Genomic DNA, 72089 nt, shown 5'->3' with positions numbered 1-72089 from the left:
GTTTTATTCAGCATTTTTGCTGCTATGACCACGAGACATGACAAGAACAATTAAAGGAGGAAAAGTTAATTTTGAGTATCATGATTTCAGATGTTGATAGATGGCTGACTTCGTTGTTTTGTGTCTGAAGTGAAGCAGAACATCATGGTGGGTGGGTGTGTCAGAGTAAGAGTTCAGAACATAGCACTGGGAAGACAAGAGAGAGAGAGGGGGAGAGAGAGAGAGAGAGAGAGAGAGACTCTTGCTCACCATGAACAAAATATAAACCTCAAGAGCACACCCCTAGCTACCCACCTCCTCCAGACACGCACTACCTGCCTGCAGTTATCACCCAGTTAATCCCTATCAGTGAATCATTCATAATTAAGATTTCCATAACCCAATCACTTCACTTCTAAACTTTCTTGCATTACCTCACACATGAACTTTTGGGAGACACCTCTTAAACCATAACAGGTGTACTTGCTCTAGTCCTTCAATGTCAACCTATTATTATTACTGTTACATTGTGACATGCAACATTATATATGTTAAAAGTATTTCTCCCATATTTTAATCCACATTGGTTATTATTCTTATTGATGTTGAAAGTGGGAAACTTCAGTGGTTTTCTCTTTTGGCTGTTGAACCCCTTTGAGATGATTCTAGTAGTCTTTGACAGCACTGTTATTACTAGGTATGACAATATAGTCTAGGGTCATCAAGCACATTTCTCCAGATGGGAAATAAGCTATTTATTGAGGATTCTTAGTTTCCTTCGAGGGAAATGGTGCTTAAAACCCATAAGCTGATTGCTGAAGTCCTACCTGCGTTTCTCCACAGTCTTGCCAACAAAGTTGATGGACAAGGTTTTGACCTTCCTCCCACCCCGTTTATTGGTAAATGGTATCTTTGCATATTTGTAATTTGTTTTTCTTTTAATATGAGCAGGCTTCAGCATTTTATATCTTTAAGGGCTGTTTCCTTTTTCTGTGAATACTTTGTTCACTAGCTCACTTAAAATGTTATTTCTTCTCTCTTTTTAGACACTTTTTATACCAGTAGTTCTCAGAGTATGATCCAAGGGACTTGGGGTTCCTCAAGACTATTTCAGGGACTCTATAGGTAAAAAAGTAGTATCTTAGTATGAATACTAATACAAACTCTAAATATAATATCAGGATGGTACCAAGATAATATTTGCCTTTTCATTGTCACTTATGTCATGAGGGTTCAGGGGAATTTTCCACAGGCTACATGATAGGTGATATTGCAACAGATGGAATGCAGAAACAGCTGTCTTTTATTAGGCCAGACACTTAAAAAAATTCTAAAATATAAAGCAATATCAAACTTTGTATTAAACTTTTTGTTTCAGTTTTTTATGAAATAAATTTATCAATTTTTGGAGACCTATAGGGCATTGGACTTCTTGCCAGAACACTAGATACAAGAGGATAATGAAGAAATACCTTTAGCTGCTGAGGAAAAGAAAATTGAATTAGTGTTGTACATCCACGAAAACTAGCAGGGTGAGTAAAAAAGGCATTTTGTGGACCTTGAAGGCCTCAGGGATTTTAATATGCAAAGACCCTTCTGAAAGCCACTGAGATTGGGGAAAGGGAAGAGGTAGGGAGAAGAGAGAAGGTCAACCATGCCATCCCTGTCCATTGCTAGGTTGAAGTGAGTAGAGCACTTAGTAGGGGGCAGGTAAGTGGAGGTGGTCTGGACATGGGAACCACCCTCTCCGTGGGCAGTAGGCTATGCTTCATGATTTTTGACATTGTTTTTGATGGTCACATGCAACCCTACATTTATGTTAATTTCTTCTTCCTAATATACTCTGTAAATGATCTGCTGCTTACTCTTAAGCAGATTTTTTCGGGTGATAGTGGTAGAGGGCAGAGGGTACTAAGTACAAAGCTTTACTTTTGAACTTTTCTTATTTAACCTTGTGGATATCTGGGGAAACCCAGTTTGGCCACTCTGAGGATCAGGGGTGTTCAGAGGACCAGTGTTTCTCCATCAAGGTACATGCAAGGGGACTGAGTGGGGATCCTGGCTGCTTTTGTGTTCCTAGAGCATAGTGTGTAGCTCATCCTCTAATTCCATGCCAGAAACTCAAGAACTGCCTCTCTAAGCTGTAAAAAGAATTGTGTGGAGAGGCCACTGCTGTGAAAATATTGGATTGCGGCTGAAAACCTGGTTTTCCAGGACGTGTTCCCTGGGACTTTAGCTTCATTCTTATGGAAAATAGCAGTTAAGCATTAAAGATTTTCAGCAGTCCCAAGCTGAGGGTACACACTGTAGCTGCATTGTGGGAAATACAAACAAAAACAGTCATCAGTTACTGGTGTAATCAAACATTATTGTGAGAGAGCTTGGGAATAATCTTAGGAACCCAAATAGATGGGTTTGGGGATGCATTCCACAGCTGTGCCCTCTCTTCTCATCATTTCTTTCCCTGTGGCTTAGGAGAGAACAACTAAAATGTACAGCAGTCTGTCATCTTCATTACCTAGGAGACAAACCAATTCTCTAAGGATTTCTTCCCCTCCAGCCTCCAGTCCTTCGCTGCAGTTTAATTTGCATTTGTATAACTCATTTGGTTATTATTTATAAAGTGGCAGAGATTAGGTTTCAAAGTAAAGTTGGATTTGGCGCTGGAGGTTATAACTACTTTTCAAAAATAAAATTTCTTTAATAAGCTCAAATAAGGGGGAATTACTCTTGGGAGGATGCTGTCTTGGTCTTAGGATGGAAAGTTCTTCCTTGCACAATCCCTCATTATGGTCATTACTTGCCAGTTTGGGGGCACGGTTGGTCTGTGAAGGCAGAAGCATTATTTTGAAGGCACAGTTACAAGATGATTTTTGGTGAACAAAAATTTTTATTTAAGTGCAACAGGGTGCTTTAAAAGTTGGCTGACTGCTTCAAGGAAGGACCTTAGCTGAGACAAGCAGCAAAATCTCATCTTTAGGTTCATGTCACCAATGCTGCCCCACAAAGAAACAGATTTGTAAACCAGATCTTCATGCATTAATTTCCAGGTTCTTTTTTATGGATCCAGAAACACTTAAGTCTATTGTCTTGAGCATTGTTTAATGAAATGTAGATCCACCTAGAGAAGGAGTCAGTAGCTGAAGATGGTTGAACTGGATTGCATGTAAGGGGATGGGGCTGTTCTTGCAAGACATAGGCAGGGCGCAGAGGGTCCTCTTCCACTGACAGGGATTGCATGCCCTCCTTCTCGTCAGTGTGGAAGATGCACTCACCTGCATCTGCACTGCAGCTCTTCTCCAGGGAACTTTTGGTAAGGCACAGATTTCTCAATTCTGCAACCCCAAAGAACAATTTTCAGCTTTTCATCAGTAACACAAATTAACACATATTTCTAGGTTTTCATCCTTCAAGGTTGCAAGTCCACAGTTCAGTGCTCAAACAAGGAAACCTGGTTAATCTATTCCAACACATGCCGTCTGTCAGATTTGGACTCATTAATATAGTCTTTCTATGTCTCAGCTACTACCCATATAAATGACTATGATATTGGTAATTATGTTATCCCATGAGGACATAATGGGATTGAAAATAATTATTCCTGTGAAGAGTGAAGTATGTGTGGTAGTCAGTCTCTTGTGGCCCCAATGAGCTTTACTTCTTATTCCTGTCCTTATGTAGTCCCCTCTCACAGTCAATAGGGCTGACAGGTAAAAACTCTAAGATACTTAAATATGACAGGGTGAGTCTCATGAAACTAGATAATAAAAGACACTGTGTATTCTATCTTGCTTTCTTGGATAACCTCAGAAGAAGGGAGTGGGCATCAATAACCCTTATGGAGAGGTCCCTACGTGGGAACTGACATCTCTAGCCAATAACCACCACGTCAGGGTGCCATCTTGGAATAGAGACTCCAGCTTCAATCAAGCCTTCAGATGATTGCTTTCTCAGCTGACTGTGACCTTATGGTGAGCTAGAATTAGCTGCTCCTGAATTTCAGATCTAGGGACACTATGAGATAATAACTGCCTGCTGTTTAAAGCTGCAAAGTTTTAGGGATATTTGTTATGTAGTCATAGATAACTAATACAGTATAAAGGTCTATTGAATAAATCATAGAAATTATTATTATTGCACTCTAGTCAATTATATTAGATTTTGGACTTTTTCTGGTTTTGTTTTGATGTGGAACAAGTGCCAAGATAATCAGGACACCTGTTAAATGATTTTAGTGTGAACCATTTTTCCAAGTGACCAATAAATCTTTTAGTGTGCAGTAGTGATTTTCATCATTTTACTTATCTTATGATACCTTTACATAGTTTTTTGAATACTTAATACATAATTTATTTATGGCAGACAAATTTGAATGGCAATTGCAGAGTTTTAAAAAACAGGTTGAATGTAAAAGAAAGCAGAAGTAGAACATTTAATAAAATGTGTAGGTGAGCCCTTTGTCCCTAGCTACACCTACTGAGGCCTAGTTAGCAAAAGGAATTATGATTGAGATTTCAATATAAAAAACTAAAACAAATTAAGAATGAAGAACCCTATTGATTTTAATTCTAATTTATAATTAAACTTTATTATCATTTGGGAAATTGGCTTATCTCTGAAATACAACTAGGCCACAACATTGAATAAACAGGTAGAGAATTTTACCTTCTTATAAATAAAATGAAATATGAATACTGTTTTAGGAATATATGCACCTTTTGAGATTGGAGAGTAGAGGAAACTGGCCCTTGGGATATTTTCCATCTATAATTTTCATGTTCTCCCAGCCTGAAACCCAAGGACATCCCTACAGAAGATTAAGTCACAGTAGTATAGTGCACAATCATGGTTCTGAGGAATTCCACTTCACCTGCCATGTGGGTTTGTGAAAACTAATTGCAGTATGAAATTTTCTGTATGAAGATAGAGTAACCACTCCATCAAAATCCTTAAGTGTAAAGAATGTGAAATACTGAGCTGTGTATACAGTGCATAGAACACAGTAAAAGCTGAATCTGGATCTGAATTAACTGAGAATATTAAAATTGTTGAGGGGAACAACCTCATGTACCTACTTGCTTGTTGAGTGGAGATGTTTTGGTGGATTTCTGGTCATGGAAGTTGCAGTTTATGTAAATAAAGTTTTACAGACTTCCTTCTGTTCCTTGTGGTTGTATAGACTTTGGTAATTACTTCCATTAGCGTACCAGTTATCCTACATTGCAGAACAGTTTAAAAATCCATAATCAAAAAATCCAAAATTCAAAATGCTCCCTGGTATATTTCATTATGTGTATGCAAATGTTCCAAAATCCAGTAAGTACTTCTGAAATAGTTCTGGTCCCACGCATTCCAGATAAGGGATACTTAACCTGCAATATCTTTATCGTCTTCCCTATTAGGTTTTAAAGCTTGCTCTGGAAAGAGATTATGTGTTACTATTTGTTAAAAATTCTCAAGACTTAACAAACAGTAGGTTCTTAAATAAAATAGTAAATGGTTACAGATTTTTAAATAGTGCTTATTCTTGGGATCATTGACATTGCTATGAATTATCTTCAGTCCAGGGGCATGCAGCAATCGTTAATTTGAATTTTTTTTTTTTTTAAAGGAGAAAAAGAAAGGAGAGGGAAAAAAAAGAAATGAAATGGACGGTAGGTGAAAATGTGAATGAGTTCTTCTATAGAAGCATATCGCTGTATTTAGTGACCTTGAACTGAGTCTAATTATGCAGGGTCGAATCAATGCAGATGAATAAACCTTTTATAAAAAAATCCTCAAAAGCCTGGGCTTGCATGAACTGCCAAAAGGATTTTTTAATAGATGTTCAGATTGCCCAGGGAAAAGGACTTCCTGCAATAATTAACCTGTGCTCTGGAGTTTGTTGGCACAAACACTTTGGTTGTAGTTAATGTATCTGAGAATTTTGGGGGTGCTGAGCAGGGATATACGAGGAGAAGAGAAGGCCTTGGCTCACAGGGATGTACATTAATAACCGACACAGAATGCCAAATCAGGGGAAATGGGCCCTTCTGCCACCTACATATCTCAGGGCTTGGTAATGAGGCATGGAGCCTCTTAACTGCTTAAATAGAAGTGTTAAGAAAAGCGAGATAATCACTTAATTCATTTTAAAAAGTAAATTATATCAACAAAATCTTTTGCTTTGCACAAGTAACTGAAAAGAACTAAGGTTAAAATATTAATTTAAACACACATTACATTCTCATTAATAGTAGCATCGGCATTATTTATAGAGGAAGTGGGCCTGGTCATACAGACGCTGGCAAGCTGAAGGAAATGGAAAGAATATTCTACTATTTGAGTCCCCCACCCCAAATTCATTTTATATGTGTGTATTTATTTATTTTTAATCAACTCACAAAAATGCCATGTATTTATGGGGTAGCAAGTGATGTTTCCATGTATGTGCATACTGTGTAGTATTCAAATGAGAGTAAATTTATCTATCTCTTCAAACGTTTATCATCTTTTCATGGTGAAAGCATCCAAAATCCTTTCTTGCATCTTTCTGAAATAAACTGTACATTATCATTCTCTATAATCATCCTAAGGTGCACTTCTTTCTCCTAACTGCAAATTAGTACCTCTATCCTTTCCTCTTCCTTATTCTCTCTCACCCAAAAACTATTCTTAAAAGAACACTAGTTCTTCAAAATGGCCTTCAAAATTATCTTTTGGGTTCAAAGAAGTTTGGAGAATATTTAATACTAAACTTTTAGAGAAACAAATTGATGGTTCTCTAAAGCCTGATGGATTTAATATATATATATGTTAAATCATAAAATCAATACCCGTTCATTCGGTAAGTGGAGGCTCAAACACACCAACAAACCAACTCACAAAGGAGACCTGGTCAAGATGTTGATAGAAGACCTCAGTGACTTCCCAGATGCCACATTCCACTGAAGATAGAAAACAGCTGGGAAGCTCCACGCCAGACTCTTTATATTGTGCACGTAGACCCTGCTACGGTTTGGGTGTTGTGATCCTAAAGGTTGATGTTTTGGGAGCTTGGCCCCAGGGTGGTGGTTTGGGGAGGTGGTGTGGAACCTTTATGAGGCAGGATTTAGTGAAATGTCTTTAGGTCAACTGATGGTGTTGCCCTCAGAAGGACTTAAGGTAGTTTTTGTGGGACCCTCCTGGGTAGTTCTGGAGATGGTCTCAATCTGACCTCTCTCAGCCCTCTGGCTTCCTGTTCAAAATGTGACTTCTGTGCCTTACATCTCTTCATTTTAAAATCTGCTATGGGGCTTTCGGGGTACTATGCTGTTTGGCTGTTAGCCTCCATACAACTATGGGATAAATAAATCTCTTTTCTTTATTTAAGCTGCCTCAGGTATTTTGTTACAGCAATGAATAAATAGACTTAATATAAACCCAAATATTTAGGTTAATAACACAGACTTTGGAGCCAGTTAGCCTGGAGCAAATCCTAGTTCTTCCACTTGCTATTAGACTTCAGGTAAATTAAAATATACTTAACCTCTCTGTAACTGAGTTTCCTAATTTCCCAAATTGGGAAAATAACAATACCAACTTTATGCAGTGTGGTAAGCATTGAATGAAATAATACAAGTAAATTTTTTTAACTTAACATATTAAGGTATTTCTTTGATAGTATATATAGACTTTTTGACAGTTGCATAGAATTTACTTTTATAACATGTAACAGTTTAGTGATTATTGAAATATAATTAGAGTGGAATAGTTCTTGGAAACTTGCAAAGTACAAAAGAATGATTGCTAAGTTTGTCTACATTCATAGTAACATTTATGAGCAAGAATAAATTTCATGAACAATGTTAGAAGACATATGGAAAAATAGGTAGAAAATTGTTATTCACAGGAAAAGACCCAACTTCTTTAAAATATAAAGAATGTTCTCTGATAAATGAACCCAGCAAAAAAAATGAATGAAGACTAAGTACTTCTGAAACACACACACACACACACACACACACACACACACACACACAGAGTCAATTGGCAAATGAGAGCCATGAAACAGACATTATCTTTTTTACATAAAATTGGCAAATATTAGGATATTTATTAGTTAATACAAAGTTATTAAGAGTGTATAAGAAAATGGGAATGTTAATGTACTATTTACAAATGTAAGGTGGTATAATATTTGTTGGATTACAAAGTGTGAATTTGAATTAACCTTTTAAAAAGCATATGCCACCATACCAATTCCACTAAGACTCTCCTGATCTGTTTTATGCTTGTGCATATGCCCAGAGATTTACACATTAGCATGTTGCAGTAGATTTCCTTTTACCTGCAAAGAAATGGACTTAGAACACACAAGGCATAGAAAAGTTGTGTTGTACACGTTTTGAACTTTTTTTTTTTAAACTAGCATTTATTAAACTCTGCCCACTAAACCCTGAACCAGGCACAGTGGTGCATGCCTGTAATCCCAGCAACCTGGGAGGCTGAAGCAGGAGGATCTCAAGTTCAAAGCCAGTCTCAGCAATTTAGTGAGGCCCTAAGAAACTTAGTGAGAACCTGTCTCAAAAAACAAAAAACAAAAAACAAAAAATTAAAAAGCCTGGGGATGTGACTCGGTGGTTAAGCACTTCTAGGATTAATCCCTGGTATAGAAACAGACAAAGAAAAAAGAGTAACACTCACATTCCCCAGTTAGAGGAGAATAAGCTCTTGTATTCCACAGCACAGTAGAATGACTATAGTTTATAATAACCTATTACTTATTGAAGAAGAACTGGAAGAGAGGTGTTTGAAGGCCTCACACATAAAGAAATGAAGATATGGAAATGCCGATTACCCTAATTTGGCCATTACACATTGTATCCATATATTGAATTATTAGGATTCCCCATAAAAATAAGAGTAACACATTATAACAATGCATAGGAAGCAGAATTTTGTAAAACACACTGTAGAACATACTGCCTTGTATCAATTTTCAGCCATTACCCGTGAAGCTTTGAGAATTATAAATTCCCTCCTTTCCTGACCCCACCATGAGCCAAGCATCAGGTAACTAGCAGCAGTAGCAGCAGGGGCAGAGATGGGAGACCTGTTCTGTGCTGCAGGCAGGCAGGGATTGCTGAAGGCTGAGGGTGGGGCAGGCACACCAAGAAAACCCCTCAGCCCCTGACCCCATACCAGGTCCAGACCCTTTAAGATCTATGCAGCACTGACAGTAACTTAGCAACCCAAATCCCTAATTCTGTTCAACTCACCCAGTAGACTCGTTCCATCCTTATATCCCACCCACCAGGGAACTCTGAAGACAGTCCAAGAAGGATGATCTTAACTGAAATCCAATGGGAAACAAAAGTAAAGGACAAAAGGGGGTGGGGTGGGGGTTCTTCCTAAATGCTGACTTGGGATCTAAGAATTTAAGATGATTTTATTAAATCATATTCTTGGTTAATAATTCTACTTTGGTATTATGTCTGGATTTCTTGGAGCTGTCAATTTCTGGAGCTGTTACCACCTTAAAGGGTGGCATCAGATGACCATCCAGTGCATGGCGTTCCTGTTACATGATGGGGAGGAACTGTGAGTTTTTACTATGCCAACAACCTTGGAAGCTCCTTAACAAAACAGGACGCAGCAGACTGAACTAAACATGGGGAGCATCTGCTAACTTTAACCTCTAATTTTTGCTGCTACTGAAGCCCACTTTAAAGTAAGGGTGTTTTTTTTTTTTTTTTTTTTTTTGTTGTTGTTTTTTGTTTTTTGTTTTTTTTACATCATTTTCCTTTGGATTTTTATTGTTCAAATAAGTCTGCTCTTCACAAAGGATATGATTTCAGTTTTTTGTTACAGTCATTTTTCTTTATTAAGACTGTTCCAGAGCCTGTGACCATATCTGCCTTTGTTTCCCCTAAATGTTTGGCAGGAGGCAAGAAATCACTCATTTTATGAATGATGGAACTAAGGCTTGAAGGAGGTTGTGAATATTTCATGTTAAAGAGGAATAGGAAAAAATAACTCTAATGCATTGTCTTTGACTAAACTATGAGGCTGCTCAATTTTTTATCTTAGTGACTTATCATTTTTTTCCATGGGTCAATGACTACTTGCAGAAAAGAGTAAATCTATATTCGCTCAAGGAAAAGATCTGATCTGAATACCAGAATACCACAGGTACATGTTGAGATATGGGTCTCCTGTTTATAGTTGATATTTCCACATTAAGATGAAACAGCTGCCATTTCAAAACTGCAGCCCTCGAGCAAAGCCCCACGGCATTATAAAAAAGCAGATACTCCTGCCACTTTCCAGCTGTCAGCCTCACCACTCACCTTTCTTCTGACATTTTATTATAGATATTTTGACCAGAATTTTATATTGTGGAAACAGGAGAGGAATCCATCTGTCCTCTGTCACAGAAACGCCATGTCGATTGAGAAGCTGGAGAAAAATCAGAACAGAAGCTTGGTGTCTGGAGTATATGATTTTGCCTAAAAAGGATCCAAGTCTGTGATCTCCACAGGCAGTGTGGTGTAGTGGTTAGACTGAGTGAGCTGGACAGTTCTGGCAATAAGACCTTGACCACATGATGAGTAACAGTGATCCTCAGTTTCTCATATTCAAGACTGGAATGATATATACAGCTCATTGAATTGTGGGAAGGGTTACCTGTGATAGTGTATATCTTTTGGTATAATTCATGGGTCAAGTATTTGACTCTGGTATAATTCATGGGTCAAGTATTTGACTCTGCTATTGAAATAAAGAACTGAATTGATGCTGAGCGTAAAGGTTAGGCATATCCACCAGGTAATGATGGATTTTTGTGGTGGGGGATGGCAGGTAAGAGCCAACTGCAGTGGGAAGAAGGAAAACTAATGCTGCTGGAAAGTCTGGTGGCAGGAGTTCCATCAGTCACGGAGACAACTGAGAGGAGAAGGCAGAGCCCAGACAGGGAAGGGCGTCAGGAGCCTTAGAGTGAGGTATGGATGTCGTGGTAAGAAGAAGGCAGTGTGCTCCAGTCTTTGGGGGAAGGATTATAGAGGGACAATTTAGCATCCATCCTTCCACTACCATGGTATGTGAAGAAGAATCAGCTTCAACCACTGGAGACTGAGATAGAATCCAGGCTGAACTAGCAAACTTTGGAGTCCCTAATTGAGGAGGGGTATGAGGCACAGGGCAGGAGAGTCAGCCTGAGGGATTCCAGTGCCTCCTACAAGTTGGAGGAATGAGACCAAATCGTTGAGAGAAACCAGCAGGAATTGAGGATTTTGGCCCAACACATTCAGTTTCTGCATAATATTGTTTCCCCCCAGTCCAGAAACTAGTAGTTTTCAGACTCCTGGTTTCATTTATATTGCTGAAATTAAATTCTTCTCTGGGTATAGATACTTTCCCAAAATGGCCAGTGGGTGGGTTGTAATTGGTGGGCTCTGCAAAATTTTCTGCACATTTCAAATGTGTCTCTTCTTTTTCAGATCTTTTCTAAAGTTCCAGGAGATGCACTCTCTGCTCTCACTTTGCAGATTCATGTGACTGACCATAATTTAGGCTCTTGTTTCTCACTTCAAATCCAGTGATATGGTTTCTGCAGGTTTTAAATATGGCTGCTCTCCAGATATGAATGTTTAAAATTCAAAACACATCCAAATATGTTAGTCAAGAGAATGTAGTTCTTTTTGAAAGATAAAAAGCAGATGAATCATGTATGTATCTTATGGTTGCAATAATAGCTATACTAATGTTTACGTCAAATCTCAAAGGAGAACAAATAGCTTAGCTAATGGCGTGTAACAAAGAATCTCCCAGTGTGAAATACAATACCACTTGTTAGTTTGTAATGCAGGGTACCTGGGGAAAATGGATTTTGAGTTATCTGGGTGAGCTGATCTGTTATTTTTTAAATAAGAGGAGAATAGTTTTGAATTTAACATGTTTTATTACCAACCTACGAAATTTTATTTTGTAGATGTAAAAATCTCAGTAATGAGAATATGTTCTGACATATTTATAATCTTCAGTCACAACTGATCAATTGTGGTTATGTGTTTTGTGTGTGTGTGTGTGTGTGTGTGTGTGTGTGTGTGTGTGTATGCATCGTATGTTTACATTATATGTGTTCTGCACATGCACTATATGTATTTGGAAAGGGTGTACTGTTCACTTGATTGAATAATTTTAAAAGCTTTTTTTTCCAGCTTTGTTGAGATATAATTGACTAATGAAAAATTGTATATATTCAATTTGTACAAAGTGATGATTTGCTATACATAGCATTATGAAACAATGATCACTGTTATGTGCATTATTATAGGTATCACTTTTTGATTGGATCATTTAATTGATGTTAATCATGAAAATTTTATTCTAGACTCTAGGTATATCAAAATCACCATTTCAGATTTGAAAACATAACTTTGGAAATACTGTAAGACTTGGAGATTTATTTGATTCTGAATATGATTGATTTGTCTCTTTGAACCACATGTTTCAAAAGACCCAAATAAGGAAAATATCAAAGAGAAAAAAATTTTACTTTTAATTCCTTTCAAGTGAGGGTATATGATCCAACGGATAGCCTTGGTGCTATACGGCTGGGCTTACACAAGAGTATCTCCCATGCTGTTATTAATGGCTCCAGGGAAGGAGACTGTGGCTTCCGCTTTTTGTTTCTGTTCTGGTATTCACTGATGAGCACTGGATGTGCGGTGCTGGTCCTAATTTGAAAGGAACAATGCAATGCGTTTCTGACTCCCCAGAGCTCCCTTGCTGTTTTTAAGTCCCGAAATTTTGGGGTGAGAAGGGCCTCTCAGAGGCACTGCTGACTGATTGAGGAATGCTCTCAGTACCTGATCACAAACACAACCCAACCTCTCTTCCCAGGAAAGAATTCTAGGACTTACCTTGTAACTTATCATCAAGTTGGTGAAGTGCGTGGCATTTTGGAGGATAGTCTTTGGCATAAGCCTATAATGCTCTGTGAGTTTTAAGAGGTTAAAATAATTTTACTAAGGCATGTCCTGGGGTCATTCCTCTGGATCAGTTTGTCCAGTGATTGCATGCTCTTTCAAAATGAAGATCCAAATATTCTTTTATTTACAGGAAAATATTTTTGAACTATAACACGCAAATACAAATTTGGATTCTTGGTTCTCCTTTCCTTGTCTCTCCTCCCTCCCTACATTCCATCTTTTCTCCCTTCTTCCTTTCCTTTCTGTTTTCTGTTTAAAGTTGCTGGATGAGGTTGGCTCTCTGACCCCATCCCCAAGGTATCCCGTGCAATGGATGGTAGGAAGCAGCTTCCTGTCCTCCTCCTCCGTGGGTGTCTGAAGGGGCACAATCTTTACCCCCAATTCTGAATGCTATTGATTCCCTTCACAAACTCCTAGGGCAGCCTACATTCCAGGGACAGTGTATTGATCCACCTTGGTATAATTATTCTGCCTACAATGATCTACACCAGTTCTAATTTTGCTTTATATTCACTGCACCTCCATGACAGGGGATGCATAGGGCTTCTGAGACTCAGCTATAAAGCTATTGATTAAAAATTATTTAATATCATCTCTATAATCATTATTCTCTGACAGAGCCATCCTTCTTGAAGATCTCTTCCTAAAAGACCTAAGATCTTGCAAAACTGGATCCAGCAGCTCCTCTTCTCCACACCTCCCATGGTGCTCTAGGTGTTAGCGTATCACTCCCAGTCAGGAGTGTTCTGGAAAATGTTTAACAACTGACTCTCTGAGGGAACATCAAACCAAAACACACCAGCAACCATCCCTCATTTATAACATTTTACAATATTTTCGTATAAATGCTTTCACCGTGACTTATTTCAAGTTATCAGTGTGGTGCTTTCAATATGGAGTTAAGAAGAGATCCTCCCAATAGAATTTTTGGGAGTAGGCTCCAGCGCACACTGCTCCTAGCCTAACATCTTCACTTTTAACCTCTACTTTCCTGCTTTAAATGCTGAAAAACTGCTGAAGTGATTCTAACTCAGTTCCTCTGAATCCAACACTGGGAAACCGGGCTGCTGGAGTGGATGAAACTGTCTCCTATTGTCACTAGGTGGTGGCATATATATATGCAATATTACATAGCAGAAACATAGCTATATACATTTCCCCAGCTATTGTCAGCAACATGAAGTTGACATGAATAATTGATTTTTTTGGGTAGTCAAATCCAGTGGTGCTCAGTGAAGTATACTTTTGCCCCCCAGAGAACACTTGAACTGGAGTCATGATTGTCACAACTGGGGAGATAAAGTTATGGTATCTACGGAGTAGAGGCCAGAAAGTCTGTGAAAATCCTATGATGTACAAGACAGTCCCCACAGAATGAATTATCTGGCTCCTTGTACTAACAATGCTGAGGCTGGAAAACCCTGGTCTAGTCAGATCCAGGCATGCCACAGAAACAGTGGACACTGTAACTGCCACTTCACAAGATTTTGGAATCTTCTATTATGAACCCCACTTAAAGGACATTCAAACCAGAGATTTCCAGTTTTATTACATCTTGCCAATGAAATGCTGGCAAAATTTCACTCCTGCAAGTATTTTGGGTACCAACGTGCAGCCCATCCTGGTTTGGTTCTTTCACCATTGTTAATTGAGCCTCTGTCCATATTTGAACCCTCCAGTACCAGTGGTGGTGCCTGGAGAGCCAGACTGGGCTTTCCTACCCTTCATTAGGCAGTCACCAAGTGCAGGCTGACCATGGAGTGGGTGATACACTGAGTAAGGTAGCTCCTTGTGCAAGTGCTTGGGATTTTTAATATTAAATGATTCAGGAATCTCAAATTATAAAAATAAAATGACCTTAGATAGTTCATGTTATTAGCATTGGTCCTCTGGAAACAGAATGTAAGGCAAAGATGAACGTGCTAATGTTCTAGTGGGAGGTGACAGCTCAGGGCAGCGGAATTGAGGAAAAGAGGGACATGAGGCCAGGAAAGGTGTAAAGTCATGTGATGCTGCCTGAGTATCCCTACACAGGTACTGCCTAAACACCTGCCACCAAAGACAGCTGACCGCTATGAGCAGTGCTCACACTAAAATATTCTCTAGAATATTTCCACTGAACTACCATACTTTGCTGCTGTCCATGAAGGGATAAAATAAAAAATAAAAAGAATTTGTCTATCTAGTTCCCCCTCTCTTCTGTTTCCTTTTATTATGGCTTAGCCCAGGGGAAAGCTAACTAGCCCTCAGCTAAATCAGTTTGGAACTCCTATACATGTGTCAGACCAGAGATGCTGCATGCAGCATACTAGGGTGATGAAAGAAGACAGAAAACATTTTTTAATTGATGCATTATAGTTATATGTAATAGTGAGATTCATTGTTACATATTTTTACATGCACACAATGTAATTTGGTCAATTTCATTCCTCAGTACCTACTATTTCTCATATTTTGATATAAAACTGAAAAGGTTGGGCAGCTCAACTCAAGTGAGATGTTAACTAAGAGGGAAGACTGAGGCTGCCAAGAAAATTTTAGCAGGCACACAAAAATTGTGTTTGAGACAGGCATGTTGGTGCATGTCTGTAATCACAGTGACTCCAGAGGCTGAGGCAGGAGGATTGCAAGTCTGAGGCTAGCCTAAGTAAATTAGTGAGGCCCTAAGCAACATAGTGAGATCCTGTCTCAAAGTACCCTGGGTTCAATTCCCAGTACCAAAAAAAAAAAAAAAAAAAAAGGTTCAACACAGTTTATTTTATTCCTGAGTTAAAAATCTTTCCTATATTCTCAAATTCGAATGCTTAGGGAAATTTCTAATTTGGGTATTAGAAGTATTCTTTATTATAGGAATTTGATGGTGAGTCTCTTTACTGGTGTGTAAAAATTTCTGTCTATTAATTTGTTAAATTCTTTTGTTTTTAGGACAATGATCAGGCTTTAAATATTAGTAGTCTTTTCATATGCAAAAAATATATTTTTTCTCTTTGTATTTCTTTCTTTATATCGATAGATTTGTTAATGCTAAATTGCATTCTGGGATAAAGATTATTTATGTATGGCTATTATTTTTAAAAACACATTGCTGAAATCAAGTTATTAATTCCTATTTTTATTTGTAATACTTGCTTCGAAGTTGTAAGTTTCGTTCATGATTGTCTTTTATTACTTTCTTTGGTGAGTTGTTTGTAAAATGATTAATAATATAAAAGGATTTGGGAAACTGTCTTTACTTAGATTCTGTATAATTTACATAAAATAGGGAATATCTATTTCTTGAAAGATCAGTGAAATATTTTGAACTCTGTGCTTTTCCAGGGATAAAAGAAAATTTTTAAAAATTGCCAATTTCACTTTTTTCAATAATTTCTAGATTACTGAAATTTCTGTTTTTCATGAAACATAAAATTCTTTTTCTATAAAAAATTTATCTTATTTGTTTCCAAACTTGTTCATAATATGCTATGTTTTCATAATGTGTGTGTGTGTGTGTGCGTAGATGGAGTTAAACATTTTTTTACTTCTAATATAGTTTATTTTTTTACTCATCATATTTAACAAATCATTTTTTAACATATCATATTTACCTTTTATTTATTTTATTAGCATTTTCAAAGACATTTTTTGGCATAATAAGGAAAATTTGATTATAAATGGTATATTACTGGACTAATAGAATTATTTAGAATTATTCTTAATTTAGCTATAATAATAGTGTTGTGGTTATGTAGAAGAATATTTTTATTTCCAAGAGATGCACACTTAAGTATTGAGGGGTGAAAGATCACAGTGTATTAGAGAGGGAGAGACAGATAGGGTGATGGGAAGGATCAAGAGAGCCAGAGAGCAAACCAAAGAGAAGGAGAGAGCACAAATAGGTCAAATGTTTACAAAATTCAAGGAGGAGTTCAAATTTGTGTGTATTGTATTTGCAAGCTGTTAATAGTATATTGTGCTTATAACACATTCTTGAAAGAACAAATGTTTAAAATTAATTCAATGAGTCTTTATCGTCAAGTTGCGGCTTTTAGCAACAACCCCAACTGACAGGGAGTTAAATAAGAGGGAGCTTCATTTCTCAAGCATGCAACACGCAGTGGGTAGTAGTAGTTGAGGGCTTTTCTGGGTGTTCTTCCATCTTCTTGCTTCATCAGTCTCAACGTAAGCCTTTGATTGGCCTTTTATGGATATCTAGGCTTCAAGAAGCACATCTGTGGTTCAGATGTGGGGGAAGAAGAGGCAAAATCAAATATGCCCTGGCAATGCTTAGATCCTAATGTTCTGCACTTGTCCTTATGGCTAACATTTTCCTATAAGGAAGACTGACAAGTAGAGTTATTATTCCCAGCTAAAATGTTCCAAGACAACATTCAGTTTCTCTTACCACTGAAGATGATAAGAAGTAATACTGGTTCAATCTAGCAATTTTCCTCCTAGTTTATTAAGGGCTGTGAGGAATAGTTTTTACCACTTGCTGCATGTTATTATGTTTCTGGTATTAATGTAAGAGTGTCTTGTTAAAGAACTGAATGGGAGAGAGTTTTTCCCATTTTGACACTCAATTTTCTTGAAAGGCCTTTTGGGTGACCCTGCTGTGATTTCTTTCCAATGCTTTCATTTCATAAGCCTAGATACCACATAAAATTCATTCTTTCTTGCAAATTATATAAAACCTCATGGTTACAAACAGGTATGCTTTTGAATTTCCTAAGAGTTCAGAATTTGATTTATTTTTCATCATTTTTTCATTGTCTAATTTTGATTTCATTTTTGTCTAGTTTCATCTCCTTTATATTCCCCCCAGAGAGTTCTTTCTAGTCTCCATTGTATCTCTGTCCCCATTTGCTCCTCAAAGGCCTCCATTCTAGTAACACACTATAACATGAAACCCATATGAGCAATGATTTACCCTGACATTTTGGATTATGTCAATATCAGTAGCCTCAGGTTTTCACTCTCTATAAATAGTTAAGTGTCTTCTTATGTCTACTTTAGGTCATTAGTTTTTTTTTTTTTTTTTTTACAACCCTAGGATAAAAGTGAGTGGTTTACAGTGAGGGAAAATATTGTCTGTTTTCTAAACAACTACTGTATGGTTCTCTTCAGATAAAGTACACTCTAAGCCAGACTCACAACTGCAGATTAATTTTTCCCTATAGATTAATAAGAGTTTAGTAGTCCAGAGTGGCAGTGTGGTGATTGCTTGTCATGGGGTTTGTCTCAGCTTATGCCATATCAGGATGCAGGCTTCCACCACCATACACAATGCCCCTGACCCCTATTTCCCTTGTTCTCCCTGATGAACTCTGTGGTGTTGAAACAATCATGCCACAAATGCTGATCAATTAACTAGGAGAAGGTGTTAGAGGTCTGATATTTTTCAAACTGTAGTTTGGTATTTCCCTGTGACCCCTGGATGTTATAGTGCCTACATTAAAAACAATCCCTCAGAGTCAACTTGCAGGAAAATTGAAAATTAATTTCAATTTTTTTTTCTGTTAACAGTAAAACCACAGTTTGTGTACTTTTGTGGAAAGTACTCTGTACTTTTAAAATGTGTTCTTGTGCCTACTATGTCTTCTGTGAATTTCATGAACTTACATGTGGTAGTTTTGCCAGTGGACAGGAAACAATGGCAAAGAAGTGAAGTAATTAGTCCTTAGATTGATTATGGGTCGTGGTTTGTGCCTATTTTTCTGATGCTAGTATTTCCATTTCCTCTCATACATGTCCACATTTTGGTAATAAGTTGCCTTACGTCTAAGGGGTTGGATCACAGCCTCCTAACTTCTGGCTACAGTCCAAAAAATCAGATGCAGGTGCCGTTTTAGGTGATGTCCTGAGCTTGAGTCCTGATGCTTAGTATTCATTGGGGTAGAATTCATTGCATGCACATAACTTTGTTTTCTATGGGAGATTTTGCATTGTTTTTACCCAGTTGCCCTTGTAATAACAAATGCCTTTGTGGGCAGTTTTATAAATTTTTATATAACACACTGAAACAATGAGACTGATAACCAACAGATTTGAATTACATTTTTCAACACTGTATTCATTATAAAAATAGTGAGCACATACATATACTTTAATTCTATGTTCAATGTGTTACAAAGTGAGATCTAGGTTTATTACTCTTGCTCATTGCTTTATCTCCAGTAACTAGCTCAGTGCCTTATCTAGTTTATAGTAGGCACTCAATAAACATTTGTTAAATGATTGAATGAGGAAATTAATGACCATAGTGATTTGCTAGGGAGTTAATATAGAATTGTTTTTGGTATAGATGATTCACAATGAGATGCAAAAGAATTACTATGTAAATTAAAGGACAAATGGAGTGATTTGTTTAGTGAAATACTAGAAAGTTTTCATAAATTTGATGTGAGTGACTGATGCTAGAACCCTCTTGCTGAGTAAAGTCATGAATGTCATAATGACATTACATATTTGATGGCTTTTTTCTTTTCTTATTATATCATGTCTAGTTATAATCCAGCCATAGTTTTCTTTGCACATGTTATTAGGAATGAGTGCCCTGATGAGAGTTGCTGATGAGTGTTTAGGGTCATATCTCCATGCTAAAAATGTGCTTGAGATTGTGAAAATCAGCTTTTCAAAAACTTTCCAGAGTTGTTCCTCTACATGTACCACTTGATACTTTTCCTCATTAAACTTATTTACAAAACTTGGCTGCTATCTCTTTGGCAAAGCATATGACTGTGTGAATTCATGATTGGAGCCACATATTTTATTATTAAATTAGATACACACAAATTAGATAACTTTGATGGAGAAGTATATGTTTTCTGTAGAAAACTGTACTTAAACTTTGCTAGTCAACAAAAATTGATACTTGATGTGTGTTGGTGTAAACGCGAGTCAGTGCTTGGGAAGGCTTGTTGTTTTAGGCAGTGAGATAAGAAGGACTTCAAAGAATGTAAGCATGCTAGCAAGAAGAAGGAAAACTGACCATTTCCCTTGTCTCCAATTTTTAGGTGAAGATCAGTGGGTCTCCTTGGTTGTGAAGTGAAGGGATGTGTTCATAAGCATCCAAAGGAGTCCATCTGCATAATAGGAACACGCCTACACTATATGTATTCTTCCTACTTGGAGACACTGTGTAGCCCTATGTATTTGTCCAAGCCTACTGCCATGGAGGACACGTGAGGAATAAAATGTCCAAACCCTCTCTGTTGAGTTCTCCAAATTCTTCTTTTGGGATTGGTAAATAGTATGCTGGGACTATTACAGTCTCGGCTGAACAATGTCTCTACCGTTTGCACTTCTATTTCTTCTTTCTATTAAAAAATCAAGTCAGAGATAGGATTTTATTATTCTTAAAATAAACCTGGGATTGAATTACATGCTCAATTCCATAGTGTATTGGTCATGGACCACTGAATAGCCTCCTAATTGGTCTGACTGCCTTTTATATCTATCTCCTTTAATCTTTTTTTTTTTTTTTCATATTTTCACTAGAGGTAGCAGTATCTTACTGAAACACACAGTTCATGAATAAATCAGAAATCCCTTAGCAAGTATTTAAGTACCTACACTTTCTGGCCTGATCCAGTTTCCACCTATCATCATTATTAACCTCACTTATTCCTTTGCTAACTCATTCATACTTGATCACCTGTTCCACACTGTTCATTTCTTTCTGTGTAAACTTGTACTTCCAGGAATGCTTTCTGATTCATATTTCCTTTGATTATCAAAGATGGTGGAGAGAACAAGACTTGGCTTCCCATTGAAAAACCAAGCCAGACATTCTAAAGGTACATTGTAGTGAGGGTAGGAGAGAAAGAAGGTTCCAGTGAAAGGGTATCCTAGGTTTCTGGGGTTCTACTCACTCTAGATTTTGTTTGGTTGTGATTGGAAATGAAGAGACCAACTTCAAATGTATCTTGGTGAGTCTACAGTTAGAAAGGGTGGCAGGACTTGGTCCATATGTAACCATGATGGAAACTTGGTATCGTGCACTTATAGGCCCTAAAATATGTCTGCTTTCCAATCTCTGGAAGCTAGTAACATTACCTTACATAGCCAGACATCACTTAATGCTGAAGGTACAATTTGAGAAATGCATAGATAATTGCATTATTGGGTGAACATCAAAGAATGTACTTACACAAACTTAGGTGGTATATATCAGTCACTCAACGTGGTCTCAATATAATCAAGGGCTGCAGTGAAGACCACATGTATGAGGCTGCTGCTGGTGTAACACAGCATACTGTTTAACAATAAACCTTTTTTTAATAAGTAGAATTAATATGATCTAAAATACTGATGACAAATATAGTAAATACATAAACCTGTAACATAGTCACTTATTATCATTATGAAGTCTTATATATTATGCATAATATAATGCAGTAGCTTTGCTTACAACATCCATGTTGTAGATTTGTTTACACCAGCATCACCACAAATGTAAGATTACCATGACCACCATGTCATGAGAGCTACAATTTCACTAGGTAATAGGAACATTTCAGGTCCATTATAATCTTATGGGGCCATAGTGTATATTTCTTCCACTAGTGACTAAAACATTATTATAAGTCACATGATTGTACAGTGCATGGTTATATGCAAAAGGAACTTTGCAGATGTGATTAAATTAGGCATCTTGAGATGGGGAGATTATCCTGGGTTATTCCCGTGAACCTGTTATTATCACAATGATCCTCTTCAGGGTGATACAGAAGGAGCCAGAGTCAAGGAAAAGGCATTGTGGAGAATGGGGCAAGGCTCTTCATAGATAGAGAAGGAGGCCATAAGCTAAGGAATACAGGTAGCAATGGAGGCTGAGAAAAGCAAGGAAAAGCATCTCTCTCAAGCCTCAAGAAGCAACCTGTGTAGCCACACCTCCAGCCCTGTGAGACTGTGTTGGTCTTCTTGCCTCCAGAAATGTAAGCGAACACATTTGTGTTGTTTAAAACACTAATTTTATGGTAATTTGTCCCAGTGACAACAGAAAACTAACACATTTTGGTCAGGATGGTAATGGTGTCTACACACTTCTCAAAAAAAGGAACAGGAATGGCTAATGAAATATGAAATGAAAAAATGTTCAATATCATTAGCCAGCAGAGAAATGCCAATTAAAGCTACAATAAGACCACCTCACCCCAGTTAGAATGGTGCAATGGTTAATCTGAATTGTCAACTTGACTGGATTAAGAGATGCCTCAGATTAAGAGGATTCTGAATATGTATAAGGATGATTGGCATGAGGGGAGACCCTTCCTAAGTGTGGGCAGTACCATCCAATAGGTTGGAGGCTTGGATGGAATAAAAGGTGGAAGAACAAGGAAGCAGCCACAAATGCAAGTTCTATTCTTCCAGGTTCTTGATTGCTGCTGTGATCACCTGAAGATATCAGATTCTGGTTCCTTCACTCTTCCAAAGTGGACTCTGCCAGTGATTCTCCAGGGAGTTTCCAAAAGACTTCAGTCCCAAATTGGGGTAGCATCATTGATCCCTCTTGTTTTGTGGCTTTAGCATCTTGAACTGGGCAGAGCTACTTTTTCCTCCTGCTCTCCAGCCTGCAGATGGCCATTGTGGAACTATTCAGTTTCTGGTCGTGTAAGCCAATCTAATAAATCCCATATATCTCCTGTTGGTTCTGCTCCTCTAAGAACCCTGACTAATACAAATTAGTCTGTTAAATACAAATACAAATACAATACAAATACAAATACCCTGACTAATACAAATTAGGCTGTTAAAAAAATTATACGTTGGTGAGGATGTGGAGAAAAAGGAAGTTATACAGTGTTGGTGGGGATTTAAATTAGAAGAGTCATTATGGAGAGCATTATGGGGGTTCCTCAAAAAACTAAAAATAGATCTGCCATATGATCCAGCTCTCTCACTTCTGAGTATATATAGTCAAAGAACTCTTTCTCTCTTTCTCTAAATCTCTCTCTCTCTCTCTCTCTCTCTCTCTCTCTCTCTCTCTCTCTCTCTATATATATATATATATATATATATATAAATATCACACCAAAGAGATAACTGCTCATCCATGGTTATTGTGGAAATGTTCACAATACCTAAGATATGGAAGCAGCCTAGGTGTTCATGAGTGGAGGAGTGGATAAAGAAAATGAGAGATATGTGCACAATGGAGTATTATTCAGACATAAAGAAGAATGAAATCCTGTCATTTGCAGAAAAATGGCTAGAACTGGAGGACATTAAGTGAAATCAGAATGACAAGTACCACATGATTTTTCATCAATGTGGAAGCACAAAAGGTCAAGCTGAATTTAGAACAGCGATTAATTAACAGAGACTGGAAGGGTGTTTTGCCAGCAGAGGGTGGAGAAAGGGAGATTGAATTTCCTCAGTGCCTGCTGTGTGCCTGTGTGTAAACATCACACTGAACCCCATGAATACATACAATTAAGATGTGTTAATCAAAAATAAAAATGTGAAAAAGAGATGGCATCTACAGTAAAGGCAATATCCTATACTAGCAAAATATTGAAGAAAAATTCTTTTTCTTTGAGTGACAAACTCTTTACCACTCAAAGGTTGATTATCGTTCTTTCTCTCTTAGAATTGGGGCCATGGGTGACTTTGAGAAGATAATCATGGCAGCTGTCCTTGCAGCAGCAGCTTCTTATTGAGCTCCTGAAGGCCCACCATGGGCTGGCTCATAAGATATCATTGCCCTGCTTTAAAAGGAGGAATGGAGGCTTATACAAGCAAAGTAATTTGACAAAGGCACTTTAGCTAATAAAGAGAAATGAATGGGTTCTTACCCTTTCTTACACTTAAAACCCTTTGAACTTCTTTACAACAATGCTGGTTTTAAAACTATCTGTGAAGACAAATTTGTTGTGTATATTTTCTTCCACAGAGACGTAGAGGTCTATAGGAGGTGAATGTTGGCTCTACTCCTCACCCTGTGTTCCCATAGTGCCCTGGCAGTTATCTGGGGCCAGGGGTCTGGGTGGGAGGAGCTGCACTTTCCCCCTCCACCAGTAAATAGCCTTGTTTCATGGCAAAGACATGAGCTGTTTCCCAGTGCTGGATGGGTCAGCTCTGCTGTGCCCTCCTTCTGATATGTTACTCTTGGACTTTTTCTCCAAGAACTCTAGGCAGCAAAATGGTAGCAAAACCCTGCAACCAGCTCTGGCCTGTGGAGAGAAGAGTCTTCCTGTGCTATTGAGGCCTGAGGAGCTGGTGACTTAGGCCAGCTCAGCAGGGAACATTTAGAGATGCCTATATGGAGCTCTAGATTCTGATTTCTAAACAGAGTAGAAACAGGTAGTAGAACACTGATGGTATGAGGAGAATTATTCTAGAAAGTTTAATGGATGAGCTTAGTTGTATTATTAAATAGCAGATGTTTTAAAACAACAAGGGACCTGAAGTGCCTATTTGCCCATGCTAGCACTGACCCTGGGCGAGTTGCACACAGTCCTTTGAATTTCTACAGTGGTTTCAGGTGGAAGTGGCCCTCAGCCTGGCATCCTGATCCCAGTCACTGCTATGCCCAAAGTGCCAGCACCTATGCTGAGAAGACTTTGTCTTAGAGAAGAGGCACCTTTCCAGGTGGGTGAGGAGATTAGGAAGACAGGCACAGAAGGCAAGTTGAACCTTCAGATTTTTGAAGTACCTGTGAAATGTGTCTCTCAGGAAGTCACGTGATTAAGGTTGGACACTCAGGAAGGGACTCCTCTCACATGAGGGCAGCCTTGTGCACTTGTTTATCATCATCTGTGCACTTATGGGTCCCTAGAAAAGGCATTTGCATTATTTTATGTCCTATTTCTAAAAGACTAGCATCTCTTATACCTATGCCATGCTTTAAAATTGAAGTGGATTTAAATATACAAAACTAATAATAATCATTACTATAATATACAAGGACTTGGCTGAATTTGGGAAGTATTATACTTAGAGCTAGCTGCATATTTCTAATGAAACTCTCAAACACTCAGTGATAGAGATACTGTTCCTTTTTTTTTAATATAAGAGTGACATGAGATTGATTTAAATTCAGGCACATGACATCATTTGCTTAGGATAATGTGACAAGGACTTGGCAGAGGTAAGATGTGAATGTGTATTTCCTGTCACTAAGTGCCCTGCTTTTGCTTTCTTTGCTACATAAACTCAAATGTGTCCTAAGGACAAAGCTGAAGGAAAAGTATGGGCTCTGGCTTTGGGGGACTCAAGATAGAATATCAGAACTGCTGTTCCCTAGGGCTCAGACCTGAGCAAGCTGATTTTCCTTTCTGAGGCCCAATTTGATAATTGTTAATTGTTATGAATAAGTATAGTACCTCTTCAAAGGACCATTGGAAGGATTAAATCCCATTGGCATTTAAATTGCTGGGAACACAGCAAGTGAATGCTTCCACTATACTCTTTTTATTTTTATTTTCCTATTTATATCTGAGGACAACTTTGAGTCTAACTCAGGTGAAATAAAGACATTTAGGAATGACTCAAAAGGGGCTGGGTAAAGTTATTTCATATTTTCAAATCCCTTGAAATAATTTATTAGGTTTTGCTGTCTTTTTCAACAGCCATGGGCTTCTTTACATGATCTCTCAAAACCAGAATTACATGACACTCAGGTGTAAGGTAAACATTTATAACTCTCTTCTCTTATCCAGTTCATTTAAGAAATGCAATTTTCAGACAGAAAATTTGGGAAAACCCTTCTAAGTTATGAATTATAAATAGTGGCAGCCCAAGATGCAGAATACTTATATTGGTTAAACTAAGATTTGCCAAGTAAGTTGTGAATAAAAAATGTAGAAGTGATGTTTTAAGTAAAATGTCCAGTTGCTTTTGAAGGATATTGAAATACATAGATGCTTGGGAATTTCCAAGACAACTAGTTAAGCTTTCAAAAATGAATGTTTCTTGTCTATTGAGAAAATGTAATATGTTATCATTATAAAGTAACTGGAAAAATAAAAAGGACAGAAAAGCGTGTGTGTGTGTGTGTGTGTGTGTGTGTGTGTGTGTAAATGCACATGTGCATACACGTACATTAGGGTAACAAATTCAATCTCATGAACAGGAATGTATAAAGCAATTTAATATTTATTTCTTTATAACTATCCTAATTTTCTGCATGAGCTCACTTCCACTCTCCCACACCAATGGGTGGGAGGGAAAAGTAAAGAGAAGGAATAACTATACTTATTTCAACATTGTAGACTCTTTTATTTACAATCGTTTAACCTTTAAAAAAAAAAAAACAATTATTCTCTGCTTGGATGACTCAAGTAGTTGATTATTCTTGCATTTGCCTGTTTCTCCTAGTAGTATGGAGCGGGGTCATTTAAATGCTATGACTTTGTGGTGGTGGTGGAAGACGTGAGTTCCTTGGATCTACATGCTTTCTTCCCCTGGATCATTTTGTGTCACTGCGTGAAGTGACCAATCAAGGTGGATCACACCTCAGTGACTTGTGTTCATCCCAGCTGGCTTTGTGAGGAGCTGTGGTGACATTGTCCACTCTGGTCAATAGACATAAGTTTTTGCGTCTCATTTCAAATTACCCACATTTTATGGGGGGGGTCTTTGTTTGAACCCGGCCTTCTCTTAGACTACGAGTATACCATGTAGATCTTTTGGTACCTCCACCCACACTATCAGGAATCAGGGACCCACCTGGGTCTCAGGCTGTGGGAACCAGGAGTGCTACCTTGAATGCCAAACCCTGGGCTAACCTGCATCTGTAATGGCTGCGTGAAGGTCACATTCTGGAGACTCAGGGGCTCCCACAAACACATCATATAAGCCCACTGCTGGTATCACACTTTCTAGACTTCGCCATATTTGTATGGGTATGTTTAAGTGACTACCTCTGTCTTAGTCTATTCAGGTTGCTATAATAAAGTACAAAAGTCTGAAAGACATATAAACAACAGAAATTTGTTTCTCGTGGTTCTCGAGTATGAGATGTTCAAGCTCAAGGGGCTAGCAGATTCCATATTTGTGAAGGCTTGTTTCCTGGTCCACAGAGGGCTGTGTTTTCACTGGGTCCTCATGTAGCAGAAGGGCCAGGGGCTCTCTTGAGTCCTCTCTGATCAGGGTACCAATCCCATTCATAAAGACTTCAACTTCATGGCTTGATCGTTCTCAAGGTCGCACCTCCTAAGACCCATCATATTGGGGATTAAGTTTCCACCTACAAATCTGGGGGAGCACAAACATTCAGTCTACAGAAGCCTCCCTCTTTATACAGTAGTAGAGGCAATGAGAAATGCCTTCACACTCTCTTTTTCTATTTATCTCAACTTTGCTACAGCATCCAGCTGGGGACAGAAGAGATGATACAACTTTCTTCTTTTAGTTTCTCTTCTTATCTAGTTTTATTCTCCCAGAGTCAGTAAATCCAGGGTAGGAACTGAATTAATGATAGATTGGAGGGAGCAAAAACCCCATTTATTCATAAGGGAACAAGAAGTACTTACAAATACAGTACCTGATTTCTCTCTTTTCCTCATCTCTTTCCTAGGAACAAATCTAACAAGAAATGATAAGGAAAGAGACCGCATGTTTCTGAACTCTGAAAATGCTGACATATTTGGATAAAATTATATTTGATGAAATACAAAAAATTATCTGTTGTCTAATCAGTTCCATGTGAAATACAGTCATAATATATTTATTTAAGAGATTTTCTGGTGGTAGAGACATTTCTAAGTCTTAAATTGGAGGAAAAATGTATCATATGTTATATATGAATTATTAACATTTGATCATACAAAAAGCTCTATAGTCTAAACCATAATTAACCTTTAAGACAAATTAAAAACTAGCAAAATAACTACTATAAAAATCTTTGATAAGGGACTAGTTTTTAAATTTTATAAAGAGTCTTTATCAATCAGTAAAAGGCAAAAACCAATGGGAAATTAGTAACAGTCACAATCAGGTAATTTACAAAATGTGAGATGCAAATACTCAATGAATTTATGAAATCTAATTTCATCTCACTAAGATTCAAAAAACATTCTATTAATTCTGAGATGTTCTAGATTCCAATACATCAGAGTTTTCCAGTCCAGTGTCACCATCCTCTGCAGAGTGTGACCTTTTCCAGCCAGCATCATGACAATGTGCTAACAATTGTCTAAATATGTTCATGTCCTTCTCATAAATAATTCTATTTTTTAAAATTTTATCTAAGAAAATTATGTGAAGTGTGTACAAATATTTCCTCACCTTTTTATTCTTCAAAGCATTTAAAAACAACCACAAGTAAATGACAGAAAGATCAATAGAGAGAAGAGAACTGGGTGTGGGAGGGAAGAGGAAGGAGAGATACTGGAGACGGAATTAGAACAAGATGTATTCCATGCTTCTATAATTACGTCAAAAGGATTCTACTGTCATGTATAACTAAACAGAACCAATGAAAAATAAAAAAAATAATTTAAAATAACCCCAAACTGGAAATATACGGAGTAGCAAATATTGAGATTGGTTAAATCCAGGGATATACCCATATGATGAAATATGTAGACATTCAAAATGCTGTTGTGGCAATGCCAACATACTAAAAATGCATTGTGCGAGTGAAGAAAATAGGTTCATGGAAAGATATCATACATTTGAGGTGTGTGTGTGTGTGTGTTTGTGTATTATATCTGACAAAAGAGCAGCCTGTTATTCCCCTCCTGACCGTATCCTGGGGCTGGCTACTCCCATCAGTACACTGAAACACAGATGAGCTTGGTCACGTTAGTCCTTTTTCAGTTTGGTTTCACTGCGATTTCCTTGGATTGGGGCTGTAAGATGATCATACTGCTAATTCTAGCCTTGGGATCCAGGTTGGCTGTAGCTCACCATCCTGCCCATGGTGGACTCTAGGAGGAGAGGATGTAAAGCCTCCTAAGGGTTTTGCTGGTCCCTTCACACCTGGTCTAATAATGGAGTTTGCTGCCATTCTGGTCAATGGACCACAGCAGTCTGATCTGGGCATCCCACTGCAGGTATGCTAGATGGAGGAGGTGTTGTATGGGGCAAACAGATGTTTCAGAGGAAGGTAATGATGCTGTCCTTTGATCTCTAGCAAAGATAAGGACTGCAAAGTATTTTCTTGAAGCTGAACAGTCTATATTTTGACATCATTATACGGTTTGATAAATTGAGCAATCTTTCAAACTAAACTATATTTGAGGTCCTTTATATTTAGTGAGAAATAAAAGACAGTATCTTGACCAAAATATTTCTTTATTTCAAATGTAAGATCTAAAATTACAGACCTATTGCATTAAAACACCACTGTTGAATTATTCTGCATTTACTATTAGGAATGTACTTGAGAATTCTGACGTGTGGTATCTTCACATTTTATACAATACTTTTCCTGCTACTCTGGCATCAAAGATGTATGAGAGTTGAACACATCCTGAAAAGTTACAAGACTCCTCCCTCACAGGATTTCTGTGTCTGACTTTTCTGAGGTTTCTTTTAAATCATAGATTAGTCTGTAATTCTGAGAAATACTATTGAACAGAAAAGGTTAGCCAGGAGAGAGTGAAGAGTTCCTTAATTGGTGATTTTTGACAATTCAATTTTTCACTTAGAAGGGGTGTTTCTGATTAAAGACATATTTGCAACAAGGGCATACTTGTGTATTTAGTTTTTTCAGATTTTGAGAAAATCTGTCAGTTCATCCTGCTGTTATCACAAATTGTCAGTATGTAAGGTAATATGAAACACATTTGCATTGATGCTTCTATTTTCTTCTTATTAATGTTACCCAGAGACAGGGCAATAAAATTCTATTTGCTAAACTAAAATAAATAAACAAAGAAAGAAAGAAAACCAAATCATGAATTTGAATCTATATTACAGAACTTCATAATTTTGGACAATTCAATGAGATCTCCATTCCCTCAATATTTCCTTATTTGCTAACTGACAGACTGGAAGATGAATTAATGAGAACTTTTATTTGAAGTGTTCCATAATGTCTGTGTTAAATTAGATGCCACTGAAATTTGGGATATGTTTTCCAGTTATTGTTTTTATTATTATTGACTGTGAAGATGATGAAACATAGCATCCTTGAATTATAAGAATGCTTGAGCATCTGCTAGACATCCAGACTTCCTATGTACTCCTCATAAAGAGTACTTTATACAGAGTGATGTATGAGGCATGTATTCTCTTCCAGGGAGATTTATGACTAGGGTGTAGGACTTTAGAGATTTTTGTATGTCATGGTATAGATAAGAAAATGTCTTTATTCCCTTACTGAAATAGAATTCAACAAGAGTCTCCCACCCCCATTTGTCTACCTGTAGGAGAAGGGGTATTGGGTCTGGTGGGGAATGATTGCATTGCCTGGTCATAAAAGAAATGACCCATTTACGATTAGAGGATGCCAAATGCCATTCATTTAAGTAATATCCCAGCATAACTTCAGGAAAGAATGGACAATGAAGCAAGCAGGGTGGATTCAGGAATGAGAAGTCATCATTTCAAATCCATGCTCTACACATGCATTTTGACTTCAGGGACAGATGACTAATGTCTCTGAATCTCAGTTTTTTTCTTCTGTGAAATGCAGATAGCACAAAGAGGCTGAAGTAAGATCACAAAGAGCAGCCTCTCAATGTCTTACTCTTAGTCTATTGATCAATGGATAATATCTTCTATTTACTATGACTGGGGCTGGGAAAGTGCTGGGGTCTCAATAAGTGGAATTCAGGAGCTGTGTTCCTGAGTACAGGCAGAGAACCTGAAGGCCTTCAGGTAATCTGATCATTTTATCACAGACCACAGATGAGAGAAGGAATTCCACAGCAGCATGGGCATGGGTCTCCAGAACTTTGCCATTTTCCTGGGTTTGTTTTCATCAATTCCTCTCTGTGTTCTTTTCCATCCTTCTCAGCGTAAACAGCAATGAGTAGTTTTGAATGATACGATTCTATGGGAGTTTTATTTCAAAATAAGGGAGGAGGATGGGTTGGTGTAGGGGGTTGACTGAAAGAGGATAGGTGTGTGTGGGAGAGAGAGAGATAGAGAGAGAGAGAGAGAGAGAGAGAGAGAGAGAGAGAGAGAGAGAGAGAGAGAGAGAGAGAGAGAGAGATAACGAACTGATGGGTGTGGAAAACCGCTGTTGTTTGCCGACGGGCTGCTTCAAGCGGCTCGGGCTGCCCTTATGAAAGACCAGGCTTCTTTGTCTTTTCACTTACCAAAAACCACTTGCGGAAAACCGCTTCTCAGCTTTCGGTCAGACCAGCGGGACAGAAGACACATACTCTTTAGAAGTTCATGAAGCAGCTTCCCCTTTATTCCAATAACACCCTCAATATATAAGCAGTCTCATGCATAAGCAATTGTAACCAGATATGTCCATCCAATCCCGTTAAAGTTCAAGCAGTCACTCGCTCTAGCATACATACAAAGTATATCTGTCCACGTGCTAGGCAGCTGAACTGATTATAATACAGCCAATTGTAAACGCGTTCTGCCTTTCTCCATGCATATTCAGATCGCTGTTTGCTCTCTGCCAGTCACCATCTTTGGATGCACGCGGCATAACCCTGGGCCCCCGTTCTGCCTGCGACATATGGGACCAAGATGTGCCCCCATGATTCCAAGTGCTTTTGCAGGACCTGGTTGCCAGGAGGAAAAGTTTGGAAACTTCTCTTTGAGGCCTGACTCCACTCTTAGATTCCTGAGGAAGCTGAAGTGAATTTGGATCCTGTTCCAGAAGTGCAATTTTAATAATCATGTAGAATCACAAAGAGCAGCCAAAGGATGAGAAGGTGTCAGAGTGAGAGAAACCAGAAGAACTGCAGGATCATCTGGAAGGTTCCAATGTTTCTATGCCATGAATGGAATTCTGATTAGCAGGCATTAGTGAAAGCACAAGAATGTTGCTCAGGTTGATAATCTGCCTTGTTTTCGTCCTTTACATAACATTTGTGTCATATGTGTCATTTCTATGAATCATCTTAAAGTCCAGAGATACATGTATTCTGTAAGGGAAAAGCCTCAACTATGGTTTGTGACAGTTGTCTTATTTGGGTTAATAATTGACTCAGATGGAAGGGAGTAGTAGACCAAATTAGAAATTGCTAATTGGCCCATTAGTAACTTGAGAGAGAAAACAAGACAACACCCTTATACCTTACACTTTTGTCATTTGACTGAAGGAGAAAATGTTAAAAATAGTCTGCTTTAAGTGGAAAACGTTAAGAACTGTTTCCCAGGCTTTTTTTTTTCCCCCTCCTAATAGGCAGATGCGGTCTTTAAGTTTCTAATAAGATTTATTTGGGTATAGTTTAGATTTTGATTCAACACACTTCTCTTCTTACCCTTTTGGTGTTCCATCTTAGCCAGAAGAAGTCAACCTGTGGCACATCAACAGAATAAAGGATGGGCCTATTGTACAATGATTAAGATTTTTGGTGCTGGAGATTCAAGGACTGGATTGCATTTCCAGTGCTATTGCTTACTTGCTGTTGATCTTAGACATGTTATTGAACTTGTCCGAGTCACCTATTCCTGGAAAAATAAGTGCTATTATGAGGAGTATATATAATAATGCTTATAAATCACTTCTTGCAGTATCTGTTGTGATTTGAATGCAAGGTGTCCCCCAAAAGCTCATGTGTGAGACAATGCAAGAAGAATCAGAGGAGAAATGATTGGGATATGACAGTCTTAACTAATCAGTGAATTAATCCCCTGATAGGGATTAACTGAGTGGTATCTGAAGTGGTAGGTTGTGGCTGGAGGAAGTGGGAATTGGGGAATAGCTTTGGAGTATGTAGTTGTATCTAGCAAGTGGAGACTCTCTCTCTCTGCTTTCTGATCACCATGGGAGCTGCTTCTCTCTGCCACACACTCATCCACCATGTTATTCCTGCCTTACCTGGAGACCCTGAAGAAATGAAGCCAGGCAAAGGGCAGCAGAGTTGGAGTCCCTTGCAGGCACCCCTCAAAAAGGCAAAATGTGGAGATATGAGGAGGAAACTGAAGTTGCAGTGGAGACCCCAGAGATTAAGAAATGCCAGTAATGTGGGACATGGTCCTAGGAAAGCTTCAGGAACTGAGCAGAGGCAAGTCAAAAGAAAGGCCACCTGGGCTGCAACAAACAAGGCTACAGAGGCAGAGCTACACATGCCATTTGGAGAGGACACCATGCCATGTGCCCAGATGCCCAACACAGAGCTACTGGACTTGATTGCCCAGCTGGATTTTGATCTTGCTTTGGTTCCATCACTTTTTCTATGCCCATATGTTTGTGAATGGAAATGTTTACTCTGTACCTTCACATATTGGATACTTGAAATTTTTCTTTTAATTTTTCAGGAACTCACAATGTGAGATTGTCTTGAGCCTCAGAGAAGACTTTGGACTTGGAACTTGAGCAATCTCAGAACTGTTGAGACTATGGGGACTCTTGGAAATGGACAAAATATATTTTGCATTGTGAGATGGTTGTGAGCTTTTGGAGGCAAGTGAACAAGATCCTAAGGACAAGGAGTGCTGCAGGGTGATGGAGGTTTGGTGTGGGTCACTGCTTTCAGCTTGCTTGCCCAGTTGTGTCCTGTTATGCTGTGCCTAACTGCATTGCCCTGAACAAAGAATGGGTCCTGTTAACCTTCAGAACATGAGGCAGGTTCCCTGCCAAGGTCCAACCAGTGCCAAGGGTTCCTTTCTAAACATTGGCTTTGTCCATGATAAGCACTGGACCCAGGAAGGGAGGTTCTTGCCTCCTTGTTGCCAGCACATTCTGGACATGGTGGGGAGGCTAGAGATCTGATTTCTCACAAAAGTGGATGATATATGTCAATAAAAATGAGGCCCAAAGTGTGATGGAATGACTTAAGGTAAGTGCCTTCCAAAGGATTTCACCCATCAGGTTCTAACACTTAGGGGTGAGGAGGTTTAAACATGACTGTAAAACTCTTACATGCCTCCCTCCAAGGTGTGAGGTTTATGTCTCCTGCCTGGAAACCTGGATAGCTTGGGAACTACTTCAAACAATAAAACAGGATGGAGGTGACACTATGTGAACACCAAGGCTTGTATGACTAATAGGCAAGGAGGCTTCTGCCTTGCCCACTGGAATGCTTGTGCTGGAGACACAATCTGTCTTTTTATCCATCCCACTATCCTGAGGCTGCCACGTTTGGAGGGAGCACAGCTGCATGGAGAGGACTCATCTGTGCACTCTGATTGACAGTCCTGCTGAGCTCAGTGTGCAAGACACCTCAGCCCAGGTGCCAGACAGGCGAATGAGACTCCTAATGATTCTAGTCCCCTGATTCATATCTTTGAGTCTTCCTAGATGAGATTCCAGAGAATATGAAGCGGAGGCAAGTCACGCTCCCCCTCCATACTCTGTCCTAATTTCTGACCCAATGGAACCTGTAACCATGATTCAATTGATATTTTTCACTACTAAGTTTTGAGGCAGTTTGTTATTTAGCAATAGTAGCCAAAACAGATTATGACAGAGGAAGCCCTTCCCACTCCCATAATGGAAAAGCTAATATTCTTGAGGAGAAAGCACGTAGTTTATTCCAATTTAAGACAGTAATTTTTTAAAACAGTTTAAGGCTTAGCTTGGTAAAATAGAGGGGCAGGTTTTATGCAGAATGCATTTGCACTTTGGCTCTCTGCACAAATAAAACACCTGTGAAACAATGTGCACTTTTTTTTTCTATCCTGAGAACAACAGTCTTCCATGTACAGTATTCAAATAGGTTCAATGAACTTTAGACACTAATGTTTCACTATATGAACATAAAGAAATTATATTTTGTAAGACAATGGAAATACACAGTTACAATTTATTATATGTATCAGACACTTCTCCAGAAACTTTACATCCTCCCATCCAGTCAGCTGCCCAGCCTGCCAACTGAGACATGGGCAAAAGACAGATGACTAATTATAAAAAAAAAAAAAAAAAGAAATGAGAAGTTAGCTGTTCCATATTACTGGTTGCTAACACCTCTGCAGGAGGGAAGGATCATATTTTCCAACAAAAGCAATCACCCCCTGGATGGCTCTTTTCCTACCCCCTTGGTCTTTTCCTGCCTTTTGGTCACATAGGCTTGAGGACAAAGGAAACCTAGAATCTATAACGGGGCAAGACACCTCCATGCCCACTGGCACCAGCTCTGAATCCACTCTCTTACTGATGTTACAGTGTTACATAAGGGGCTTATTCCACACCATAGAATAAAATAAGGGTGTTTTGATACTTTGTTCTCTTACATCTTATAGAAAACAAAAGTAACACTAGCTTTTATTATTTCTCACAAATTAGCTTTACCAAGAATCTTTCTGACTCTATCCAGATCTGCATTTCTATCTAATGTCCCTCAGGTCAACCTGAAGGACTCCCCTCACACAGGGCACATCTAGTGGGGAACAGCTCCCAATTTATTTATCCTGTGCTGTGTTTTAATGTGTGTATCCCTCCAAAATTCCTGATGACAGTTCAGCCTCAGTGTAACAGGACTGAAAGTTGGTGAGTCCAGAAAGCCCAGACCTCAGGGATGGGATGTACACATTAATAGAGCTTCTCCAACAAGTGCAATGGCTTGGTTTAGTTCCCATAACAACACATGGGCCACACACACACACACACACACACACACACACACACATATACCACAGCATAACACACAAACACAAACGTTCATTTGTAAAACTGAGCACGGTGATGTATGGCTGTGTTTTATTACCTCTTTTCTGTCTGTGATCAAAACACCCAAAAAGAACAACTTGGAAGAGAAAAAAGGTCTCTAAGTCTCAGTTCCTAGATGTTTGACTCCATTGCTCTACCCAAGTGGAAATGATGAGGTCTTTCAAAGACACAAAGTGATTACAGATTTTCTGTCTCAAATGAAAAGACCACTAAAGTATCCTACAAATTTTAATTTCTAAACAAGTAAACATCAGTCTCCATAACCCACTTAATTAAAAAAGCTTCCAGAGTCCTCTTTTATTCTTATTATGAAAGTGGGAAAGGTCCTGGAGGCCCCAGAGTGAGATGACCCCTGGGGGTTTTGCCCAGGTGTGGCTGGGTCATTTCTTGCTCTGACCTCACAAGGAGCCATTGTGAGGGAATCTCAAACTGCAGGTATATAAGAGAGTGGCCTCAGCTGGGTTTTTTGTCCATAAGTACAGGAAGCTCTTGGTGGTGACCTGTCGGACTCCCAGATAGTTAGAGCGTTTTGTGGTGGTTGGCGGTTGGTGGCTGGTGGCTGGTGGTTGGTGGTTGTGGTCTTTGGATTTTGGGTTTTTTGATTTGGTTTATTTTTTTTTTCCTTTTATTTTGTTTTGCTTTTGTATTTGGGGGTTTTGTTTTGTTTTTTGTTTTCGTTTGTTATTTTTTTTTTAGCTAGCAGCTAGCATCCTGGTTCCGGTTTAGGATGAGCTGCGAGAGTAGCCAGAGCAGTGTAGAGCTGCGGGGGCAGAGCTCTTGGTGTGAGCCTGCCTTCGAGGACCATTACGTGGTCCTGAAGAACATTATGGCAGGGGGCTTCGCCCAGGTGAAACTTGCCCGCCATCTCCTCACTGGGACAGAGGTTGCAGTGAAGGTCTTGGCCAAAGGGGCCTCGAACTTCCGCTTCCTATCTGAACCAGATATGATGGCGGGCTTGGACCACCCGAATGTGATCCACCTCTTCCAGGTCTTCCAGACCAAGGACTACATGTACCTCGTCATGGAGCACGCAGGTGGGGGAGAGCTCTGGGACCTCATCCCGGAAACTGGTGGCATGCAGGAGGAGGAGGCCCGCACGCTGTTCAGGCAGATCGTGCGGGCCGTGCAGCACTGCCACAGGAACGGGATCGTGCACCTGGACCTGAAGCCGGACAACGTGGTGGTGGATGCCAGCGGCAGGGCCAAGCTCATAGACTTTGGCCTGAGCACCAGATTCACGCCTGGGAGGAAGCTCAACAGGTTCTGGGGCACTCTCTTCTACGTTGCCCCTGAAATCGTCTGTGAGACGTTATTCGAGGGCCCCCCGGCGGACGTCTGGAGCCTGGGGGTCCTCCTCTACGCTATGCTCACAGGCAGATGCCCGTTTGCCGCAAGCACCGACAGGAAGGTGAAGAGGCTCATCAGGCGGGGCACCTACCACATTCCCCAGCACGTCTCCGAGGACGCCCAGAGCCTCATCCGGGACATACTCACCATCAACCCCAGGCAGAGGCCCACCATCGACCAGGTACTGGGGCACCCGTGGCTGGCCCAGGGCGAGGAAGCTTCAGCCAGTCCTGCTTGTGAGGCGCTCCCCAAACTCCCCGATCCCGAAATTCTGACAGAAATGGTCCGCCTGGGTTTCGACCACTACCACGCCTGGGTGTCTGTGGTGAGTCGCAAATTCAACCACGCGATGGCGACCTATCGCATCCTGGAGAGCCAGAGAGGCCAGGGGGAGGCCTGGGCACTCGAGGTGAAGCCCGAGCAGCGCCCTGGCCCCGCGGAGCCCTGCCCCAAGAAGCTGCCCAGTGAGCCTGCCCTTCCCTTGCCCTGTGAGCAGCAGCAGCCCCAGCACAAGGCTGCTGCAAGTGCCAGCGTGCCCGCCCTCCCTCTCTGCTTCCTCCACGAGGACACACCCGCTGCCAGCCTCGCCTCCCAGCACGACCCTGTGCCCAGCCGCTCCTCCTCCCAAGGTCCCTCCACTGGCCAAGCCCCGGAGGACCGCAGCCGGGGTTGGAAGAGGGTGAGGAGGAGGATCGCCAAATGCCTCAGCCACCTCTGCTGCATCCCCTGCTTGCGTGGGCCACTGTCCAGAAAGAGAGTGGCTCCGCTGGAAATGCCCAGTCCAGACTGACAGAACGACGGACAGCCAGGAGAGCCTGCGCTGTGCGCATGCCGACTTCACGCTGTGCGAGCGAGTGAGGTGTGTCCACTGGTTCAGGCTTCTCCGCACGGATTCTCGAGCCGCGCCTCTGCATCCACCCGAAGACCCCTGCGCCCCCACCTGCGAAACCCATCGGACAGACTTCGCCCTGTGGAACCCTTCAGAGACTTTTCCCTGGGACACTTGCCCTGCCCTGCCCTTTGTCCTGTTTCTCCCATGCTTTGGGAGAAGTTTACTCTTCATTTTGTTTTTATTTTTTATTCACAAATTGTACAATAAAATTGATGTTTTAAAGATTTTAAAAACGCAGTTTGGGTGTTTTTGTTTTTTTTTTTTTTGTTTTTTTTTGTTTTGTTTCGTTTTTAAGAGAGAGGCCTCAGGGCAAGGCCGGAGTCCAGCAACTATCCTGTCCAAGGCCTGGACCGCTGTGGCTCCCTCTACTGCTCACTGGATATACTCGCTGGCCTTGAGCCAGGGTAGATGGGGACTCACTTGCCTTAAACCAATGCAGAGGGGACTTGCGTCCCTTGACAGAGTCTAGATGGAGATGTTCCCCTTGATCCAGTGTATTCTTGATTCACTTTGAACTGGTCACTGTGGCCAGGAGGAATACTTTTCCTAGTTCAGACCCCTCCCTGAAGTGTGTGGGGAGGGTGGGTTGCAACTGTTGGAGGAGACACCCTGCAAAGACATTGGAGACTCCAGCGTGCTCTGTAACTTCATCTCCATAATCCCATTTGCAGCGCCAGTGGCAGGGGTGGGCCTGCCTGGAGCAGTGGCTGGGTGTGTCTCCCCTCCCAATAGGTTCTCCTGGTCCCAGGTGAAGGTGGTGGAGAGTGAATACTTGAGATTTGGGGAGCAGAGATGTGACATCTCAAGGCTGCTACTCACATAAAAGCATAGTGCAGCCATGTGGAATTACTTCTCTCTTTGAGTTCGGTTGACACTGGATTTTTACACAGTGAAGTGCACACAAAAAGTAAACACTGGGTTGGGACAGGAAGCTTCCTGTACCTTCAGCCCTGGCGTATCTGCACCACTGGGACTCACAGAGCTGCTGGCAGCTTCTTCCTGCCCTTCCCTGGTGGTCACCAAAATGATGTGCCATGTGTCATTTTAATAGTTTGCCCTTTTCCACCTGGAGCTAAGAAAAAAGTTTTCAAGTAAAAATTCACTATCATGCTGTTTTAACCATATGTATTATTTGTAAGTGTCAGGAGATAAAAGAATAAGTATTAACATGTTCATATAACAGATTTTCTCCAATTAAATTCATCCAGAAAATACCTCTCAATATGTAAAATATAGTGGGAGAATTTTAGTTTTTTGTGGTGCTTGTGTGTGTTTGTGTTTTTCATTGCCAAACTTGTTACATTGTCTTGCTTTCACTTCAAATCAGTTTTACTCCAATCTTCATGATTTTTAAAAATTTTTAATTTGTTATAATTATTTATACATGACAATAGAATGCATTTATGTATTTTAAGAAATCATACGTAAGTGAAGTATAATTTCCCATTTTTCTGATTGTACATATGGTAGGATCACATTGGTCATGCAGTCATATATATATAAATGAAGAATGATGTCTTTCACTGTACAGTCTTTCCTATTCCCATACCCCTTCCCCATCCATCACCCTCTTCTACCTCATATAAAGTAACTCTGTTCTTCATAGCACATCACCCCTTATTTCTCTGCATGTCAGAGAAAACATTTGGCTTTTGGTTTTTTGGGTTTGGCTTATTTCACTTAGCATGATATTCTCCAACTCCATTCCTTTACCAGCAAATGCCATTATTTCATTCTTCTTTGAAGCTGAATTATATTCCATCATGCATGTGTATCACATTTTCTTTATGCATTCACCTGTTGAAGGACACCTAGGATGGTTCCACAGTTTAGCCCTTTTGAGTTGTGTTGCTATAAACATTGATGTGACTGCGTCACTGTAGTATGCTGATTTTAATTCCTTTGGGTATAAACCTGGGAATGGTCAACATTTATTGTTGCTTGTATTCTTGACATTGCCACTCTGATTGGAGTGAGGTGAAATCTTGGAGCCGTTTTGATTTGCATTTCTCTAATTACTAGAGATGTTGAACCTTTTTTCATATATTTGTTGGCCGATTGTATATCTTCTCCTGTGAAGTATATAAGTATCTGTTCAGTTCCTTAGTCCATTTATTGACTGGGTTATTTGTTTTTTTGGTATGAAGTTTTTTGAGTTCTTTTTATATCCTAGAGATTAATGCTTTATCTGACGTGCATGTTGTAAAGATTATCTCCCAATCTGTGGTCTCTCTCTTCACATTATTGATTGTTTCTTTTGATGAGAAGAAGCTTTTCAATCCATCCCACTTAATGATCCTTGATTTTACTTCTTATGCTTTAGAGTTTTGTCAAGGAAGTCAGATCCTAGGCCAACATGGTGAAAGTTTGGGTATGCTTTTTCTTCTAGTAGTCACAGGCTTTCTGTTCTATTGTCTAAGTCTTTGATCCACTTTGAGTTGAGTTTTAAGCAGGGTCAGAAATAAAGGTTTAACTTCATTTTGTTACATGTGGCTTTACATTTTTCCTAGCACCACTTGTTGAATAGGCTATCTTTTCTCCAGGAAATGTTTTTGGTGCCTTTGTCTAGTATGACATAACTGTATTTATGTAGGTTTGTTTCTGTGTCTTCTATTGTGTACCATTGGTCTATGTGTATGTTTTTGTGCCATTACCATGCTGTTTTTATTACTATAGCTCTGTAGTATAGTTTGAGGTCTTGTATTGTGATGCCTGCTGCTTTACTCTTTTTGCTAAGGATTGCTTTGGTTATTCTGGGTCTTTTATTTTTCCAAATGAATTTCATGATTTATTTTTCTAGTTCTATAAAGAATGTCATTGGGATTTTAGTAGGAATTACATTAAATTTTAGGAACACTTTTAGAGGTACGGGCACTTTAACAATATTAATTCTACCTATCTAGGAGCATTGGGAGGTCTTTCCATCTTCCAACCTATGTAGTGTTTCTAATGTGTACAACATAATAAGGGTTCAATTAACGTACTGATTACTATGAAGCTTACTTAAAGGTCCTGCTCTATCTTGAGCAAAACACACAAAAGGATATTCCAACTGGATCTGCCAGCTGCTCCTGGGTGACTCCATGGGACTGGAGATGGTTGTTACATTCTTTTTCTCTTATGTGGTAAGACATTTGGGGTTAGTGGATGAGGTGATGTCCAGGTTACTGGCCACAGCTCACAGCCTACAGGACACTCAGGCACATCAGTTCCTGGCAGGGTGGGCAGATTGCACCACCTCTGACACTCAGTCCCAGGAGTGTATCCCATCCGAACAAGGACATTCCTCTGGATATCATGGGTCACTCTGAGTTCCTGTGATATCCTGCTGGACAGGATGTAGGGCATCATCCAAATCCTGTTATTCCACATTGTGACCTCTTTGACTCCCTGGTGCCAGTGAGTCTCAAGTCCCAAGATCTCTGTGCCCTGACTCAAGGTCCCTGAAGAGGCTAAGGAAGAGTCTCTGTTATAGTTTGGATGTGAGGGATCCCCCAAAAGCTCCCATGTGAGACAATGCTAGAAGGTTTGGAGGAGAAATGATTGGGTTGTAGCCCTAACCTAATCAGTGAATTAATCCCTGGTGGGATTAACAGAGTGATAACTGGAGGCAGGTGGGGTGTGGCTTATTGGGGGCATGGTTGTGGAGTATGTATTTTGTATCTGGAAATGAGAGCCTCTCTCTCTCTCTCTTCTTCATGATCTCATGTGAGCTGCTGTCCTCTGCCACACTCTTCCACTATGATGTTCAGCCTCACCTTGATCCCTGAGGAATCTGTGAATGGCTGTCTGTGAATGGAAACCTCTGAAACCCTGAGCCACTGAATAAATCTTTCCTCCCCTATAGTTGATCGGGTTGGGCCTTTAGTCACAACAGCAGAATAGCTGATTAATACCATCTCTACAGGCATCCTTTAGCCCCAAATATGTGTCCATAAACCTGAATGCACAAGAAAGTGCTACTTTTCCCCTGGCCCTGGTATTTCCAGAAATCTGTTGCCCTTTGGAAGAATAATTAGGCAAGTGGACAAGATCCTAAGGACAAGGAGTGCAGAGGGGTGGTGCAGGTCACTGCTCTCAGCATGCTTGCCCAGTCGTGGCGTGTTATTCTGTGCCCAACTGCTTTTCTCTGAACAGAGCATGGGTCCTGTTAACCTTCAGAACATGAGGAAGGTTCCCTGCCAAGGTCCAGCCAGGCCCAAGGGTTCCTTTCTCAACATTGGCTTAGTCCATGATAAGCACTGAATTCAGGAAAGGAGGTAAAGTTTTCTCACCTCTGTGTTGCCAGCATATTCTGGGCATGATGGGGAGGCTAGAGATCTGATTTCTCACAAAAAGTGAATGATATATGTCAAGGCCCAAAATGTGATGGAATGAATTAAGGTAAGACTGCCTTCCATAGGATTTCACACATTAGTTTCTAACACTTAGGGGTGAGGGGGGTTAAACATGACCCTAAAACACTTTTACATTCCTGCCTTCAAGGTGTAAGGTTTATGTCTCCTGCCTGGAAACCTAGATAGCCTGGGAACTACTTCAAACAATAAAATAGAATGGAGGTGACACTATGTGAACACCAAGGATGTTATGACTAACAGGCAAGGAGGCTTCTGCCTTGCCCACTGAAATATTTGTGCTGGAGCCACAAGTTGTCAAGTTATATGTTCAACTAGCCTGAGGCTGCCACGTTTGCAGGGAGCACAGCTGCATGGAGAGGACTCATCTATGCACTCTGATTGACAGTCCTGCTGAGCTCAGTGTGCAAGACACCTCAGCCCAGATACCAGACAGGTGAATAAGACTCCCAAAGTTTCTAGTCCCTAGTCATCAAGTCCCACTCACGTCTTTGAGTCTTCCTAGATGAGATATCAGAGAATATGAAGAGAAACAAGCCATCCCCCAGTACTCTATCCTAATTTCTGACACAACACAACCTGTAGCCATGATTCAATCGATATTTTTCACTACTAAGATTTGAGGCAGTTTGTTATTTAGCAATAGTATCCAAAACAGATTTTGATGACAGAGGAAGCCCCTTCCACTCCCATAGTGGAAAATCTAATGTCCTTGAGTAAAAAGCATATCTGTTTATGCCAATGTATGCCAAGTAATTGTTTGAGTTTTTTCCAACTGTTTAAGAGTTAGCTTTGTAACATAAAAGAGCAGGTTTTATGCAGAATGCATTTGGTTCTCTGCACAAATAAAACACATGTGGAACACTGTATATTTTTGCTATCATGAGAACAGTATTCCATGTACAGTATTCAAATGGGTTAAATGAGTTGAAATTTTTAGACACAAATGTTTCAGTATATGAAAATAAAGGAATTATAAGCTGTAAGACAACAGAGGTTCACAGCTTATTGTTTATTACAGTTTAAATAAATACAGTTTATTGTATGTATCAGACACTTCTTAGACACTTTACATTCTTGCATTCAGCCAGCCACCCAGCTGCCAACCAAATGATTCAGGGGCAAAAGACAGATAGGTGATTATCAAAGAAAAGGAAATAAATAGATAGCTCTTCCACATCACTGGTTGCTAACACCTCTGGGGAAGGGGAAGGATCACACTTTGAAACAAAAGCAATCACCCCCTGGTTGGATCTTTTCCTGCCTCTTGGTCTTTTCCTGACTTTTGGTCAGATAGGCTTGAGAAGAAAGGAAACCTAAAATCTTTAAAAAGGTAAGACACCCCCCATCCCATGAGCACCACCTCTGGGTCCCCTCATGTCTGGAGTAGTCTCTCTCTCTCTCTCTCTCTCTCTCTCTCTCTCTCTCTCTCTCTCTCTCTCTCTTTCTCTCTCTCTCTCTCTCTCTCTCTCTCTCTCTCTCTCTCTCTCTCTCTCTCCTGTCTCTTAAAAAAAATTGACTTTTTGCTATTGCCTGGCATTTGTTGCATGTTTAATCTGCAACACCACAGGAACAAAGACCAGATCTGAATTCCAGACTCATATCACAACCATACATCTAACTATTCATCTTTCCATTCTTCCTTCCTTCCATCCATACCTCCAACCATTCAGTAATCTATCCATCCATCTATCTCTCCATCCATTCACCCACCCACTCAATCAGAACAAACAAATAATTGATCAAGATTAAGGGAAAACTCCGTGGTGTTAATTTATGTATTAGGTGCTGGGCATCAAAAATTCAAGTTCTTGTCCCTCTTCTCACTGAAGAGAGTTCATAGGCTAGGAGAAGTGCTTACAGAATAGAGTTTTGACTTGTGCAAGACTTTGATATTTATCATGGCCCTTGGTTCAGGGTGCTTTGTGTCATAATAAGGAGATCAGGGCGGAGCTCTGGTTCAGCTTGGCTTGTGTCCATAAAAGGAGATCCAGGAGGGGCCCTTGGTTCAGTGAAGCTTGTGTCCTTATAAGGACAACAGCTGGGCCTCTTGTTCAGTCTGCCTTGTGTCCTTATAAGGAGAAGATCACAAGCTTTGATTCAATGTGATTTGCTTTGCTATTTGATGATCTTCCCTCCTATTTATTTCATGATTCTAATGAAACGTTTAATTCCCTTACTTCTTATTTGGGGTGTGCTCTACAAGCATTTCTTTGTGGTTCCTGTGGGGGTTCCATTTATCATGAGAAGGAGATGCCACTCTGATATGAATCCATAGCAACATGACTTTAGGATTGTACAGAGGTGGCCACTTTACCTCTGAGACCCTGCCCCTCACTTACTGATGTTACAGTGTTACATAGGTATTTATTTTACACCAAAGAATAAAATTAGGGCATTTTGATACTTTATTCTCATACATCTTATAAAAAACAAAAGTAACACTAGATTTTATACTTTGTCAAAATTTAGCTTTACCAAGAATCTTTCTATCTTCATCCAGATCTGAGTTCCTATCTAATGTCCCTCAGGACAAACCTAAAGGACTCCTCTGGCACAGGGCACATCTAGTGGGGACCAACTGCAGGGCTCTTGTTTAGCCTGTGCCGTGGTTTGAATGTATGTATCCCTGTTAAAGTTCAGCCTTAGTGTAACAGGATTGAGAGTTAGTGAGTCAAGGAAGCCCAAACCTCAGGGAAGGGATGTGCACATTAACAGGGATGTCCAGCAAGTGCAAAGACAAGGTTTAGTTCCCAAAATCACACGTGGGCGCACACACACACACACACACACACAAACACACACACAAACACACACACACACACACACTCACACACACACATGTCCATTTGTCAAACTGGGCACAGTGATATATGGCTGAGATTTATTAGCTCTTTTCTCTCTGTGACCAAAACACCCAACAGGAACAACGTGGAGGAGAAAAGACTTTGTTGGGGCTGAGAGTTCCAGAGGTCTCAGTTCTAAGATGGTCAACTTCATTGCTCTGCCCAAGGTGAGGTAGTCCACCATGTGGCAAGGGCCCAGAGGAGGAAAGCTGCTCAATTCAGGCAGCAAAGAAGTGGAAACTTTGAGTGTAGATATGATGAGGTCTTTCAAAGACACAAAGTGATAACAGAGTTTCTGTCTCAAATGAAAAGACCACTAAAGTATCCTACAAATTTTAATTTCTAAACAAGTAAACATCAGTCTCCATAACCCACTTAATTAAAAAAGCTTCCAGAGTCCTCTTTTATTCTTATTATGAAAGTGGGAAAGGTCCTGGAGGCCCCAGAGTGAGATGACCCCTGGGGGTTTTGCCCAGGTGTGGCTGGGTCATTTCTTGCTCTGACCTCACAAGGAGCCATTGTGAGGGAATCTCAAACTGCAGGTATATAAGAGAGTGGCCTCAGCTGGGTTTTTTGTCCATAAGTACAGGAAGCTCTTGGTGGTGACCTGTCGGACTCCCAGATAGTTAGAGCGTTTTGTGGTGGTTGGCGGTTGGTGGCTGGTGGCTGGTGGTTGGTGGTTGTGGTCTTTGGATTTTGGGTTTTTTGATTTGGTTTATTTTTTTTTTTTTCCTTTTATTTTGTTTTGCTTTAGTATTTGTGGGTTTTGTTTTGTTTTTTGTTTTCGTTTGTTATTTTTTTTTTAGCTAGTAGCTAGCATCCTGGTTCCGGTTTAGGATGAGCTGCGAGAGTAGCCAGAGCAGTGTAGAGCTGCGGGGGCAGAGCTCTTGGTGTGAGCCTGCCTTCGAGGACCATTACGTGGTCCTGAAGAACATTATGGCAGGGGGCTTCGCCCAGGTGAAACTTGCCCGCCATCTCCTCACTGGGACAGAGGTTGCAGTGAAGGTCTTGGCCAAAGGGGCCTCGAACTTCCGCTTCCTATCTGAACCAGATATGATGGCGGGCTTGGACCACCCGAATGTGATCCACCTCTTCCAGGTCTTCCAGACCAAGGACTACATGTACCTCGTCATGGAGCACGCAGGTGGGGGAGAGCTCTGGGACCTCATCCCGGAAACTGGTGGCATGCAGGAGGAGGAGGCCCGCACGCTGTTCAGGCAGATCGTGCGGGCCGTGCAGCACTGCCACAGGAACGGGATCGTGCACCTGGACCTGAAGCCGGACAACGTGGTGGTGGATGCCAGCGGCAGGGCCAAGCTCATAGACTTTGGCCTGAGCACCAGATTCACGCCTGGGAGGAAGCTCAACAGGTTCTGGGGCACTCTCTTCTACGTTGCCCCTGAAATCGTCTGTGAGACGTTATTCGAGGGCCCCCCGGCGGACGTCTGGAGCCTGGGGGTCCTCCTCTACGCTATGCTCACAGGCAGATGCCCGTTTGCCGCAAGCACCGACAGGAAGGTGAAGAGGCTCATCAGGCGGGGCACCTACCACATTCCCCAGCACGTCTCCGAGGACGCCCAGAGCCTCATCCGGGACATACTCACCATCAACCCCAGGCAGAGGCCCACCATCGACCAGGTACTGGGGCACCCGTGGCTGGCCCAGGGCGAGGAAGCTTCAGCCAGTCCTGCTTGTGAGGCGCTCCCCAAACTCCCCGATCCCGAAATTCTGACAGAAATGGTCCGCCTGGGTTTCGACCACTACCACGCCTGGGTGTCTGTGGTGAGTCGCAAATTCAACCACGCGATGGCGACCTATCGCATCCTGGAGAGCCAGAGAGGCCAGGGGGAGGCCTGGGCACTCGAGGTGAAGCCCGAGCAGCGCCCTGGCCCCGCGGAGCCCTGCCCCAAGAAGCTGCCCAGTGAGCCTGCCCTTCCCTTGCCCTGTGAGCAGCAGCAGCCCCAGCACAAGGCTGCTGCAAGTGCCAGCGTGCCCGCCCTCCCTCTCTGCTTCCTCCACGAGGACACACCCGCTGCCAGCCTCGCCTCCCAGCACGACCCTGTGCCCAGCCGCTCCTCCTCCCAAGGTCCCTCCACTGGCCAAGCCCCGGAGGACCGCAGCCGGGGTTGGAAGAGGGTGAGGAGGAGGATCGCCAAATGCCTCAGCCACCTCTGCTGCATCCCCTGCTTGCGTGGGCCACTGTCCAGAAAGAGAGTGGCTCCGCTGGAAATGCCCAGTCCAGACTGACAGAACGACGGACAGCCAGGAGAGCCTGCGCTGTGCGCATGCCGACTTCACGCTGTGCGAGCGAGTGAGGTGTGTCCACTGGTTCAGGCTTCTCCGCACGGATTCTCGAGCCGCGCCTCTGCATCCACCCGAAGACCCCTGCGCCCCCACCTGCGAAACCCATCGGACAGACTTCGCCCTGTGGAACCCTTCAGAGACTTTTCCCTGGGACACTTGCCCTGCCCTGCCCTTTGTCCTGTTTCTCCCATGCTTTGGGAGAAGTTTACTCTTCATTTTGTTTTTATTTTTTATTCACAAATTGTACAATAAAATTGATGTTTTAAAGATTTTAAAAACGCAGTTTGGGTGTTTTTGTTTTTTTTTTTTTTTTTTGTTTTGTTTTGTTTCGTTTTTAAGAGAGAGGCCTCAGGGCAAGGCCGGAGTCCAGCAACTATCCTGTCCAAGGCCTGGACCGCTGTGGCTCCCTCTACTGCTCACTGGATATACTCGCTGGCCTTGAGCCAGGGTAGATGGGGACTCACTTGCCTTAAACCAATGCAGAGGGGACTTGCGTCCCTTGACAGAGTCTAGATGGAGATGTTCCCCTTGATCCAGTGTATTCTTGATTCACTTTGAACTGGTCACTGTGGCCAGGAGGAATACTTTTCCTAGTTCAGACCCCTCCCTGAAGTGTGTGGGGAGGGTGGGTTGCAACTGTTGGAGGAGACACCCTGCAAAGACATTGGAGACTCCAGCGTGCTCTGTAACTTCATCTCCATAATCCCATTTGCAGCGCCAGTGGCAGGGGTGGGCCTGCCTGGAGCAGTGGCTGGGTGTGTCTCCCCTCCCAATAGGTTCTCCTGGTCCCAGGTGAAGGTGGTGGAGAGTGAATACTTGAGATTTGGGGAGCAGAGATGTGACATCTCAAGGCTGCTACTCACATAAAAGCATAGTGCAGCCATGTGGAATTACTTCTCTCTTTGAGTTCGGTTGACACTGGATTTTTACACAGTGAAGTGCACACAAAAAGTAAACACTGGGTTGGGACAGGAAGCTTCCTGTACCTTCAGCCCTGGCGTATCTGCACCACTGGGACTCACAGAGCTGCTGGCAGCTTCTTCCTGCCCTTCCCTGGTGGTCACCAAAATGATGTGCCATGTGTCATTTTAATAGTTTGCCCTTTTCCACCTGGAGCTAAGAAAAAAGTTTTCAAGTAAAAATTCACTATCATGCTGTTTTAACCATATGTATTATTTGTAAGTGTCAGGAGATAAAAGAATAAGTATTAACATGTTCATATAACAGATTTTCTCCAATTAAATTCATCCAGAAAATACCTCTCAATATGTAAAATATAGTGGGAGAATTTTAGTTTTTTGTGGTGCTTGTGTGTGTTTGTGTTTTTCATTGCCAAACTTGTTACATTGTCTTGCTTTCACTTCAAATCAGTTTTACTCCAATCTTCATGATTTTTAAAAATTTTTAATTTGTTATAATTATTTATACATGACAATAGAATGCATTTATGTATTTTAAGAAATCATACGTAAGTGAAGTATAATTTCCCATTTTTCTGATTGTACATATGGTAGGATCACATTGGTCATGCAGTCATATATATATAAATGAAGAATGATGTCTTTCACTGTACAGTCTTTCCTATTCCCATACCCCTTCCCCATCCATCACCCTCTTCTACCTCATATAAAGTAACTCTGTTCTTCATAGCACATCACCCCTTATTTCTCTGCATGTCAGAGAAAACATTTGGCTTTTGGTTTTTTGGGTTTGGCTTATTTCACTTAGCATGATATTCTCCAACTCCATTCCTTTACCAGCAAATGCCATTATTTCATTCTTCTTTGAAGCTGAATTATATTCCATCATGCATGTGTATCACATTTTCTTTATGCATTCACCTGTTGAAGGACACCTAGGATGGTTCCACAGTTTAGCCCTTTTGAGTTGTGTTGCTATAAACATTGATGTGACTGCGTCACTGTAGTATGCTGATTTTAATTCCTTTGGGTATAAACCTGGGAATGGTCAACATTTATTGTTGCTTGTATTCTTGACATTGCCACTCTGATTGGAGTGAGGTGAAATCTTGGAGCCGTTTTGATTTGCATTTCTCTAATTACTAGAGATGTTGAACCTTTTTTCATATATTTGTTGGCCGATTGTATATCTTCTCCTGTGAAGTATATAAGTATCTGTTCAGTTCCTTAGTCCATTTATTGACTGGGTTATTTGTTTTTTTGGTATGAAGTTTTTTGAGTTCTTTTTATATCCTAGAGATTAATGCTTTATCTGACGTGCATGTTGTAAAGATTATCTCCCAATCTGTGGTCTCTCTCTTCACATTATTGATTGTTTCTTTTGATGAGAAGAAGCTTTTCAATCCATCCCACTTAATGATCCTTGATTTTACTTCTTATGCTTTAGAGTTTTGTCAAGGAAGTCAGATCCTAGGCCAACATGGTGAAAGTTTGGGTATGCTTTTTCTTCTAGTAGTCACAGGCTTTCTGTTCTATTGTCTAAGTCTTTGATCCACTTTGAGTTGAGTTTTAAGCAGGGTCAGAAATAAAGGTTTAACTTCATTTTGTTACATGTGGCTTTACATTTTTCCTAGCACCACTTGTTGAATAGGCTATCTTTTCTCCAGGAAATGTTTTTGGTGCCTTTGTCTAGTATGACATAACTGTATTTATGTAGGTTTGTTTCTGTGTCTTCTATTGTGTACCATTGGTCTATGTGTATGTTTTTGTGCCATTACCATACTGTTTTTATTACTATAGCTCTGTAGTATAGTTTGAGGTCTTGTATTGTGATGCCTCCTGCTTTACTCTTTTTGCTAAGGATTGCTTTGGTTATTCTGGGTCTTTTATTTTTCCAAATGAATTTCATGATTTATTTTTCTAGTTCTATAAAGAATGTCATTGGGATTTTAGTAGGAATTACATTAAATTTTAGGAACACTTTTAGAGGTACGGGCACTTTATCAATATTAATTCTGCCTATCCAGGAGCATTGGGAGGTCTTTCCATTTTCTAAGGTATGTAGTGTGTCTAATGCTTAAGACATAATTAGGGTTCAATTAATATAGAGTGATTACTATGAGGCTTAGTTGAAGGTCCTGCTCTATCCTCAGGAACACACACAAAAGGAGATTACAACTCGATCTGGCAGCTGCTGCTGAGCGACTCCATGGAGTGGAGGTGGTTGTTACATCCTTTTTTCTCTTATGTGGTAAGACATTTGGGGTTAGTGGATGAGGTGATGTCCAGGTTACTGGCCACAGCTCACAGCCTACAGGACACTCAGGCACATCAGTTTATGGCAGGGTGGTAGGATGCACCACCTCTGGCACTCAGTCCAAGAGTGTATCCCACCTGAACCAGGACATTCCTCTGGATTTCATGGTCACTATGAGTTGCTTTGATGTCCTGCTGGACAGGATGTAGGGCGTCATACAAACACTGTCATTCCACATTGTGACCTCTTCAACTCCCTGGTGCCAGTGAGTCTCAAGTTCCAAGATCTCTGTGCCCTGAGCTGAGGTCCCTGATGAGGCTAAGTAAAAGTTTCTGTTGTGGTTTGGAGGTGACGTGTCCCCCAAAAGCTCACATGTGAGACAATGCAAGAAGATTTGGAGGAAAAAATGATTGTGTCATATCCTTAATCTAATCAGTGAATTAATCTCTTATGGAATTAACTGAGTTAACTGGAAATAACTGGAGGAGGGGTGTGGCTGGAGGAACTGGTTTGTTGGGGATGTGGCTAGGGATATATACTTGTATCTGGCAAGCAGAGACCTCTCTATATGCTTCCTGATCACTATGTGAGCAGTTTTTCTCTGCTTCCCTCCTCAGCCATGATGTCCTGCCTCACCTTAAACGCAGGGGAATGAAGTTTGTGTCTATGGATTGAGAACTCTGAATCCATTAGGCCCTAAATAAACCTTTCCTCCTCTACAGTTGTTCTGGCTGGGTCTTTCAGCTGCAAAAAAGCTAACTAATACACTGTTAATTGTTAAGCCCCCATGAATGTTTGATCTTATTATTAGTAATGTTGATAATTATAATTGTAATAAAAGGTTATTGGTAAAATTAAATGATAAGAAAGCAAACAAGCCAATTGAAAAATGTGCTAAAGATCTGAACAGACACCTCAGTAAACAAGATGGCAAATAAACTTATGGGAAGATGTCCAACATCATATGCCATTAGGGAAATGCAAGTTAAAACAATGAGGTACCATTACATACCTATTAGAATGGCTAAAACTTAAACACTGGCAACATCAAATGCTGGTGGAAATATGAAGGAGTGGGACTCTTATTCATTACAAGTGGAGATTCAAAATGATATATTCTATTTGTGAGATAGTATGGACATCACAAAGCTAAACATATGCCTACCACATGATCCAGAAATGGCACTCCTTGGTATTTAACCAAAGGAACTGAACATTTAGGTACACACAATTTTTTAATAAAACTTTATTCATAATTGCCCCAAATTAGAAGCAACCGATTTATCCTTCAACTAGTGAATGGTTAAAAAAAAAACAACTGTGATACATCCAGAAAACAAAATTTTGCTCAGTGATAATAAACAAATGAGCCATGAATCCAGAGAGACACAGAAGAGCCTAGCATGTTTACCACTAAATGAGGGAGATGGAAAGCAATATAACTCCAATTGCAGGCCATTTTGGAAAAGGAAGAACTAAGGAGCCAGTAAAGAGATGAGTGGTTGCCAGGAGTCAGGAGAGGGAGGGATACGTGGTTGGAACACAGAGGACTTTTAGGACAGAGAAATTATTTTATATATTATTGTAAAGCTGAATAAACACCATTAAACATATGTTAAAAACCCACACAATATATAACAAGAAAAGTGAACCATAAACTACAGACTTTTGTTAATAATTGTGTGTTAATGTAACAAATGAACCCCCCACTATTGCAGGATGATGACAGCAGAAGCCACGGGTGCAAGTGTAGGTGGGAGGTATGAGAGCTCTCTGTACAATTAGTACGCTCTATTACTTTTTTCTGTAAACTTAAAGATGATCTAAAGAAAAAAGCTATTTATTACGAAATCACTAAGGATACAAAGATCTCAAAAAGGTCATAAAAGACAGTTGGATCCAAAGTCTGAAGAATCAGACTGATGTCATTCATCTGAAAACAATGGCATGATGCTTTCCGCATGGAGAGAATATGATTTCCAGTTCGGAAATGCATATCTGACCAAAATGCCATTTAAGTGTAGATAGACTAAAGTATTTTCTAAACATGAAAAAAAAATTGTTGGTACTATGATCAAAAATCTGTAGAGCAAGGCAGAAAGAAGTCAGTGCAACTTTGGAAGAGAGGTTTAGGAAGTGCTTCACAGAACAGGAAGCCCTTGAATCTTAAAAAGTGAGTAGGTGACTGAGAAACATCTAAGGAGGAAAGATACATACTGGGTAGAAAGAGCAGGAACAATGGTGTCAAGGATAAAGCCTCCTATTATATTCTGGAAACTACTGGTAGTTCCACATGGCTATGATTTTGAGTGGTGGCGGGGAATACGATATAGGGTACAACTGAGATGTATTGTGACCACCTCATGAGAGTCCTGTGGGTTATCCAAGTTTGTGAACTTTACAGTTTACACCAGGGGTTGACAGACATTTTATGTAAATATTTTTGAAAGTATGAAAACATAAGGTCTTATTTGCACCTATTCAACTCAGCTATTGGAAATAAAAACGGCTGTTCGTTTTTTGTTGCTATGACAAAATACATGGGAAAATCAGTTTACAGGAGGGAAGGTTTATTGTAGTTAAGCTTTTGGTGCTGTCAGTCCATGGTTAGAAGGCTCCATTGTCTCTGGCCTGTGGTAAGGCAGTAAGTAGTACATCATAGTAGAAGGGTGTGGCTGAGCAAAGCTGCTCACTCCATAGCACCAGAGAGGGCAGGGGGCCTGGGAGCAAGATATAGTCCCCAAGGTCATGCCCCAAGGACCCACTTCCTGCAGCTAGACCCTACCTCCTATGGTTCCCACCACCTCCCAAGAGCCCACTCAAATTATGAATCCCTCAGTGTCTCAATCCATTGATAAAGTCAGAACTCTTGTTATGCAATCCTTGTTTGGGGAATTTGGATTCCCCAAAACCCTATCTCTGAAATGGTTGCATTGGGGACCATGCCTTCAACACATGTCTTTGTGGGACATTGATCTAAACCCTAACAATAGCCATAGACAATATGAGAATGGAAGTGTTCACATTCCAATAACATTTTATTGATAAAACTAGCAGAGGACATTGTCTGTCCTACAGGTCCCTATGATATGCCAAGGAGAGTTAGAAAAAGAGTGTTAATCAAGCAAAGGACATTATCACATTTGAGTTTTAGGAAGATTATTTGATGGTATCAAACAACAGTAAGAAGAAGAGAATGATTTAAGGATACTGGCAATAATTTAGTCAAGATATAGAGAAGTCCTGGATCTAAGACACCGACGACGGAAAGAGTGTGTAAGAAATGGAGTAAAAGATGTACAGAGAGTCTGATTAATAACTAATCCACAGTCCTGGATTACTCAGTGCCTGTAAGTCAGGAAGGACAGTGTGTTAACTTGAGTGACACAAGCTGAGATAGAGTAAAAGAAAAAGAAACTATATTTAGTAGAAAAATATTAGGTTTATTTTTGAGGTTCCTGCGGTTCAAGCAGAAATCTGAGCTGCTATGACATAAGTGAGCCCAAGATGGCCTCTGTTTTTGGCCTTTGGTTTGCTTATTTCTTCACAGCAGGCTGACACTCGTGAGCTCAAAAGCCTGCTCATGTCAAACTTGTATTTTTACACATCCAATTGTTTTAAAGATAGTCCAAACAAGCAGATTTTTAGCCAGTTAAAGACTGCTATTTGCATACTCTGAGAAACTTCAACATCTGCTAGATAGATAAGCTACAATGCTGGGTTATTATTACCCCGAGTTTCTGCTACCCTTTGGAGTCTCTCCGACCTAGAGACTCCCTTTGCTGAGCTACTGAGAGACATCACCTAGACACATAAGCCCTCTTCTGACTGCTCACTTTCCTCAGAGCTCCCTTACCCTCCTCCAAAATGGTCTCATGCTGTGTGGATTTGCCCTCTGTCATGCCAACCTTTCTAAACTGGCATTCGAATAAAACTTGTGTATGCTACTGTTCCCTGGTGGTCAGATGCTTTTTCTTGATTAGTTCGCAAATCCTCTGAACTCCCCACAGTGTAAGTGACATGCGGGATCTCCCATGTGAAAGGAGTGGGCAACTTTTCTGAGAGAAACTATGCAAAGGAAGAAGAGGCAGTCTCATCTCTAAGGACCAAACCTCAGAGACTCCTCAGCAAACATCATTACCTTATGGCCAGCAAGGAGGTAAGTAACGTTGAAAAATCACTGAGGAGAAAATACGATGATCCGTTGAGAATTGTTTAAAGAACAGGAGCAATTTCAAATAAAAGGGAATGGTCTAGCATTAAATTCCACAGAGAAGTCAAACAAGACCAGAACTGGAACCATCACTGGATTTAGATATTAGGGACTCCTTGCCCAGGCAGTTTCAGTGGAACAATTAGGACAGATGTCTGAGGATGGTGAGTTGAAAAGGGAAGAGAAAGTGAAAGGGGTCTTAAAGTGACAGGCACAGGGGAGCAAGTAAAGCGTGAACCCTGGAATGGCTGCCAAGTGGAACAGCTTCTTGATGAAGATGGGGACTGTAAAAAGCAATTCATAACACAGATGGTTTTCTCTACTAATCTGCAGCCATCCCCAAGGATAACTAGGGTAGGAGAGATAGTGGTGATCTCAGGAGGAAGGCTTTAATGGTAGGAATCGGTAAGAGATAGAAGCATTGTAAATGTTCGTGAGAGTGTGTGTGTTTGAGTGTGTTGAATCACAATATTTACACTGGATGGGGAAAAGCATGATCATGACCCCAAAATACAGATAATTTACAAGATGTGAGTTTCCAAAGAGTGTCAATCGTAGGAGTGTTGGGAATGAGGGATGAGAAAATTATATGGGTAGAACTGTATCAAAGATAGAATCTGTGGAAAGATGCGGTGGAAAGGGAACTGGGCTTGGTATCAAACTAAGATCTGACTTGTGATTCTCTCACTTCTTAGTTGGTCGATCATGGATGAATCACTCATTGCTTTAAAGTTCAGCAGAATGGCAAAATGGAAACCTTTACTTATCTATGGCATTTGTTGGCATCAGATTCAAGTGAGAGAATAGTTGTGATGATGATTTACACCTGTAAGATCAATGTGCTGTAAGTTCTGTGAAATGTTCTCATGTGTGCATCACTCTCGATCCTCTTTATGTAATAATATAGACACACTCAGCTCAATGACTGTCCATCTGACTGCATATTAAAACTTCATACAGAGATTATTTAAGAATACATGTAACTGTCTGCTAGTCCTACAAATTCAGGAGACGCCTCTGAAATTATTATGAGTAGATGAAAGGGAGATGAATGTGGGGTATGGCCTAAGAGGACCAAATAAGTATATTTCATAATGATTAAGTCAATAATTTTGAATATAGTATATGAGCCAAGAAATAGATGCTGAAATTATACTACAGAGCTGAAATAATAAAAACAGCATGGTATAGGCAAAAATGATAAATGTATGATGATATATAATGGGAGTGGGGAGTGGGTGTGAGAGAAGAATGGATGAACTTTAGATTATGTAGAGGGAAATGAGGTGGGGTATGAAAAATGGTGGAATAAGACAGCCATCATTACCCTATGTACATGTATGATTATACAAATGGTGTGAATCTACATCGTGCACAACCATAGAAATGAAATGATGTACCCCATTTGTGTACAATGAATAAAAATGCAGTGTGTAAAAATAAAAAAATAAAGAAAATAGAAATGAAGACCAATGGAATAGAAGACCCAGAGATAAATCCACATAAACATGCCATCTGATCCTTGAGAAAGGTGACAAAAGCATATATTGGAGAAAAGACAGTCTTTAACAAAGGGTCTTAGGGAAACTGAATATCCAAATATAGAAGAATGAAACTAGATCACTACCTCTCATCCTGGACAAATATATCAAACTATATCAAAGACCAAGGAATTAAACCAGAAATGGTGGAACTACTAGAAGAAAACAGGGACTTCAACATATTGGCATAGGCACCAACTTCCTTAATGAGACTCCTAAAGCTCAAGAAATAAAACCAAGAACTCAAAAGACACTTCACAGAAGAATAAATATGAATGGTCAACAAATATATGAACAAATGTTCAACACCTCTAGCAATTATAGAAATGCAAATTAAAACAACACTGAGATTTCATCTCACTCCAGTGAGAATGGCAATTATCAAGAACACAAGTAACAATAAATGTTGGCAAGGTTGTGGGGAAAAAGGTACACTCATACATTACTGGTGGGGCTGCGAATTGGTGCAATTACTATGGAAAGCAGTATGGAGATTCCTCAGAAATCTTGGAATGGAAGCATCACTCCTCAGCTTATACCCAAAGGACGTCATATCAGCATACTATAATGACCCAGACACATTAGCACTCATAGCAGCTCAATTCACAATAGCTAAGCTATGGAACCAACCTAGATGCCCTTCAATAGATGAATGGATAAGGAAAATGTGGTACATACACAATGGAATATTACTGAACCATAAAAAGAATGAAATTATGACATTTGCTGGTAAATGGATGGAACTAGAGACTATCATGCTAAGCAAAATAAGCCAATCCCAAAACACCACAGGCCCCATATTCCCTTTGATATGTGATGCTGACTCACAATAGGTTGCGGAGGGGAGGAGTGGATGTTCACCAAGGGAAATGGGGAGCAGGGAGGGGGTATGGGAATGGGAAAGACAGTAGAATGAATCAGACATAACTTTCCTATGTTCATATATGAACACACACCAGTGTAACTTTACATATACAGCCACAAAATGAGAAGTCATACTCCATATATGTATGATATGTCAAAATACATTCTACTGTCATGTGTAACTAAAAAGAACAAAAATAAAAAGCATTTAATGAAGATTAATAACCAGAATATATAAAGAACTCAAAGAACTTAATACCAAAATTCTCTAATAACATGCAATGAGTGGGCAAAAAAATCTAAGAAGATATTTCTCAAAAGAAGAAATACAAGTAGACAATGAATACATGAAAAAATGTTCAACATTCTCAGCAATCAGGGAGATGCAAATCATCTTACTTCAGTTAGAATGATACTCATCAAGAATATAAAAAATGAGGCAGACACGGTGGTGCACTCCTGCAATCCCAATGACTTGGGAGGCTGAGGTAGGAGGATTGAAAACTCGAGGTCAGCCTCAGCAACTTAGTGGGGCCCTAAGCAACTTAGTGAGGACCTGTCTCAAAATAATAATAATTAAAAAAAAAAAAAAAAACAAGTCTGGAGATGTGGCTTGGTGGTTAAGTGCCTCTAGGTCAATTCCTGGTACCAAAAACCAAACCAAATCAAAACAAAACAAACCCCAAATAATGATAATTGTTGGGGGAGGATGTGGGGGAAAAGGCACCTGTGGACATTGGTGTACATTGTTCTAGGACTGGAAATTATTAGTACAACCACTTTGGAAAGCAGTATGTAGATTCTTCAAAGCAGTATGTAGATTCTTCAAAGGAATAAGAATGGAACTGCCATATGATGCAGTTATCCCACACCTTGGTATTTATCTGAAAGAACCGAACTCAGCATACTCTAGTGATACATATGTACCAATGTTTATAGAAACACAATCCATATTAACCAAATTATGGAACCAGCATTGTTGCCCATCAATAGAGGGATGGATAAAGAAAATGTGGAGTCTACACACAATGAACCTCTATCCAGTCATAAAGAAGAATGAAATTATGTCATTTGCTGGTAAAAGGATGGAACTGGAGAACATCCTGCTGAGTGAAATAAGCCCGACTCAGAAAGTCAAAGGTCAAATGTTATTTCTCATAGGCAGAAGCCAAAGAGGAAAAAGGGGGGAACTCATAAAAACAAAGGCAAGTTTAGTGGACTAGAGCTGGGGACAAAGGGGTAAGGAGGACAGGAGGGAAAAGGAAAGAAGTGGGCAATGAAATTGACCAAATTGTCTTAGGTGCCCGTATGACTATACCACAGAGCATTACAATTTTATATACAATTTTAATTCATTGATTAAAAAACAATAAGTTCCAACTTCCACCAATAGTTATCTTTTCTTGGCCTTGACAATCTCAGATTCTATGGCTTCAAAACAGGGAGACAGATTCTCATGCCCTTGTTGTTCTTCCCAAAAGAACAGAGAGGGACTTTCCCCCACCTCCCACTGCCTCCATGGTTTTCAACTCTTTTGACAATTTCCAGAAGTCATTGCTTCCAGTCACCATGTCATGAGGAGACCTGAGAAACGTCAGCTCAGAGCCCATAGCAAACACTGATATGGAAAAGGAAACAGCTCACGTATTTGAAGCTTAATTCTTTTGAATAAGCCCAAATCAGCTTTATTCATCCAAAGATTCAGTTGAAAATCAGGAATTTAAATGAGTTGAGGTGACTGGATTTACCTGACCCCAATGTCAATGTTTTTAAACACATTTTTCACCTTCTCCAAGTATCTTTGTTATCCTTTCTGTATCATTCATCAAAGTCAAACAGCCTTCCATGGGGCTCAAACTCTGCCTCACAGCAGCACATGATGAAATCTGTGTGCCTGGCAGGAGTGACAGGAGAAGGCAAGCCTGCAAGAGACATCCAGGTGGGCCAGTGTGGTGGGCCGGAGTCCCGTGGGTAAGTGCTGTTGCAAGGAGTGGGTGGGGTAATCATGTCTGTCTCACACGAAGACATGGCAGGCTGCCTTCTGATGATCCCAAATCTCCAGTGACACCCAGCTCTGTGCAATGAAAGCCGAGCGGGCAGAACACTGATGAAACTCCAGGCACTGCAGAAAAAGGGAGTCATTTTTCTATCTTCCTGGTGAGTCAAAGAATTCTGAACCTTCATCCTGTCCAACTTCTATCTCCATCACTCTTGTGGGTACAAGAAAGGGGTCACGAGGAATGTGTCAAATGATGCCAAAAGTTCTGCCTTGTGGGAAAAAAAGCAGTAAATGCCTCATTGTCCCTGCTGAGATGTTCCACCTCATGGAGTCACTGACCCTCAGTCATTAAAAGGACTTCGCAGTTGACTCCTTGTCTCACTCACTTGACAGACACAATGTGCTGAACAAATCCTCCTTCCATCTCTGTCTAGATGCTCCCCTTGGTGGTCACCCTTTCCATAAATCTGTCCCATATTTTAAAGGCTGGATTATTAGAAATGTGTGATATCCTGGTCTAAATACCTACTCAACTGCTAGCCTTCCCTTAAAAATATTGTGATCCCATGAAGCCCCTTATAGTCAGACCTCCTTATCTATGGTTCCATATCTGTGGATCCAACAAATGTGGATCAAAAATACTCAGAAATTAAAATTGTGTCTTCATTGAAAAAAAAAATCTACAAGCAAATGGAGGGAAGTTCAGTAGAGCAGAGGAAAGGGATCAGCTGTGGGGAGGAGGAAAGGGAGGAGGGTAGTGCTGGGGATTGAGTGGAGAAAACTATGCTATGAGTTTATGAGTGTGTCAGAATGAATCCTACCATAATGTGTAACTATAATACACTAAAAAATACAAAGAAATAGATACACGAACATATCATTAAGCAAAATGGAAGTATTGCCATAAAACAAGTTAAAAGTATTTGTCCCTGGGGCATGGGATTACGTATATGATCAGCTGAGAATGTATTGCTGTTGATTATAAACAGTTATGTATATTTTCAGGTTTTACCCATGTGCCTTTTTGAATTTTCTGTTTTTCATGTTTCTTGCAGTTGTATCCTTCATTCCAAATAATAAACAGCTCTATTTTTCAGTTTTTCTTCTTTTCCTTCTCTTTGTTCACCATTTCTTCTTTCTCTTTCTTCATTAGTGCTGCAACAGAACCACATACAGGAAGCCACGATATGCACATGATGCAAAATACATGGGGTGATCTAAAACAGTGTGTTGGGGGCTGTGGTGTGCCCTCTGGGTCCTTCCTTCAGGACTGGAACCTGTCTTCCCTTTGCCCCGGGAGTGTGAACTCTGGGTGGATTATGGTGTGTTCGTCTGGTAACTGCTTCTGATTTGGGCACTGTACAAAGGTCCACCCTCCTTGGGGCAGCCCACGTGGAATGACCACTTGGTGAGGGTATACAGAAACCCATCTCCTTCGTCTTGATTTCTGAGGACTCTAAAGCAGGGTGCCAGCTGCGGAACTGGCTATGGAATCAGCTGAGGTGTCCATTATTACTGAATCACATTTATCTTCTCATCCTGCTCAATCCTGCTTTCTTCATTGTCTTACAGGAGTTAATTCTGTTGGGACTCAGAAAATGATACCCCAAAATATGCTGAACACTTTGAACTTGAGAAATTGGAAAACATACAATGCTGCCTCCAAACTAAGGCACTCTGACCTTCCCTTCTTTCCCCTTACTCTCCCCCCAAGGGCAGGGATGGGCTTTTCTCTCAAGTCCTAAAGACCAGATCCACCAAAAAGGAACACAGTTGCCTTCATCCTTTTACAGAAATTTCAGTGCTCAAGGAAGATTAAATTTGTATCACTGAGGAAATAATTGAAAAACACTACACCTAGAACCTGAACTTTGTCCCAGGTGGTTGTCTTTTCTTTGAGCCAATTCTCCCCCTAAAAATCATGTATAACACCCCTAAATTGCCCACTTCCCTATTTTCTTCTACCGTCTATGAAGAAGGGCATGTGATTCTGACTCTCACTGGGTTACTGAGTGCTCACTTTCCTGTGATGGCCCCATGCACGTAGAGAAATTTTCATTTTGTTCCCTATGAATCTGCCCATTGGAATTTGTTTCAGCAAATTTAAAAGATGGGAATGTTCAGAAGGGGAATAAAAAAAATTCCCTTTGCCTTCATAATCCAAAGAACATACTCCAATAAACTTGTATGGACTCTCCATCTCAGAATCTGTTTCCTGGGGAATCCAGCACCCCAGATTAGAAGTCATTAAAGTAAGCACTGAAAGAAGTAAACACAAAAAAGTAATAAAAGTAATAGTCTCTGCCTTAAGGTAAAGAGAAGTTTGGACTATTTTATATTACAAACCACTTTTATCATATTTGCTTTTCACTGTATTAAATAGCAAATAAAATTCAAGACTGTTGAAACAAGAAAAACTAACTGTAGGGAGGATTAATGGTTCAATACGGCAATTTTAGAACTACATTCGTCATCCAGGTGGTATCAATTCCCCTTGAAATTATATAAAATGTGAACATTGGAAGCCATGCCAGTAATTAATTTTGCAGAATATCTTTCCAGCAGACATACCAGGAAAGCATATTTAGGAAAGAATTAATGGGCCAATATTACTTTTATTTTGAGGAAAACATTTATTTAACTAATATTTATTTATCAGCACCTACTGTGTGTCAAAAAACTCTAGTGCGGGTGGGTGGGTGGGGGACAGGCAATAAACAAATGAACCTGTGAATATATAATGAGTCAGATGGTCATCTATGGTTATGGAGAGGAGGAGGAGGGTGGACTGTGGAACACATTTTTGGAAGAAATGAATTCAACATTTTTGGTGAGTGCATCGAGGACTGGCATGCTAAGTTAAAGGGGAACTGTCATAGTTGCTTCCACCCCAGAGGTTGCTGCCCCAACTAACCTCATGCAATCATAGAAAGTTCAGCAAAACCATCCTTTGGCAAAGTAATGAAATACCTGTTCTCAACTTTACACTGAAAATTAGAATTCTAATAAGGGAAAATAAAATTCTAAAGCAATTTGCTACTGTTTCATAAGATTTGAAAGTTGTGGAGAGACACAATCTCTAGAAGAAATGATCTCTGAATCTTTGAAAAATCAATCATCTGGTTGATCATCTCAGCCAATCATGGGCTTCCCCTACTTTAACATGGAGTGTGGATGGGTGGGTCTTTGGCTTGTGAATTTGAGGAATCAAATTCATGGACAGAAGGGAGAGAGAGAGAGCAGAGTAACAGAATTTTTTTTTAGAGTAATAGAAAACAGAGCTCCTGAACAGGGAGGGTCCCAAAAGAGAGATGCCAATAGGTGGCCGTCATCTGGGGATTTTTATATTCTGTTGATGAGGAACTGGAATTTCATTGGTGAATCCTTCTTGATTGTGCTCTTTTCCTGACTCAGGGGAAAGTGCAGAATTTAAATTTCTCATTCCCATAACGGGATGGTTTGATGTCTTTTTAACTTGTGTTTGTCTTGTACTTGTTCCTTAAAACAAAAAAATCTGCCTGAATTAAAGACAAATGTTTGGGGCTGACTACTGTTTGTGTAGTCAAGGAAGCCTGGGTAACAATAGAGTGTATGGGCACCCACACATGAGTGTAGCTTTCACAGGCCTCCAAAAACAAAGAAATTTTAGCCTAGGGTTTCAATCTGGTGTGGTGGAACCCCCTTCTCCAAGGTCCCCATTTCTATCTGCCTATAGGTAGTCTATTTCCTGCCTCACTACCTTCCCCTCTGTCAAGATGGACAAATAGAAGGGAAAAGTTAACACAGAGAAAAACAGTCCAGTTTGTAAAAGTTGACTGAATTCAAGGAAGCAAGTGGAGGAACACAACTCAAGCAGATACAACCAGGAAAAGAAGAAAAGGGGAAATTCTAGTTCGAATCGGTGAAAAGTGAAATAATCTGACCTCCAGAAAGTCTGTCTAGAAAAGAAAAACATGGATTTCCAAAAACTGAAGGTAAATAGCAGGAAAGAAAGGTAGACTCTGCAGAAAAGTGAATCATAAAATGTGATGAGACAGGTTTTAAGATGACAGACTAGAGGGTGGCTACATTTCATGTTGCTCCAGGACTCAGGATTCAAAAGAGGAGATATTGAGAGACTTGGGAACAACTCAAAGCAGCCGGATGAGTCTCTCCCGTTGGGGAGGTGTTCCGGATGGGGCGGTAGTCCCGGAACGCAGGGAACTTTGTGAAGTAGAGCTGCCGGGAGAGACACCCCTCCCCCCGCTGGAGCAATGAACTCAGACAATTGGGAGCATCATAGAGGAGGCTGCTCAGCACAGCGCTTGGACTCGGAGCAACCACTGGGGCTCCGGGCGGCTGCTCAGAGGAGGAGCTGCGAGGAGAGCTGTTTGGATTCAGAGCAACCACTTCTGAATACCGGGGGAGGGGGGGCTGCCCGGAGGAGGAGGAGGAGCGCGGCGGGTTGCTTGCACTCGGAGTGACTGCATCAGAGCTCTGGGTGGCTGCTCAGAGGAAGAGGCGGTGGTGAGTTGTTTGGACTCAAAGCGACCGCTCCTGAACACCCAGAGGGCTGCCCGGAGGAGGAGGCACGGGGTGGGTCACTTGGACTCTGAGTGACTGCCCAGGGCTATGGGCAGTTGGCAGGAGGAGGAGGGGCGCAGTGAGTTGCTTGGACTCCTAGCGACCCCACTGGAACACTGGGCGGCGGTCCGGAGGGACTCAGAGCAACTGTACGGGGCTCCAGGTGGCTGCTCAGAGGAGGGGCTGTATAGCCAGGCGATTATGTGCAGAGCAGGGTCCCAGGACCTAGAAGGCTTCTTGGTGGAAGAGCCGCACAGAGACACGCTTAGGGGCAGAGCGAGGGTTCCAGGACTGCGGATTCTCTGAGGAGAGGCAGCCTAAGGAGACTCGTCTGCGAAGGGTGAGGCTCCCAGACCCAGGAGGTAGTTCTGGGCCCCTGGGAACGTTGCAGAGGAAGGCTACCCAGCCCAGGCAGTAGTTGTAGATTAAGGGGAATCTCTAGGAGGGGAACTGACCAGCGAGACCTCCCCACCGGGTGACTCTTTCCTGCCGGGTGAGGTTTTCCCACAAGGATGGTAAAACCAGAGACACAGGCCCAAATAGGCCTTGCCTCAGCCCGCAGCCTAGGTCCCCTTTGGATGACCATTGGTCAACAAATGGAGGCACCTCTGCACACTAGCAGGGAATATACCCCACCTCAAGGCCACCACCCCTAGAGAGGCAGCTTCCTTGTGGAGCACCGCACTATCAACTTCTTCCAAGACTTCAGCCCACTGAAGGCTAAGAAGGGATATACTAGAAATCTTCAGGGACAGTGTAAGTCAATAGAGGAAATCTGCAATATCTTAGCAGTCCACCGATACCTGAACAATATGAGAAAACAAGGGAAGAAAATGCCCCAAACAAATCTAGATGTTACATCAATAAAATCCAATGACAGCAAGGCAGAAGAAATGACAGAAAGGGAGTTCAGAATGTACATAATTAAATTATCAGGGAAGCAAACGATGAGATGAAAGAGCAAATGCAGGCATTGAATGATCGCAACAATCGACAGTTAAAAGAGCAAATACAGGAAGCAAAAGATCATTTCAATAAAGAGTTAGAGATATTGAAAAAAAACCAAACAGAAATCCTTGACATGAAGGAAACAATAAACCAAATTAAGAACTCCATAGAAAGCATATCCAGTAGGATAGAACCTGGAAGACAGAACCTCAGACATTGAAGACAAAATATTTAACCTTGAAAACAAAGTTGAACAAACAGAGAAGATGGTAAGAAATCATGAACAGAATCTACAAGAATTATGGGATATCATGAAAAGGCCAAATTTAAGAATTATTGGGATTGAGGAAGGCTTAGAGAAACAAACCAAAGGAATGAACAATCTATTCAATGAAATAATATCAGAAAATTTCCCAAATCTGAAGAATGAAATGGAAAATCAAGTATAAGAGGTTTATAGGACTCCAAATACACAAAAATTACAACAGACCCACACCAAGGCACATTATAATGAAAATATCTAACATACAAAATAAAGACAGAATTTTAAAGGCTGTGAGAGAAAAGAATCAAATTACATTCAGGGGGAAAGCAATACGGATATCAGCAGATTTTTCAATCCAGACCCTAAAAGCTAGAAGGGCTTGGAAAAACATTTTTCAAGCCCTGAAAGAAAATGGATGGCAACCAAGAATCTTATACCCAGCAAAACTTACCTTCAAATTTGACGATGAAATAAAATCCTTCCATGATAAACAAAAGCTAAAAGATTTACAAAAAGAAAGCCAGCATTACAGAACATTCTCAGCAAAATATTCCATGAGGAAGAGATGAAAAACAAAGAAGCAATTCAGCAAAGGGAGGAATTATCCTAAAGGAATTGTCAAATAAAGGAGGATCTAAGTCGTGTCAAATAAATAAATAAATAAATAAATAAATAAATAAATAAAATTAAATAAATGAACCAAATGACCAGGAATACAAATCATATCTCAATAATAACCCTGAATGTTAATGTTCTGAATTCATCAATCAAAAGACACAGACTGGCAGATTGGATTAAAAAGAAAGATCCAACAATATGTTGCCTGCAAGAGACTCACCTCATAGAAAAAGATACCCATAGACTAAAGGTGAAAGGAGGGGGAAAAACATACCATGCACATGGACTCAGCAAAAAAGCTGGAGTATCCATCCTCATTTCAGATAATATGGACTTCAAGCCAAAGTTAGTCAGAAGGGATAAAGAAGGACATTTCATACTGCTTAAGGGAAGCATGAATCAGCAAGATATAACAATCATAAACATCTATGCCCCAAACAGTGGCTCATCCATGTATGTCAAACAAATCCTTCTCAATTTCAGAAACCAAATAGACCATAACACAATAATACTAGGTGATTTTAACACACCTCTCTCATCACTGGACAGATCTTCCAAACAAAAATTGAACAAAGAAACCATAGATCTCAATAACACTATCAATAATTTAGACTTAACAGACATTTATAGAATATACCATCCAAGCAAGAGTGAATACACTTTCTTCTCAGCAGCACATGGATCCTTCTCTAAAATAGACCATATATTATGCCACAAAGCTAATGTTAGCAAATACAAGAAGAAAGAGACACTACCTTGTATTCTAACAGGTCATAATGGATTGAAGTTAGAAATAAACGAAAGAGTAAAAAACAGAAACTACTCCAACACCTGGAGATTAAACAATATGCTATTATATGATGAATGGATAACAGAAGATATTAGGAAGAAATTAAAAAATTCTTAGAGGTAAATGAGAACAAAGAAACATCATATCAAAATCTCTGGGACACTATGAAAGCAGTACTTAGAGGAAAATTTATTTCACAGAGCGCATTTAATAAAAGAAGTAAAACTCAACAAATAAGCAACCTAACACTACAGCTCAAAACCCTAGAAAAAGAAGAACAGACCAGCACCAAAAGCAGTAGAAGACAGGAAATAGTTAAACTCAGAGCTGAAATCAATGCAATTGAAACAAAAGGAACAATACAAAAAATTGACAAAATAAATAGTTGGTTCTTTGAAAAAATAAACAAAATTGATAAACCTTTAGCCACACTAACAAAGAGAAGATGAGAGAAAACCCAAATCACTAAAATTTGGAATGAACAAGAAAATATCTCAACAGACACGAGTGAAATACAAATCATAATTACAAGCTATTTTGAAAATCTATACTCCAACAAAATAGAAAATTTTGAAGACATCAACAGGTTTCTAGAGACATATGAATTGCCTAAACTGAACCAGGAGGGCATACACAATTTAAATAGACCAATTTCAAGTAATGAAATAGAAGAGGTCATCAAAAGCCTACCAACAAAGAAAAGTCCAGGACCAGATGGGTTCTCTGCCCAGTTCTACAAAACCTTTAAAGAAGAGCTCATTGCAATACTCCTCAAAGTATTCCATGAAATAGAAGAGGAGGGAACCCTCCCAAACTCATTCTATGAAGCCAATATTACCCTGATATCTAAACCAGACAGAGACACATGGAGGAAAGAAAATTTCAGAACAATATCCTTAATGAACATCGACGCAAAAATTCTCAACAAAATTTTAGCAAATCGCATACAAAAACATATTAAAAAGATAGTGCACCATGATCAAGTGGGTTTCATCCCAGGGATGCAAGGTTGGTTCAACATCTGGAAATCAATAAATGTAATTCACCATATCAATAGACTTAAAGTCAAGAATCACATGATTATTTCAATAGATGCAGAAAAAGCATTTGATAAAATACAGCACCCCTTCATGCTCAAAACACTAGAAAAAATAGGGATAGTGGGAACATTCCTTAACATTGTAAAGGCCATCTATGCTAAGCCCATGGCTAATATCATTCTAAATGGTGAAAAACTGAAAGCATTCCCCCTAAAAACTGGAACAAGGCAGGGATGCCCTCTTTCACCACTTCTATTCAACATTGTCCTTGAAACTTTAGCCAGAGCAATTAGACAGACCAAAGAAATTAAAGGGATACAATAGGAAAAGAAGAACTCAAACTATACCTATTTGCTGATGATATGATTATATACTTAGAGGAATCAGAAATTCCACCAGAAAACTTTTAGAACTCATAAGTGAATTCAATAAAGTAGTGGGATATAAGATCAATGCACATAAATCTAATGCATTTTTATACATAAGTGATGAATCTTTGGAAAGAATAATTGGGAAAACTACCCCATTCACAATAGCCTCGGAAAAAAATAAAATACGTGGGAACCAATCTCACAAAAGAGGTGAAAGACCTCTACAATGAGAACTACAGAACACTAAAGAAAGAAATTACAGAAAGTCTTAGAAGATGGAAAGCTCTCCCAAGTTCTTGGATAGGCAGAATTAATATTGTCAAAATGGCCATACTACCAAAAGTGTTATGCAGATTCAATGCAATTCCAATTAAAATCACAATGACGTACCTTACTGAAAGAGAGCAAGCTATTATGAAATTCATCTGGAAGAATAAGAAACCCAGAATAGCTAAAGCAATCCTTAGCAGAAAGAGTGAAGCAGGGGGTATCACAATACCAGATCTTCAACTCTACTACAAAGCAATATTAACAAAAATAGCATGGTATTGGTACTAAAATAGAAAGGTAGATCAATGGTACAGAATAGAGGACATGGACACAAACACAAATAAATTCAATTTTCTCATACTAGACAAAGGGGCCAAAAATATGCAATGGAGAAAATATAGCCTCTTCAACAAATGGTGCTGGGAGAATTGGAAATTCATATGCAACAGAATGAAACTAAACCCATATCTCTCACCATGCATGAAACTAAACTCAAAATGGATTAAGGACCTTGGAATCAGACCAGAGACCCTGCAGATTATAGAAGAAAAAGTAGGTCCAGATCTTCAACATGTCGGCTTAGGACCAGACTTCCTCAACAGGACTCCCATAGCACAAGAAATAAAAGGAAGAATCAATAACTGCGATAGATTCAAACTAAAAAGCTTTCTCTCAGCAAAGAAACTATCAGTAATGCGAAGAAAGAGCCTACAGAGTGGGAGAAAATCTTTGCCAATCATTCTTCAGATAGAGCACTAATCTCCAGAATCTATAAAGAACTCAAAAAACTCTACACCAAGAATGCAAATAATCCAGTCAACAAATGGGCTAAGGAAATGAATAGACACTTCACAGAAGATGATCTACAAGCAATCAACAAACATATGGAAAAATGTTCAACATCTCTAGTAATAAGAGAAATGCAAATCAAAACCACCCTAAGATTCCATCTCACCCCAATTAGAATGGCGATTATCAAGAATATAAGCAACAACAGGTGTTGCCGAGGATGTGGGGAGAAAGGTACACTCATACATTGCTGGTGGAGCTGCAAATTAGTGCAGCCACTCTGGAAAGCAGTGTGGAGATTCCTTAGAAAACTTGGAATGGAACCACCATTTGACCCAGCTATCCCACTCCTTGGCCTATACCCAAAGGACTTAAAATCAGCATACTACAGAGAATACAGCCACATCAATGTTCATAGCTGCTCAATTCACAATAGCCAGACTATGGAACCAACCTAGATGCCCTTCAATTGATGAATGGATAAAGAAACTGTGGTTTATATATACAATGGAATATTACTCAGCTATAAATAATGATAAAATTATGGCATTTGTAGGCAAATGGATGAAATTGGAGAATATCATTCTAAGTGAGATAAACCAATCTCAAAATACCAAAGGAAGAATGATCTCACTGATAAGCGGATGATGACACATAATGGGGGGTGAGAGGTGTTAGTGTTAGGGTTAGAATTAGGGTTAGAGAGGGGGGCAAGAATGGAGGAAGGAAGGACTGTATAGAGGGAAAAGAAGGGTGGGAGGGGTGGGGGGAAGGGAAAAAATAACAGAATGAATCAAAGAACATTACTCTATGTAAATTTATGATTACACAAATGGTATGCCTTTATGCCATGTACAAACAGAGAAACAACATGTATCCCATTTGTTTACAATTAAAAAAAAGTGATGAGAAACTAGTATGTCCTCTCAGAATCAGAAGGAAAGAGTGAGGTAAATAAATCAGAAAAGAGATTTTAAAAAATATGGAAGCCATGTCTCTAGTTTTAAATTTATGTGTCTTTAAAATAAGCACAAAAGAGATGAGGGAAAAAGGGATTATAATAAAAATAGGTATTTGTTGAGTGATTACTGTGGGTCAGAGCCCATGTAAACCATGTGTTTACATTCCTGATTCTCATTCACAGAGTAAAGGCTGTTATTATGTCCATATTACAGTCCAGGAGAGTCAGCCATGAAATGTATGGAATTTATCTACGGACACATGGTTCAGAAGGATGGAGCTGGCATCTAAATCCTGGACTTTAATCATGATGCTATAGTGCCTTTGAAACTAAAAGACATAAAAACCAAAAATAACTCAGTTTTATCTTCACCATCAAATGGAAAGGACTGTGTAAGTAATGTGATTACTTCTTACTTCGATATCATGGTTTGAAAGGACTGATGTACCATGAGATTATTTGAATGTCATGCTTATTTTTATTTTCTTCTGGCACTTTGTGGTCTTTTACTGGATAGTCTTTCTTTTTTTAAATCCCTTTGGACTAAATATTAGCACAGGGTATCAGGTAAAGATGGTATATAAATAAATTTCCAAATAATTAAGTTATTATCACAGTGTATTTTACAACTTCTCCAGTAATTGGAGATGCCACCTATAGGGACTACAATTGGTAAGCACACATTTCTATTTAATTTTAAGTGTATAATTTTAAAATATCTGCATAATTATCTACCTTAATGGGATTTTATGGCTTATTAACATAGGATCATAAATAAAGCATTCTTTTTTTGTTTTTGTTTTTACACATAATTATTTCCTGAGCATCTGTGGTCATAAACACATATATTTGCAGTCGGTTTATTTAAGACCAAATTAAAGATTATTCCAGAAGGACCACAAGGTATTTTTACCTACTTCATTGAAGTTCAAATAAATCCAGGACTAGAAGGACTTCTTTCTCAACCTTTGAGTGAGGTACTGACTAGTTCTGTTATGGTTTGAATTTGGCTTGTCCCAAAGTTTGTGTGCACAGGTTTGGTTCCTGATATAGCCATGTTGACAGGGAGGGGACATTTAAGAGATGAGGCTAGCTGGAGGTGACTAGGTCAAGGGGGCACTTCTTTTGGAAGGGATTAATATATTTCTAGAGAGATGGGGTTATGTCTCCTGGGTGTGAGTCAGGTCTTGTGGCACTGGATTAGTCGCCCTGAGTGGGGTTCTTTATAAAGCAGATAAGTCTACCCTCTGTCCCTCTTTGCACACATGCTCCTTTCTGCTTTTCATGGTTATATGACACAGCACATGGCTCTCACCAGAAGCTGACCAGATGTGGCTGCCTGATTTTGGATAGAACACTGAGCCAAAATAAATATCTCTTCTTTATAAATTACCCAGACTCAGGTATGTTGTTTTAGCAACACAAACTAAGACTGGTTCCTTTGCTGAACTCTCACACCCTGTTACCCAAGGCATGGGTATGGGCTGACATAACAGAATGTCTGCAGTCTGAAGCTGAGTATGGGGAGTTTGGGTCCATGGGCCTTCTTGCTTTTGCTTGGCATGTTCTGCCTTTCTCTGATGTATAGATTGTAACTGTGACATCCTGGCCAAGTATGTAAGGCTCCAACTTAATTCTGTATGTTCAGACACAAGAGACTAGAAAAAGATGTTTTTCCTCTGGATTTATGTCACATAAGTATTCAGGATGTGTTCTCCAATGAGAATGGGAGCTCTTAGAACATGATTGGGGTATTTATTAATGGAGGTTGACAGCATAGTGCCTTATTCAGTTTTCCTACCAGCTCCCTTCCCTCTCTGTTATTTGCAGGTGTGAAAGGTCCCTATGAATTGAATGCCTGTGAATAGTTAATGTATATCATGCTTCTTGGGGACAGAACCAGCAACAGCTCCTCTCCAAAATTCCTTGGTCAAGGACCTATGCTCAAGCTTCATAAAAGTATTTTTTTTCCAAAATGTATATTATAAACAAAACCACAAAGAATCTGAATGGATAACAGTAGGAAATTAAACAGAACAAGCTATTTGACAAACTTCATGTATGCTAAGCAGAATTTTGATCTCTGGAATCTCTATCACCTTGACGTTACTCCTGTGGTTATTTCACATCATAAGAGACTTTGCAGATATAATTAGGGTTATTAATTAGTTTATCTTAAAATAGGAAGATTATCTTGGATATTTGGGTGAGCCCAGTGTAATCACATAAGTCCCTAAAAGCAGAAGAGGAAGGCAGAGAAAGGCAGCTGAAAGAGAAGCCAGAGAGATACAAAGCACAAAAAAGATTTGTTTCCCTTCTTGACTTG

At 40.1% G+C, this 72089-nt stretch overlaps 2 protein-coding genes across 2 annotated transcripts; both read left to right on the top strand.

The window, feature by feature from the left end:
- Positions 1 to 36337: 36337 nt before the first annotated feature.
- Positions 36338 to 37747, top strand: LOC306658906 (sperm motility kinase 3A-like; the record flags this gene model as incomplete). Its single annotated transcript, XM_079136208.1, has 1 exon — positions 36338 to 37747. The coding sequence occupies one exon, from the start codon at positions 36338 to 36340 to the stop codon at positions 37745 to 37747; it is 1410 nt and encodes a 469-aa protein (XP_078992334.1).
- Positions 37748 to 45887: 8140 nt separating this feature from the next.
- Positions 45888 to 47297, top strand: LOC306658905 (sperm motility kinase 3A-like; the record flags this gene model as incomplete). Its single annotated transcript, XM_079136207.1, has 1 exon — positions 45888 to 47297. The coding sequence occupies one exon, from the start codon at positions 45888 to 45890 to the stop codon at positions 47295 to 47297; it is 1410 nt and encodes a 469-aa protein (XP_078992333.1).
- Positions 47298 to 72089: the final 24792 nt, after the last annotated feature.

The sequence above is a fragment of the Sciurus vulgaris genome (assembly GCF_902686455.1).
Source record: "Sciurus vulgaris genome assembly, chromosome: 4".
Classification (NCBI taxonomy): domain Eukaryota; kingdom Metazoa; phylum Chordata; class Mammalia; order Rodentia; family Sciuridae; genus Sciurus; species Sciurus vulgaris.
The sequence above is the reverse complement of the archived record's forward strand: the minus strand, read 5'-3'. Positions and strand labels throughout refer to the sequence as shown.